This window comes from Phyllobates terribilis, unplaced genomic scaffold (assembly GCF_046119375.1).
Source record: "Phyllobates terribilis strain yellow unplaced genomic scaffold, ASM4611937v1 Scaffold_8__6_contigs__length_399053987, whole genome shotgun sequence".
Taxonomy (NCBI): domain Eukaryota; kingdom Metazoa; phylum Chordata; class Amphibia; order Anura; family Dendrobatidae; genus Phyllobates; species Phyllobates terribilis.
This window is the reverse complement of record NW_027362768.1, coordinates 164,149,637-164,221,725: the sequence shown is the minus strand read 5'-3', so window position 1 is coordinate 164,221,725 and position 72,089 is coordinate 164,149,637. Positions and strand designations below refer to the sequence as shown.

The window sequence follows — 72,089 nt, the reverse complement described above, 5'->3', positions numbered from 1 at the left end:
TTTTAGCCCATCCTTTGCAAGGCCACAGGAGACAAGAAGTCTGATACATAGTCAACGCCTAGAGACGATGGTACAGGAGTATCTCCAAGTAAACATTGAAGCCATGACTGTGTCACTGGACCCTTGCTCTTTTTGGGCTTCCAATCTGGATAAATGGCCGGAGCTCGAAACTTACGCCTTGGAGATCTTGTCATGCCTCGCAGCCAGCGTTCTGTGTTCAGCGCTGCTGGTGGTGTGCTGACAGATAAGCGCACGCGGCTCTCCACTGATAATGTAGACAGACTCACGTTCATAAAGATGAACAAATCATGGATCCGAAACGACTTTTCTACCCCTGTGTCATCCTGGGGAGAGTAAATGCTTGATGATATGTTAAAATCACCTCACCAATAGTGTTGATCAAGCACTAAAATGCTCGGGTGCTCGAAGCTCGGGCCGAGCTCGCTGTGATACTCGGGTGCTCGACCCAAGCAACGAGCCCAATGTTAGTCTATGGGAGACCCGAGCATTTTTGCGGTGGCACCCCCGGCAGTCTTTTAAAAGCCTAACAAGTGCCCAAAACGATAGTGACAGTGCTCAAATGACATGGGGACAGCATGGGGATCGTCCCAGGAAGCATTTCTGACCCCCAGATCACTGCTGTCAACAACGTGGTCAGAGGTATTAAGCCACTTTTACGGGCTCACAATAAAACGTTCAAAAACTAAACTGAAACTTTTTTCCTGTGAAATATGTTAAGGAATTTCTTTTCCAGGGTAAAGACTTGTGTATAAGGTAAAATAAATAACCAAAAACAAAAATACTCCTCCACACCTTGGGCTATGTTCACAAGTAGCATTTTTTATGCGTTTTTGCACTTTTGTATTGCTTTCTACTGTGACAAATGCATTCACCGGGAAATGTCATTTTAATATTTTACAACCTTATCTGGCCATGTGCTGTGTGACACATGCATAAAGTGCTGAAAAGACATGGGAACAGCATGGGGAAGACCCCTGGAAGCATCTCTGACACCCAGGTCACTGTCTAAAAGTGTGCCCATCATAAGTGATCCTTGCCGCATCAGAAGATGCAGACTTGCAACTATCCCCGTGCAAGTTCTAGTCCCAGGGCAGTGTTCAATTGTGCCTCCCCCATTCCTTGCAATACAAGCGCAAGTATGCAGCCTGCCACCCACTCACCCCCAGGCTGCAATACTATACTGCTTGCTTGCTTGCACTTGAAATTGGGCCTTTTAGGCATGTGGAGGCGGAATCTGGCCACCACGTCATGGCTGCGTTGGCGGCCTGGAATCCATACTCAGTCCCCGGCGGCCGGGTGTCCATGCTCGGTCCCCAGCCGCCCCGCGGCCGGGTGTCCACACACGGTTCCCAGCCGCCTGGGGGCAGCCGGGTGTCCATAAACGGTCCCCAGCCGCCCCTACTTCTCCTTGGAACATCCCCCCACTCACTATTCTTAGCCCGGCCTGCTTTAGGGCAGCATTGGACGAGCCCACCAGAGAACCAGACTCCTCCGGTGGGCCCTGGCTTCTCCATCAGGGGAGTTGAGAGTGCCAAGGTGAGGAGCATGATGATGATGACAGAAGTTAACATCTGCTTTGTTTTCTTTTAATGCAAGTGTAAGTGTGCAGCCTGCCACCCACCCACCCCCAGACTGCAATGCCATACTGCTAGCTTGCACTTGAAATGGGGCCTTTTAGTTTGGAGGAGGCCGAAGCTGGCCACTACCTCATGGCTTCTTCGGCAGCGAGGTATCCATACTCAGTCCCCAGCCGCCCCTATTTGTCCTGGTGTGCCTTATACATAAGATTAAGCGCGTATACCAAAACATTACCTGTGCCCTCCCCAGTGCATTTAGTGGGAAGGAGAGCCTATTCCGCTGTAGTGTGTGCATGCCAAACCCCTGTTCATGGTACATGCGAAGATGCCTCCCACCCTGCACCTGTCGTTGCAGACTTGCAACTATCCCCGTTCAAGTCCTTGTCCCAGGGCAGTGTTCAATTGTACCTCTCCCATTCCTTGCAATGCAAGCGCAAGTATGCAGCCTGCCACCCACCCACCCCCAGGCTGCAATACCATACTGCTTGCTTGCTTGCACTTTAAATTGGGCCTTTTAGGCATGTGGAGACGAAATCTGGCCACCACGCCATGGCTGCGTCGGCGGCCTGGTATCCATACTCAGTCCCCAGCCGCCCGGTGGCCGGATGTCCCCGCTTGCTCCCCAGCCTCCAGGGGGCGGCCGGGTGTCTATACTCGGTCCCCAGCCTCCCCTATTTGTCCCGGTAACCTTTCCCACACTTTTCTTAGCCTGGCCTGCTTTAGGGCAGCATTGGCCGAGCCCACCAGACAACCAGACTCCTCCGGTGGGACCTGGCTTCTCCATCAGGGGAGTTGAGAGTGCCAAGGTGAGGAGCATGATGAGGATGATAGAAGTTAGCATCTGCTTTGTTTTGTTGGAATGCAAGCGCATGTATGTAGTAGCGGCTAGGCCTGAGGTGGTCAGCGTTTTGGCGCATATCCTACCTCCTCCGAGGATTGCTGGACGTTTTCCTGCTATTATCCAAGTTCTATGACTCCCGTTAAAACACAGCTTCAGGTGATAAATGATGGATGAGGTAGTGGCAAAGGAGAAAGAGCAGGAGGAACAGGGACCATTCACATCAATATCAGGCCTGTCAACCAGATATGTCTTGTAGGATATGTTTCTGTAACAAAAGGAGCGGTTCGGCTACACAGTTATAGGGCATACTGTGAGTGCAATGCCTACCAAAAATTTCGCGGCACTCCAATGCCCCTTGGAAATGACATGGAGGTCAGAGGGCCTTAACTAAACCTTTTTTTCCATTTATAGCAACTGGGTCACCTGTGCACTGTTGGCCTAAGCAGTGAATGGAAGGCTTTCCAAAAATTATGAGGAACTGCAATGCCCCTTACAAGAGCCATGCAGTGCAGCATATCACAAATATAAGTCCCATTATTGGGCAGTGGGTCTCCCATAGGATTTGCTTATGCCTTCCAAGCAAAAGCTTCCAAAAATTAGGACGGAGCAACTTGCAATGCCCCTTACAAGAGCCATGCAGTACAGCATATTACAAACATAAGTCCCATTATTGGGCAGTGGGTCTCCCATAGGATTTGCTTATGCCTTCCAAGCAAAAGCTTCCAAAAATTAGGACGGAGCAACTTGCAATGCCCCTTACAAGAGCCATGCAGTACAGCATATTACAAACATAAGTCCCATTATTCTGGAGTGGGTCTCCCATAGTATTTGCTTATGCCTTCCAAGCAAAAGCTTCCAAAAATTAGGACGGAGCAACTTGCAATGCCCCTTACAAGAACCATGCTGCACAGCATATTATAAACATAAGTCCCATTATTGGGGAGTGGGTCTCCCATAGGATTTGCTTATGCCCTCCAAGCAAAAGCTTCCAAAAATTAGAACGGAGCAACTTGCAATGCCCCTTACAAGAACCATGCAGTACAGCATATTACAAACATAAGTCTCATTATTGGGGAGTGGGTCTCCCACAGTCTTTGCTTATGCCTTCCAAGCAAAAGCTGACAAAAATAAGGACGGAGGAACTTGCAATGCTGGTACTCTGGTGGTATAGTGGTGGTGGAGGCTGAGGATAAGGAGAAGAACATAAAACAGCTGAAATGAGGAAGCGTATACCCATGTGTGGGTGTGAAGCGGTGCATGTGAATACACCTCCCGAAATAACACAGTGGATTTGACTTTGTTACTCTGCTGTCATTTGGTGAGAAGTCTGGCCCAATCCAGCCCTTGTTCTTTTTGATAAGGGTCAGCTTGTCAGCATTGTCAGTTGACAGGTGAGTGCGCTTATCAGTTATAATTCCCCCAGCGGCACTAAAAACACGCTCCGATAAGACGCTAGCGGCAGGGCAGGCCAGGACCTCCAAGGCGTACAGAGCGAGTTCATTCCAAGTGTCCAGCTTGGATACCCAATAATTAAAAGGCACAGAGGAATCACGGAGGACGCTGGTACGGTCGGCAAGGTACTCCCTCACCATCTTTTGAAACTTTCCACTCCTTGTGAGAGTGCCCCAGGCCTCAGGGCCTGTAAGCTGGGTGGGTGTCAGAAATCTGTCCCAGAATGTTGACAGTGTTCCCCTGCCTCTGCTGGATTGGAGTTGCATCTCTCTCGCCTGTACGCCTTGGTTGGGCAACGAACTGTGACCTCTGCCGCTAGCATGTTTAGATGGGAATTTTTTAAGAGTTCTGCAGCAAGGGCCTTCTGGTACTGCCCCATTTTTGTAGACCTCTCCACCTCAGGAATAAGAGAGTGAAAGTTCTCCTTGTAGCGGGGGTCTAAAAGTGTCACCAACCAGTAATGACTGTCACCCAACATTTTGACAACGCGAGGGTCACGGTTAAGGCAGCGTAACATAAAGTCAGCCATGCGTGCCAGACTGGTAACGGGCAAGATTTCCGTGTCCTCACCAAGATGACGACTGACCATGCTCTCCTCCTCCTCCTCCTCCCCCCTGTCCTCAGGTCACCCACGCTGAACCGACGGTATGACACTTGTACAGGTACTACCGTCTACAGCGCATGATAGTAGCTCCTGTTCTTCCTCCTCCTCCTCTCCCTCATTGGCCCCCAGTGCACGTTGGGATGAGATGAGGCTGGGCTGTGTGTAATCGCCCACTACGGCTTCTTGATCCATCTCATCATACTCTGGCTGCAATGCCTCCTCTTTAATTCTCTGCAGAGAGCGTTGCAAAAAACAGACAAGTGGGATGTTGACACTAATGATTGCGTCATCGCGACTCACCATCTTGGTGGCCTCCTCAAAGTTTGTCAGGATGGTACATATATCAGACATCCAGGTCCACTCCTGAGGTCTTATGTGTGTAGTCTGACCTGAATATCGACGGCCTTGTTGCAGCTGCTACTCCACAACTGCTCTCTTCTGCTCACAAATCCTTTGCAACCTGTGGAGGGTAGATTTCCAACGTGTGGGGACATCACACACCAGTCGGTGTGCCGGAAGCTGCAAACGCTGCTGAAACACAGCAAGGGCGGCGGAAGCTGTAGCCGACATGCGAAAATGAGCTGACATGCGGCATACTTTAATGAGCAGATCTGGCAACTCGGGGTACGATTTAAGAAACCGCTGAACCACAAGGTTAAGCACATGAGCCAGGCATCGTACGTGTGTGATCTCACCTCGCCTCAGAGCCGCCACCAGGTTACGGCCATTGTCACACACGACCATGCCGGGATGTAGGTTCAGCGGTCTCAGCCACAGATCTGCCTGCTCTTTCACAGCTGTCCAAAACTCACAAGTAGTGTGAGGTTTATCACCTAAGCTTATGAGTTTCAGCACAGCCTGTTGCCACTTGGCTGAGGCAGTACTGCAGTGCTTCCAGCTTGTAACTGATGTGGTGATATCTGAGATGGAGGCTGAACATGAGGAGGAGGAGGATGATGCGCAGGAGCTATACACTGTGGGGGGAACTATGACTGACATAGGGCCCGCAATCCTCGGTGTGGGGAGGACGTTTTCCGTCCCAAGGTCCGACTGGGTCCCAGCTTCCACTATGTTTACCCAGTGTGCCGTCAGAGAGATGTACCGTTCCTGGCCACAAGCACTTGTCCACGTGTCCGTTGTCAGGTGGACTCTCCCAGTAACTGCGTTGTTGAGGGCACGGCAGATGCTTTGGGACACGTGCTTGTGTAGTGCGGGGATGGCACACCGGGCAAAATAGTGTCGGCTGGGGACCGAGTACCGAGGGACGGCCACCGCCATAAGATTGCGGAAGGATTCCGTTATACCAGCCTAAAAGACAGCATTTCCAACGCAAGCAGTCGTGAAATGTGTGAATTTAGGACTGTGGCCTGTGGGGCGTTAGCTGCGAATTTCCGCTTTCGTTCAAAGGTCTGGGATATGGACAATTGAACGCTGCGGTGGGACGTGGACGTGGACGTTGATGCTGTTTCTTGAGAAACTGCCATAACAAGTGAAGACTGAGAGGAGGGGGCATCTTTACATGCAGTATGGACAGGGGATTGCCTTGCAGACACAACAGGGGGTTCTATTGCATGCACAACAGTGGAAGAAGCAGTGGTGACACCCGCTGACACTGGTCGTGGACCCTGGGTTTCGCCCGACAAAGTCGGGTGCTTTGCTGCCATGTGCCTGATCATGCTGGTGGTGGTCAGGCTGGTAGTTTTGTCACCCCTGCTGATGCTGGCATGGCAGGTGGAACATATGGCCTTTCTGAGGTTATCAGCAGAGTCTTTAAAAAAATTCTAGACTCTGGAAGACCTACCGCTTGTACTGGCAACGTCCCTCGTGTTGGTGTTACGGGGAACGGTTGCCCGCCTTCTGTCTGCGGCCACCACACTGCTTCTTCCTGCCTGTTGGGGTACTCTGCCTCCCTCCCCCTGTGTGCTGCCGGCCTCACTCTGCATGTCCTCCTGCCATGTTGGGTCAGTTACTAGATCATCCACCACCTCCTCCTCTTCCACTTGCACACCACGATGCTCCTCCTCACTTCCTGGCAATTGTGTCTCGTCATCGTCCACCTCTTGTGACAAATTGCCAGCGTCGACTTCCTGTGGCCGTGGCTGTTCAAATATTTGGGCATCGCTACATGGGATCTCTTCTTCCACCACTTCAAGCGTATCAGGCGAGGGGCACAAATATGGAAATGGACCAGTGAACAGCTCTTCAGAGTGTCCAAGTGTGGGATCAATTGCTGTCTGACGACACTCGGCATGGTGGGAGGAAGGAGCATCAGGGTGAGGAGGAGTATGCGGTCGAGACTCACGGCTACTAAGAGTTGACCATGTGGAAGACAGACCGGAGGTGGTGGTGCCCAGGTAACTGGAAGTATTATCTGCTATCCAATTAATAATCTGTTCACACTGATCAGTTCTCAATACTGGTGTTGTTCTGTGCTTCCCTAGTAATTCGGTCAAGAAGTGGGAGCGAGAAGATGTGGCTGTTGGTTGTGCACATTTTCACCTTGGCCACCGTGGAAGAGGAAAACCACAGTTCTATTTCTCTGGCCTACACCCGACTCTTTTAAACAATCTGAACAATCAGGGAGAAATTATTACTGTTTTTCTTTATGTAAAAAATAACAAAACTTGAATAATAGAGATTTTTTACCGTGGGATGGCAAAACCACAGTTATTGTTTACTTGGGTATACCAGCGTTTTTAAATATATAGATTTGCGGCTGAACAGTGAGCGACACACTCAAACTGTGTTTTTTTAGATACCAAAGGCCCAAAACTGGATAGTACAGAGATTTGACCCGTGGAACTGCAAAACCACACTGGGATTTGTCGGGCCTACACCAGACTATTTTCAACAGATATATTTTTGTGTCACAACAGTCAGGAGACACTACTGTTTTTCTTTATGGAAAATATACCAAAACCTGAATAATAGAGATTTTTTACCATGGGATGGCAAAACCACAGTTATTGTTTACTGGGGTATACCAGACTTTTTTAAATAGATATATTTGCAGCTGAACAGTGAGCGACACACTCAAACTGTTTTTTTTTAGATACAAATGGCTCAAAAGTGGATAATACAGAGGTTTGAACCGTGGAAGTGCAAAACAACACTTCTGTTTCTCTAGCCTACACCTGACTATTTTCAACAGATATATTTGTGTCTGAAAAATCAGAGGCACACTTTTTTTGGGGGGGGGGGGACACCAAAAGGTTAATAAGACGGGTATTTGTACAGTATGAAGGAGGAAAAAAAAAGAGGATTTAAATGGAAAAAAAAGGATTTTTCCTGTCCCCTAAGACCTGGAGCTAAGTCCAACAATTTCAGCAACAGGAGCAGCACACAGGACTGTAATGCAGCGTTTGCTGGTATAACCACTGCGTCTCCTATACAGCCTGCCTGCCTGATATCTGGGATGGATATTAGTCCTGAGAAGGACTGTTTGTTTGATCTGGCAGCCTTTACAGACCCTACACTAACTATTTCGCAGTTTATATCTCTCCCTAAATCAGCAGCGCTGTCTCTACACTGTCGGATCCGGAGCGACTGTGTCCAAGATGGCGGCGCCCGGTTTTAAATACTCGAGGTGACGCTGTGCGGCCAGCCAATCACTGTAATGCCCACAACCAACATGGCTGAGGCATTACAGTGACTGACTGGCAATCCCTGCATGTTCATTGGCTCTGTAAAGAGCGCCAAACATGCAGGGCGGAGACCCGATCTCCCACCCGAGTAACCCGGAAATGCTCGGTGCTCGCCGAACATCCCGAGTAGTGTGATGCTTGGGTGAGTACCGAGCAGTGTCGAGCATGTTCGCTCAATACTAAACTCCACCAGATTTAAAATTACTAATCATGTTTATCTGTATCTTGGCTGGATAATAATTTGGACCTTGTAGAAGTTTGCAGTACTGATTCTATTAGGCCATCTATACTAAGCTCCATCAGCTTTCAAATTAGCAATAATTTTTAGCCCGGAAAATAATTTTGGGGGTTCTAGATGCGCAAGACACATTAGTGCCTTCTTGCTGCACTACCTGCAACATGACCCTCAGATTGTCAGAATTCGAAATAATCCTGACTACTGGGTTGCCACACTCTTAGATCCCCCACACTCTTCGATCAACCTTTTCATTTTAATAAAGAACAAAAAAATTGTCATTTTTGAAATTATAAGCATTAGCAGGTTATTAGAAACTGATATCAAACAGTTTTCAACTCAAAACTTTATTCTAGGTGATGTTACATTTGCACATAGGACCCCTTGTTCGAAAGGAGCTTCTGAACTCTCGTCCATTGAATTTGTCAGGTTTTGGATGGTTTCTGCTTCAATTGTTTTGCATGAGCACAGAATACCCTCCCAGAGCTGTTGCTTAGATGTGAACTGCCTCCCCCCATCATAGACACTCCTTTTGATGATGCTCCAGAGGTTCTGAATGGGGTTGAGGTCAGGGGAGCATGGGGGTCACACCATAAGTTTGTCCCCTTTTATGCCCATATCAGCCAGAGATGCAGATGTGTTATGTGCAGCATGAGACGGGGCATTATCATGCATGAAAATGATCTTGCTGCGGAATACACGGTTCTTCTTCTTGAACCATGGCAGAAAGTGCTGTTTGAGAAACTACACATACATTATGGAGTTCATCTTTACCCCTTCAGGGATCCTAAAGGGGCCAACAATCTCTCTCCCCATGATTCCAGCCCAAAACATTACTCCACCTCCTCCTTGTTGGCGCCGTAGCCGTGTTTGCATGGGGTGTCCATCAACCAGCCATCCTCCCCTCCATCCATCTGTACCATAGAGCGTTGTACGGCACTCATCGGTGAACAAAACAGTTTTGAAGTCAATCTTCATGTATTGTTTGGCCCACTGGAGCCGTTTCTGCTTGTGTACAGTGGATAGAGGAGGTCGACAGGATGGCTTACGCACAGCTGCAAACCTCTGAAGGACCCTGCATCTTGTTGTTCGGGAGACGTTGGAGACACCAGCAGCTTCAAAAACTTGTCTGCTGATATGACAAGGCTTTTTTTGCCGCTGCTCTTTTAACCTGACGTAATTGCCTGTAGGAAAGAGTCCTTAATTTTCCCTTATCAGCAAGCACACGTGTGTACTGTGAATCAGCTACATACTTCTTCATTGTGCGATGATCAGGATGAAGTGTCTTGGCAATGTTGATTGTAGTCATGCCTTGACCTAAACACTCCACAATTTGTTGCTTCTCAGCAGCCGACACATCCTTTTTCTTTCCCATTTTGGCAGAAAATGTAGGCTGCTTAATAATGTGGGACAACCTTCTTAAGTAGTCTTGCCTTTCATTGGACACACCTGACAAACTAATTAGCACAAGTGTCTGCAATTGCTTACAGTGATATAAAGAGCCCTGACACACATCACCATCAATGAGTTTAACTGACAAACAAAAAAATTCTTCCCTTATCACTCCTAAACACTTTTTGCATAATAATTTGGAACACAGTGTACATGTGCTTTTCCACAAAACACCAGTGGTTCACGTAGTGAATCTTACAGTTCTAACTTGCCAACCGTGGTCTGTATGGAGTTGTTCAAAAAAGGGCCCAAAATTAAGATAACATAGACAGGAGAGGTCTCTATGAATACGAATTCCTAAGTATTTGATACCCTGTGAGGGCCAGGTAAAGGGAAAGTTGGACTGGATGGAATCCTGTATAGATTTGGGGAGGGAGACATCGAGGGCCTCAGACTTCGCTGCATTGATTTTAAAATTTGACCATGTAACAAAGTGATCTATTTCAGCCATAACAGCAGGGATGGATATATGTGATTGAGTGATATATACTAGGACATCAGCAGCAAATGCAGAGCACTTGTACTCGGTGCCTCCCACCTCAATCCACCTAATATTGGGGTTATGGCGAATTGATGAGAGCAGGTGCTCCGTCACTAGGATGTATAAGAGAGGGGACAGAGGACATCCCTGCCTTGTCCCATTGGTGATTATGAAAGGTGATGAAAATGTTCCATCTATCTTCAGCCTAGGTGACGTATTGCGATACAGGGCCGTGATTTTGCCTATAAAAGGGTCCCCTAGACCCCTACCCCAAGCTTTTTAAGAGAATAATATATGGCGTGCCATGAGTCTATGGAATGCTTTCTCAGCATCAAATGAGAGTATCTAATTACAAATTTTTAGCTGCATCTAGCCCAGGAAATACTTTGTGCCTAGTAGCAGTGTCTGCTAGTCAGCGGATTATCCCAGCTGTTAAGCAAGCTACACCACCTGTAGTTTGGACACTTAATTTTTTCAAAGGAAATGGTTCGGGCCCCCGGGACACTCAGTGAAGAGCATCGGGGAGGCACCCCAAGGCACAGGGGCTGGGACTGGCGGTAGGACTCCTTGCGGTGGACCGCCAAGCTCGATCCTTATAAAAGCTTTTCAACTGCAGCAGCTTTAGTGGACGCTACTGGAGCTGGAATTACGAGGCTGCTGGCATGAGACTTGTGCTCCAATAGATCCTTGTAAAAGGATTTAAAGTGTACTCATTCAGATTAGAGAGACAATTTAAATTAAAAAGATTAGACCTGCCTCCACCACAGGGGGGCTCGCTCGATCCACCAGCGGACAGGCACCAGTATTGGGAGAGGGGGGCTGGCCGTCAGGGTCCACCGCGGCTCTGGCACAAACCCGGCGACACGGAGGTCGCACGGGCAGGAACGGACTGGCCGTGTCGACTTCGCACTTTTTTGGTTTTAGAAGGGCATGACATGCCTATATCTGTGTCTCCCCCTCCTTTTACTCCTCCACCTCTTTTCTTTTCGCATGACTATATGTACTTGTCACTTTTCCATGTGTTAGTTGTGTCTTCTGAGCAGTTTGTCAGCTTTTGGACACCTTTTGAAGGTGTTTTCTATGTGTTTCAATGTGTTTTTGTTTGCCTGCCATTGGTTTTAACGGTGTTCGACGAACAGTTCGGCGAACATACGGGTGTTCGACGAACCGAACCGAACTCGAACACTATGGGGGTGGCTCAACACTAGTAGCAGCTACACAGAGCAAACTTTAGCTGAACGACCTCTGTCGCTGTAAAATCCCAACCAAAATGTAACAATGCACAGTGCCATAATGGCATTTTTCTAAGTAGCCCCGGACCTCACTTTAGTTTTAGACCCCTGATATAAGCTAATGACTCGCCCCCTGGGCCGTGGGGCATGCGGATCCGGGCAATAGGGAAACGATGGGGGTAGTAGTGGCAGCCCGGTCCCGCGGCTCAGGGTGGTCAGACCAGTGGTAGTCTGCTAAGTGCTGTTGATAATGTCCGACTACGCCACCCGTGGATTGCGGCTATTAGGAACCGCCGCTGCAAGGCAGTCCGCTGGGGCTGATGATGTATGCAGCTGGGATGGTGTGACTCCCCACGGGAAGAGTGCGGCCCCAGGGCAGTGTAGTGGATGGTGGGGGTGATGGTGGTGAGAGTCCCAGTATCGGTAGTGCTGGGGGAGCGAAAGAGCACACAGACAACGTACTGCAGTCCAATGTCTTTTACTCACAGTTCAGATACTCCAGGTCACTTCTGTACAGGTAGTGACCGCCCGAGCCATGCTGCATCCACCAGGTGAGGGGCTCGGTCAACTCCCAGGCAGTTCAGGAGCATGGCACAGGACCCCCTTCTTTCCTTTCTCTGGCCTGCCTCACCAGTGACCCATTTTTGTCCGGTCGCCGTGGACCTGCGCAGGTAAACGTGGGCCCCTTTCCCCGCTGTCCTTTATGGTGCCTTCCTAGCAGGTTTGATGAGGTGCTGCACCAATAAATGGTCACAGCCTCTGGTCTTTGGCTGAGGGTTGTTTCTCCTCCACCAACTTGGGATCCGGTACCCTTAATCTGCCTAACCCTTCACCCTGGATTCTCGTGGGTTCTTAGGGTCCCTTTCACCTTCTTGTTCCTGAGCCCTTCTGTTTCTCTCTCTCTTCTCCTTCTTTCCTGTTCTGTCTTCTCCTCCTTCCCTTGGCCTCTTCTCCAGGCCCACTTCTCCTTCTCCTCTCAGGCTCCGGCCTTTTCTCTAGGCCTGCCTCTGAGCAGAGCTCCTACAGAGCCTCTACTCCCTGTCTTCTTCTCTCTGGACAGACTGAACACTGAACTAAGATGGTGCCCACCTTTTATCCCTCCCTCTAGCCATGAGCCCAGGTGACCAGCAACCAATGAGCTCCTATCTACGCTCAGGAACCAACCCCTATCTGCCCCTACAGCACTGGGTGTTCCACCCCCCTCCCCACTCCAGTCAGGGATATAGTCGGTTGTGCCTGCACTTCTGTCTAGTGGGAGCACTGTTGAGCTGTCCCTCGGAAATGGGGTGTGCGTGCTGTATGCAGCTAACTGAGTCCTGGTCCATACTCCATCCTTACCCGGGAGTGGAATATCACACCTCTGGTCTGAGGTGCAATACCCCTGTAGCGGCCGAACCCTCGGGGCGCTACACTAACCAAAATATGTATTGCAACTAGTGATGAGCGAGCATGTTCTGTTTACCCTTTCGGCGAGCATGCACGAGCGAACACAGAGTATCTTCGGCGTGCTCAGGTGTTATGTTTCAGTCTCTCTGTGTGCATGATTTGCGACTTTGACAGCTTTAATACTTGTGAGGAATGCCTAAGAAACAAACATTCCTTACATGTATTAAAGCTGTCAAACAGTCGCAAATCATGCACACAGTGAGACTGAAACATAAGACCCGAGCTCAATTAAGATACTCAGTGTTCGCCCGAGCATGCTCGCCGAAACGGTTAGCAGAACATAATCGCTCATCACTAATTGCAATCATTCAGAACACACAGACCACTACATCAGACAAGTATGGAATAATGGAATAAGCATGAGGATTCTATGAAAGGAAATGAAATGCAAGAACAATCTGATATTCCCCGTAATGCTAATGAAAAATATATAGATGATATAATTCAGCGACGACATTTAAAAAATTTAAAGTTATAGGCCTGAGGCGGCTGAATTGGATTATCATATTACAATCATTCATGATTTCATTTCTAACTGTATTGTCGGCCCCATACAGCTGAAACTGACTACTACATAGGCCAATTGTCATCTAAAAATAATGCGCCAATGCGCCCACTGCAGGAGGGCAGAGCTTTATCAGATTTACCACCACATCACCGCCGCACTGTCAGGCTGAATCCGAATTCACATCATTGTTCAGAAATGATTCAATCAAATCTACTAGATGTGGACATTGATGTGCATGGTGAATTTCATCCAACTAAGATCTCAATACAAAGTCTTGTCATAGTTCTAGCAATCATAATTGTGAACATGTCAGTAATTGGTGAATAAATTTAGAAATCATCTGTACTAATACTTTCTATAATCCAGGATGAGATTCATAGAGATTTTTATAGTGAGATCCACAAATAACAAAAGGAGAAGAAAAGTTTGTAAATGTCAATTATTCTATTTATGCAGAAGCAACAATACCCACTATGGAACCGAGCACAGAACAAACTACTACTGCATTATCAACCAACACAGGACCAGCAACAACTCCCACAGAGGCTCCAACTCGCACAGAGGCTCCAACTCCCACAGAGGCTCCAAGTACTGCCACTGAGTCTCCAACTCCCACAGAGGCTCCAAGTACCGCCACTGAGTCTCCAACAACCACGGCCACTGAGCTTCCAACTCCCACACAGGCTCCAAGTACTGCTACTGAGTCTCCAACAACCACAGCCATTGAGCCTCCAACTCCCACACAGGCTCCAAGTACTGCCACTGAGTCTCCAACAACCACGGCCACTGAGCCTCCAACTCCCACACAGGCTCCAAGTACCGCCACTGAGTCTCCAACAACCACGGCCACTGAGCCTCCAACTCCCACACAGGCTCCAAGTACCGCCACTGAGTCTCCAACGCCCACACAGGCTCCAAGTACCGCCACTGAGTCTCCAACAACCACAGCCACTGAGCCTCCAACTCCCACACAGGCTTCAAGTACCGCCACTGAGTCTCCAAAAACCACGGCCACTGAGCCTCTAACTCCCACAGAGACTCCAACAACCACGGCCACTGAGTCTCCAACTCCCACACAGGCTCCAACAACCACGGCCACTAAGTCTCCAACAACCATGGCCACTGAGCCTCCAACTCCCACACAGGCTCCAAGAACCACGGCTACTGAGACTCCAACTCCCACACAGGCTCCAACAGCCACGGCCACTGAGCCTCCAACTCCCACACAGGCTCCAAGTACCGTCACTGAGTCTCCAACAACCACGGACACTGAGCCCCCAACTCCCACACAAGCTCCAAGTACTGCCACTGAGTCTCTAACAACCACGACCACTGAACCGTTGATTCCGACACAGGCTCCAAGTACCGCCGCTGAGTCTCCAACTCCCACACAGGCTCCAAGTACCACCACTGAGCCTCCAGCAACCATTGCCACTGAGCCTCCAACTCTCACACAGGCTCCAACAACCACGGGCACTGAGTCTCCAACTCCCACACAGGCTCCAACAACCACGGGCACTGAGTCTCCAACAACCACGGCCGCTGAGCCTCCAAGTCCTACACAGGCTCCAACAACCATGGCTAATGAGACTCCAACTCCCACACAGGCTCCAACTACCATGGTCACTAAACCTCCAACTCCCACACAGGCTCCAACAACCACGGCCACTGAGCCCTCAACTCTCACACAGGCTCCAACAGCCACGGCAATTGAGCCTCCAACTCCCACACAGGCTCCAAGTACCGCCACTGAGTCTCCAACAACCACGGCTACTGAGACTCCAACTCCCACACAGGCTCCAAGTACTGCCACTGAGTCTCCAACAACCACGGCCACTGAGCCTCCAACTCCCACACAGACTCCAAGTACCGCCACTGAATCTCCAAAAGCCACGGCCACTGAGCCTCCAACTCCCACACAGGCTCCAACTACCACGGCCACTGAGACTCCAACTCCCACACAGGCTCCAACTACCACGGCCACTGAGCCTCCAACTCCCACACAGGCTCCAACTACCATGGCCACTGAGCCTCCAACTCCCACAAAGGCTCCAAGTACTGCCACAGAATCTCCAACGACTACGGCCACTGAGCCTCCAACTCCCACACAGGCTCCAAGTACTGCCACTGAATCTCCAAAAACCACGGCCACTGAGCCTCCAACTCCCACACAGGCTCCAACAACCACGGGCACTGAGTCTCCAACAACCACGGCCACTGAGCCTCCAACTCCCACACAGGCTCCAACAACCATGGCTACTGAGACTCCAACTCCCACACAGGCTCCAACAACCACGGCCACTGAGCCCACACAGGCTCCAAGTACTGCCACAGAATCTCCAACGACTACGGACACTGAGCCTCCAACTCCCACACAGGCTCCAAGTACCGCCACTGAATCTCCAAAAACCACGGCCACTGAGCCTCCAACTCCCACACAGGCTCCAACAACCATGGCTACTGAGACTCCAACTCCCACACAGGCTCCAACTACCACGGCCACTGAGCCTCCAACTCCCACAAAGGCTCCAAGTACTGCCACAGAATCTCCAACGACTACGGCCACTGAGCCTCCACCTCCCACACAGGCTCCAAGTACCGCCACTGAGTCTCCAAAAACCACGGGCACTGAGCCTCCAACTCCCACACAGGCTCCAACAACCACGGGCACTGAGTCTCCAACAACCACGGCCACTGAGCCTCCAACTCCCACACAGGTTCCAAGTACCACGGTCACTGAACCTCCAACTCCCACACAGGCTCCAACAACCACGGCCACTGAGCCCCCAACTCCCACACAGGCTCCAACAGCCACGGCCACTGAGCCTCCAACTCCCACACAGGCTCCAAGTAGAGCCACTGAGTCTCCAACAACCACGGCGACTGAGCCTCAAACTCCCACACAGGCTCCAAGTACCGCCACTGAGTCTCCAACTTCCACACAGGCTCCAAGTACCACCACTGAGTCTCCAACTCCCACACAGGCTCCAACAACCACGGGCACTGAGTCTCCAACAACCACGGCCACTGAGCCTCCAACTCCCACACAGGCTCCAACAACCATGGCTACTGAGACTCCAACTCCCACACAGTCTCCAACTACCACGGTCACTGAGCCTCCAACTCCCACACAGGCTCCAACAACCACGGCCACTAAGCCCCCAACTCCCACACAGGCTCCAACAGCCACGGCCACTGAGCCTCCAACTCCCACACAGGCTCCAAGTACCGCCACTGAGTCTCCAAAAACCACGGCCACTGAGCCTCCAACTCCCACACAGGCTCCAAGTACAGCCACTGAGTCTCCAACAAGCACGGCCACTGAGCCTCAAACTCCCACACAGGCTCCAAGTACCGCCAATGAGTCTCCTACAACCACGGCCACTGAGCCTCCAACTCCCACACAGGCTCCAAGTGCCGGCACTGAGTCTCCAACAACCACGGCCACTGAGCCTCCAACTCCCACACAGGCTCCAGGTACCGCCACTGAGTCTCCAACAACCATGGCCATTGAGCCTCCAACTCCCACACAGGCTCCAAGTACCGCTGCTGAGTCGACAACTCCCACACAGGCTCCAAGTACCACCACTGAGCCTCCAACAACCATGGCCACTGAGCCTCCAACTCCCACACAAGCTCCAACAACTACAGCCACTGAGTCTCCAACTGCCACACGGGCTCCAACAACCACGGCCACTAAGTATCCAACAACCACGACCACTGAGCCTCCAACTCCCACACAGGCTCCAACAACCACGGCTACTGAGAGTCCAACTCCCACACAGGCTCCCAGTACCGCCACTGAGTCTCCAACAACCATGGCCACTGAGCCTCAAACTCCCACACAGGCTCCAAGTACCACCACTGAGTCTCCCACAACCACGGCCACTGAGCCTCCAACTTCCACACAGGCTCCAAGTACCGCCACTGAGTCTCCAACAACCACGGCCACTGAGCCTCCAACTCCCACACAGGCTCCAAGTACCACCACTGAGTCTCCAACAACCACGGCCACTGAGCCTCCACCTGCCACAAATGCTCCAGGTACCGCCACTGAGTCTCCAACAACCATGGCCACTGAGCCTCCAACTCCCACACAGGCTCCAAGTACCGCTGCTGAGTCACCAACTCCCACACAGGCTCCAAGTACCACCACTGAGCCTCCAACAACCATGGCCACTGAGCCTCCAACTCCCACACAGGCTCCAACACCCACGGCCACTGAGTCTCCAACTCCCTCACAGGCTCCAACAACCACGGCCACTAAGTCTGCAACAACCACGGCCACTGAGCCTCCAACTCCCACACAGGCTCCAAAAATCACGGCTACTGAGAGACCAACTCCCACACAGGCTCCAAGTACTGCCACTGAGTCTCTAACAACCATGGCCACTGAGCCTCCAACTCCCACACAGGCTCCAAGTGCCGCCACTGAGTCTCCAACAACCACGGCCACTGAGCCTCCAACTCCCACACAGGCTCCAACTACCACGGCCACTGAGCCTCCAACTCCCACACAGGCTCCAACAACCACGGCCACTGAGCCTCCAACGCCCACACAGGCTCCAACAGCCACGGCCACTGAGCCTCCAACTCCCACACAGGCTCCAAGTACCGCCACTTTGTCTCCAACAACCACGGACACTGAGCCTTCAACTCCCACACAGGCTCCAAATACCGTCACTGAGTCTCCAACAACCACGGCCACTGAGCCTCCAACTCCCACACAAGCTCCAAGTACTGCCACTGAGTCTCTAGCAACCATGGCCACTGAGCCGTCGACTCCGACACAGGCTACAAGTACCGCCACTGAGCCTCAAACTCCCACACAGGCTCCAACAACCACGGCCACTGAGTCTCCAACTCCCACACAGGCTCCAAGTACCACCGCTGAGCCTCCAGCAACCATAGCCACTGAGCCTCCAACTCCCACACAGGCTCCAACATCCACGGCCACTGAGTCTCCAACTCCCACACAGGATCCAACAACCACGGCCACTGAGCCTCCGACTCAGGCTCCAACAACTACGGCTACTGAGACTCCAACTCCCACACAGGCAACAAGTACCGCCACTGAGTCTCTAACAACCACGGCCACTGAGCCTCCAACTCCCACCCAGGCTCCAAATACTGCCACTGACTCTCCAACAACCACGGCCACTGAGCCTCCAACTCCCACACAGGCTCCCACAACCACGGACACTGAGCCCCCAACTCCCACACAGGCTCCAACAGCCACGGCCACTGAGCCTCCCCCTCCCACACAGGCTCCAAGTACCACCACTGAGTCTCCAACAACCACGGCCACTGAGCCTCCAACTCCCACACAGTCTCCAAGTACCACGGCCACTGAGCCTCCAACTCCCACACAGGCTCCAACAACCACGGCCACTGAGCCCCCAACTCCCACACAGGCTCCAAGTACTGCCACTGAGTCTCCAGCAACCACGGCCACTGAGCCTCCAACTCCCACACAGGCTCCAGGTACCGCCACTGAGTCTCCATCAACCATGGCCACAAAGCCTCCAACTCCCACACAGGCTCCAAGTACCGCTGCTGAGTCGCCAACTCCCACACAGGCTCCAAGTACCACCACTGAGCCTCCAACAACCATGGCCACTGAGCCTCCAACTCCCACACAGGCTCCAACAACCACGGCCACTGAGTCTCCAAATCCCACACAGGCTCCAACAACCACGGCCACTAAGTTTCCAACAACCATGGCCACTGAGTCTCCAACTCACACACCGGCTCCAACAACCACGGCTCCTGAGAGTCCAACTCCCACACAGGCTCCTAGTACTGGCAATGAGTCTCTAACAACCACGACCACTGAGCCTCCAACTCCCACACAGGCTCCAACAACCACGGCCACTGAGCCCCAAACTCCCACACAGGCTCCAACAGCCACGGCCACTGAGCCTCCAACACCCACACAGGCTCCAAGTACCGTCACTGAGTCTCCAACAACCACGGCCACTGAGCCTCCAACTCCTACACAGACTCCAACTACCACGGCCACTGAGACTCCAACTCCCACACAGGCTCCAACAACCACGGCCACTGAGCCCCCAACTCCCACACAGGCTCCAATAGCCATGGCCACCGAGCCTCCAACTCCCACACCTGGTCCAAGTACCGCCACTGAGTCTCCAACAACCACGGCCACTGAGCCTCCAACTCCCACACAGGCTCCAACAACCACGGCCACTGAGTCTCCAACAACCACGGCCACTGAGCCTCCAACTCCCACACAGGCTCCAACAACCACGGCTACTGAGACTCAAACTCCCACACAGGCTCCAAGTACCGCCACTGAGTCTCTAACAACCACGGCCACTGAGCCTCCAACTCCCACACAGGCTCCAAGTACTGCCACTGAGTCTCCAACAACCACGGCCACTGAGCCTCCAACTCCCACACAGGCTCCAACTACCACGGCCACTGAGCCTCCAACTTCCACACAGGCTCCAACAACCATGGCCACTGAACCCCCAACTCCCACACAGGCTCCAACAGCCACGGCCACTGAGCCTCCAACTCCCACACAGGCTCCAAGTACCGCTACTGAGTCTCCAACAACCATGGCTACTGAGCCTCCAACTCCCACACAGTCTACAAGTACCATCACTGAGTCTCCAACAACCATGGCCACTGAGTCTCCGACTCCCACACAAGCTCCAAGTACTACCACTGAGTCTCCAACAACCACGGCCACTGAGCCTCCAACTCCCACACAGGCTCCAGGTACCGACACTGAGTCTCCAACAAGCATGGCCACTGAGCCTCCAACTCCCACACAGGCTCCAACAACCATGGCCACTGAGCCTCCAACTCCCACACAGGCTCCTAGTACTGCCAATGAGTCTCTAACAACCACGGCCACTGAGCCTCCAACTCCCACACAGGCTCCAAGTACCGCCACTGAGTCTCCAAGAACCACGGCCACTGAGCCTCCAAATCCCACACAGGCTCCAACTACCATGGCCACTGAGCCCCCAACTCCCACACAGGCTCCAACAGTTACGGCCACTGAGCCTCTAATTCCCACACAGGCTCCAAGTACCGCTACTGAGTCTCCAACAACCATGGCCACTGAGCCTCCAACTCCCACACAAGCTCCAAGTACTGCCACTGAGTCTCTAACAACCATGGCCACTGAGCCGTCGACTCCGACACAGGCTCCAAGTACCGCCAGTGAGCCTCCAACAACCATGGCCACTGAGCCTCAAACTCCCACACAGGCTCCAACAACCACGGATACTGAGCCTCCAATTCCCTCACAGGCTCCAAGTACCGCCACTGAGTCTCCAACAACCACGGCCACTGAGCCTCCAACTCCCACACAGTCTACAAGTACCGTCACTGAGTCTCCAACAACCACGGCCACTGAGCCTCCATCTCCCACACAAGCTCCAAGTACTGCCACTGAGTCTCTATCAAGCACGGCCACTGAGCCTCGGACACAGGCTCCAAGTACCGCCACTATGTCTCCAACAACCATGGCCACTGAGCCTCCAACTCCCACACAGGCTCCAAGTACCGCCACTGAGTCTCCAACAACCACGGCCACTGAGCCTCCAACTCCAACACAAGCTCCAAGTACTGCCACTGAGTCTCTAACAACCATGGCCACTGCGCCGTCGACTCCGACACAGGCTCCAAGTACCACCACTGAGCCTCAAACAACCATGGCCACTGAGCCTCAAACTGCCACACAGGCTCCAACAGCCACGGCCACTGAGTCGCCAACTCCCACACAGGCTCCAAGTACCACCACTGAGCCTCCAACACCTATGGCCAATGAGCCTCCAACTCCCACACAGGCTCCAACATCCACGGCCACTGAGCCTCCAACTCCCACACAGGCTCCAACAACCACGGCCACTGAGTCTCCAACAACCACGGCCACTAAGCCTCCAACTCCGACACAGGCTCCAACAACCACGGCTACTGAGACTCCAACTCCCACACAGGCTCCAAATACCACCACTGAGTCTCTAACAACCATGGCCTCTGAGCCTCCAACTCCCACACAGGCTCCAACTACCATGGCCACTGAGCCTCCAACTCCCACACAGGCTCCAACAGCCACGGCCACTGAGCCTCCAACTCCCACACAGGCTCCAAGTACCACCACTGAGTCTCCAACAACCACGGCCACTGAGCCTCCAACTCCCACACAGTCTCCAAGTACCGTCACTGAATCTCCAACAACCACGGCCACTGAGCCTCCAACATCCACACAAGCTCCAAGTACTGCCACTGAATCTTTATCAACCACGGCTACTGAGCCTCTGACACAGGCTCCAAGTACCGCCACTGTGTCTCCAACAACGATGGCCACTGAGCCTCGAACTCCCACACAGGCTCAAAGTACCGCCACTGAGTCTCAAACAACCACGGCCACTGAGCCTCCAACTCCCACACAGGCTCCAGGTACCGCCACTGAGTCTCCAACAACCATGGCCACTGAGCCTCCATCTTCCACACAGGCTCCAAGTACCGTTACTGAGTCGCCAACTCCCACACAGGCTCCAAGTACCACCACTGAGCCTCCAACAACCATGGCCACTGAGCCTTCAACTCCCACACAGGCTCCAACAACCACGGCCACTGAGTCTCTAACTCCCACACAGGCCCCAACAACCACAGCCACTGAGCTTCCAACTTCCACACAGGCTCCAACAACCACGGCTACTGAGAGTCCAACTCCCACACAGGCTCCAATTACTGCCACTGAGTCTCTAACAACCACGGCCACTGAGCCTCCAACTCCCACACAGGCTCCAACTACCACAGCCACTGAGCCTCCAACTCCCACACAGGCTCCAACAACCACGGCCACTGAGCCCCCAACTCCCACACAGGCTCCAAGTACCACCACTGAGTCTCCAACAACCACAGCCACTGAGCCTCCAACTCCCACACAGGCTCCAGGTACCACCACTGAGTCTCCAACAACCATGGCCACTGAGCCTCCAACTCCCACACAGGCTCCAAGTACCGCTGCTGAGTCACCAACTCCCACACAGGCTCCAAGTACCACCACTGAGCCTCCAACAACCATGGCCACTGAGCCTCCAACTCCCACACAGGCTCCAACACCCACGGCCACTGAGTCTCCAACTCCCTCACAGGCTCCAACAACCACGGCCACTAAGTCTGCAACAACCACGGCCACTGAGCCTTCAACTCCCACACAGGCTCCAAAAATCACGGCTACTGAGAGACCAACTCCCACACAGGCTCCAAGTACTGCCACTGAGTCTCTAACAACCATGGCCACTGAGCCTCCAACTCCCACACAGGCTCCAAGTGCCGTCACTGAGTCTCCAACAACCACGGCCACTGAGCCTCCAACTCCCACACAGGCTCCAACTACCACGGCCACTGAGCCTCCAACTCCCACACAGGCTCCAACAACCACGGCCACTGAGCCTCCAACGCCCACACAGGCTCCAACAGCCACGGCCACTGAGCCTCCAACTCCCACACAGGCTCCAAGTACCGCCACTTTGTCTCCAACAACCACGGACACTGAGCTTTCAACTCCCACACAGGCTCCAAGTACCGTCACTGAGTCTCCAACAACCACGGCCACTGAGCCTCCAACTCCCACACAAGCTCCAAGTACTGCCACTGAGTCTCTAGCAACCATGGCCACTGAGCCGTCGACTCCGACACAGGCTCCAAGTACCGCCACTGAGCCTGCAACAGCCATGGCCACTGAGCCTCAAACTCCCACACAGGCTCCAACAACCACGGCCACTGAGTCTCCAACTCCCACACAGGCTCCAAGTACCACCACTGAGCCTCCAGCAACCATAGCCACTGAGCCTCCAACTCCCACACAGGCTCCAACATCCACGGCCACTGAGTCTCCAACTCCCACACAGGATCCAACAACCACGGCCACTGAGTCTTCAACAACCACGGCCACTGAGCCTCCGACTCAGGCTCCAACAACTACGGCTACTGAGACTCCAACTCCCACACAGGCACCAAGTACCGCCACTGAGTCTCTAACAACCACGGCCACTGAGCCTCCAACTCCCACCCAGGCTCCAAATACTGCCACTGACTCTCCAACAACCACGGCCACTGAGCCTCCAACTCCCACACAGGCTCCAACTACCACGGCCACTGAGCCTCCAACTCCCACACAGGCTCCCACAACCACGGCCACTGAGCCCCCAACTCCCACACAGGCTCCAACAGCCACGGCCACTGAGCCTCCCCCTCCCACACAGGCTCCAAGTACCACCACTGAGTCTCCAACAACCACGGCCACTGAGCCTCCCACTCCCACACAGTCTCCAAGTACCACGGCCACTGAGCCTCCAACTCCCACACAGGCTCCAACAACCACGGCCACTGAGCCCCCAACTCCCACACAGGCTCCAAGTACTGCCACTGAGTCTCCAGCAACCACGGCCACTGAGCCTCCAACTCCCACACAGGCTCCAGGTACCGCCACTGAGTCTCCATCAACCATGGCCACAAAGCCTCCAACTCCCACACAGGCTCCAAGTACCGCTGCTGAGTCGCCAACTCCCACACAGGCTCCAAGTACCACCACTGAGCCTCCAACAACCATGGCCACTGAGCCTCCAACTCCCACACAGGCTCCAACAACCACGGCCACTGAGTCTCCAAATCCCACACAGGCTCCAACAACCACGGCCACTAAGTTTCCAACAACCATGGCCACTGAGTCTCCAACTCACACACCGGCTCCAACAACCACGGCTCCTGAGAGTCCAACTCCCACACAGGCTCCTAGTACTGGCAATGAGTCTCTAACAACCACGGCCACTGAGCCTCCAACTCCCACACAGGCTCCAACAACCACGGCCACTGAGCCCCAAACTCCCACACAGGCTCCAACAGCCACGGCCACTGAGCCTCCAACACCCACACAGGCTTCAAGTACCGTCACTGAGTCTCCCACAACCGCGGCCACTGAGCCTCCAACTCCTACACAGACTCCAACTACCACGGCCACTGAGACTCCAACTCCCACACAGGCTCCAACAACCACGGCCACTGAGCCCCCAACTCCCACTCAGGCTCCAATAGCCATGGCCACCGAGCCTCCAACTCCCACACCTGGTCCAAGTACCGCCACTGAGTCTCCAACAACCACGGCCACTGAGCCTCCAACTCCCACACAAGCTCCAAGTACTGCCACTGAGTCTCTAACAACCACGGCCACTGAGCCTCCAACTCCCACACAGGCTCCAAGTACCGCTACTGAGTCTCCAACAGCCACGGCCACTGAGTCTCCAACTCCCACACAGGCTCCAACAACCACGGCCACTGAGTCTCCAACAACCACGGCCACTGAGCCTCCAACTCCCACGCAGGCTCCAACAACCACGGCTACTGAGACTCAAACTCCCACACAGGCTCCAAGTACCGCCACTGAGTCTCTAACAACCACGGCCACTGAGCCTCCAACTCCCACACAGGCTCCAAGTACTGCCACTGAGTCTCCAACAACCACGGCCACTGAGCCTCCAACTCCCACACAGGCTCCAACTACCACGGCCACTGAGCCTCCAACTCCCACACAGGCTCCAACAACCATGGCCACTGAACCCCCAACTCCCACACAGGCTCCAACAGCCACGGCCACTGAGCCTCCAAATCCCACACAGGCTCCAAGTACCGCTACTGAGTCTCCAACAACCATGGCCACTGAGCCTCCAACTCCCACACAGTCTACAAGTACCATCACTGAGTCTCCAACAACCATGGCCACTGAGTCTCCGACTCCCACACAAGCTCCAAGTACTACCACTGAGTCTCCAACAACCACGGCCACTGAGCCTCCAACTCCCACACAGGCTCCAGGTACCGACACTGAGTCTCCAACAAGCATGGCCACTGAGCCTCCAACTCCCACACAGGCTCCAACAACCACGGCCACTGAGCCTCCAACTCCCACACAGGCTCCTAGTACTGCCAATGAGTCTCTAACAACCACGGCCACTGAGCCTCCAACTCCCACACAGGCTCCAAGTACCGCCACTGAGTCTCCAAGAACCACGGCCACTGAGCCTCCAAATCCCACACAGGCTCCAACTACCATGGCCACTGAGCCCCCAACTCCCACACAGGCTCCAACAGCCACGGCCACTGAGCCTCTAATTCCCACACAGGCTCCAAGTACCGCTACTGAGTCTCCAACAACCATGGCCACTGAGCCTCCAACTCCCACACAGGCTCCAAGTACCGTCACTGAGTCTCCAACAAACACGGCCACGGAGCCTCCAACTCCCACACAAGCTCCAAGTACTGCCACTGAGTCTCTAACAACCATGGCCACTGAGCCGTCGACTCCGACACAGGCTCCAAGTACCGCCAGTGAGCCTCCAACAACCATGGCCACTGAGCCTCAAACTCCCACACAGGCTCCAACAACCACGGATACTGAGCCTCCAATTCCCTCACAGGCTCCAAGTACCGCCACTGAGTCTCCAACAACCACGGCCACTGAGCCTCCAACTCCCACACAGTCTACAAGTACCGTCACTGAGTCTCCAACAACCACGGCCACTGAGCCTCCAACTCCCACACAAGCTCCAAGTACTGCCACTGAGTCTCTATCAAGCACGGCCACTGAGCCTTGGACACAGGCTCCAAGTACCGCCACTATGTCTCCAACAACCATGGCCACTGAGCCTCCAACTCCCACACAGGCTCCAAGTACCGCCACTGAGTCTCCAACAACCACGGCCACTGAGCCTCCAACTCCAACACAAGCTCCAAGTACTGCCACTGAGTCTCTAACAACCATGGCCACTGTGCCGTCGACTCCGACACAGGCTCCAAGTACCATCACTGAGCCTCAAACAACCATGGCCACTGAGCCTCAAACTGCCACACAGGCTCCAACAGCCACGGCCACTGAGTCGCCAACTCCCACACAGGCTCCAAGTACCACCACTGAGCCTCCAACACCTATGGCCAATGAGCCTCCAACTCCCACACAGGCTCCAACATCCACGGCCACTGAGTCTCCAACTCCCACACAGGCTCCAACAACCACGGCCACTGAGTCTCCAACAACCACGGCCACTGAGCCTCCAACTCCGACACAGGCTCCAACAACCACGGCTACTGAGACTCCAACTCCCACACAGGCTCCAAATACCACCACTGAGTCTCTAACAACCATGGCCTCTGAGCCTCCAACTCCCACACAGGCTCCAACTACCATGGCCACTGAGCCTCCAACTCCCACACAGGCTCCAACAGCCACGGCCACTGAGCCTCCCACTCCCACACAGGCTCCAAGTACCACCACTGAGTCTCCAACAACCACGGCCACTGAGCCTCCAACTCCCACACAGTCTCCAAGTACCGTCACTGAATCTCCAACAACCACGGCCACTGAGCCTCCAACTCCCACACAAGCTCCAAGTACTGCCACTGAATCTTTATCAACCACGGCTACTGAGCCTCTGACACAGGCTCCAAGTACCGCCACTGTGTCTCCAACAACCATGGCCACTGAGCCTCGAACTCCCACACAGGCTCAAAGTACCGCCACTGAGTCTCAAACAACCACGGCCACTGAGCCTCCAACTCCCACACAGGCTCCAGGTACCGCCACTGAGTCTCCAACAACCATGGCCACTGAGCCTCCATCTTCCACACAGGCTCCAAGTACCGTTACTGAGTCGCCAACTCCCACACAGGCTCCAAGTACCACCACTGAGCCTCCAACAACCATGGCCACTGAGCCTTCAACTCCCACACAGGCTCCAACAACCACGGCCACTGAGTCTCTAACTCCCACACAGGCCCCAACAACCACGGCCACTAAGTCTCCAACAACCACAGCCACTGAGCTTCCAACTCCCACACAGGCTCCAACAACCACGGCTATTGAGAGTCCAACTCCCACACAGGCTCCAATTACTGCCACTGAGTCTCTAACAACCACGGCCACTGAGCCTCCAACTCCCACACAGGCTCCAACTACCACAGCCACTGAGCCTCCAACTCCCACACAGGTTCCAACAACCACGGCCACTGAGCCCCCAACTCCCACACAGGCTCCAAGTACCGCCACTGAGTCTCCAACAACCACAGCCACTGAGCCTCCAAATCCCACACAGGCTCCAGGTACCGCCACTGAGTCTCCAACAACCATGGCCACTGAGCCTCCAACTCCCACACAGGCTCCAAGTACCGCTGCTGAGTCACCAACTCCCACACAGGCTCCAAGTACCACCACTGAGCCTCCAACAACCATGGCCACTGAGCCTCCAACTCCCACACAGGCTACAACAACCACGGCCACTGAGTCTCCAACAACCACAGCCACTGAGCCTCCAACTCCCACAGAGGCTCCAACAACCATGGCTACTGAGACTCAAACTCCCACACAGGCTCCAATTACCGCCACTGAGTCTCTAACAACCACGGCCACTGAGCCTCCAACTCCCACACAAGCTCCACGTACTGCCACTGAGTCTCCAACAACCACGGCCACTGAGCCTCCAACTCCCACACAGGCTCCAACTACCACGGCCACTGAGCCTCCAACTCCCACACAGGCTCCAACAACCACTGGCACTGAGCCCCCAACTCCCACACAGGCTCCAACAGCCACGGCCACTGAGCCTCCAACTCCCACACAGTCTCCAAGTACCGCCACTGAGTCTCCAACAACCATGGCCACTGAGCCTCCAACTCCCACACAGTCTCCAAGTCCCGTCACTGAGTCTCCAACAACCACGGCCACTGAGCCTCCAACTCCCACACAAGCTCCAAGTACTGCCACTGAGTCTCTATCAACCACGGCCACTGAGCCTCCGACACAGGCTCCAAGTACTGCCACTGTGTCTCCAACAACCATGGCCACTGAGCCTCCAACTCCCACACAGGCTCCAAGTACCGCCACTGAGTCTCCAACAACCTCGGCCACTGAGCCTCCAGCTCCCACACAGGCTACAACAACCAAGGCCACTGAGCCTCTAACTCCCACACAGGCTCCAAGAAGCGCCACTGAGTCTCCAACAACCATGACCACTGAGCCTCCAACTCCCACCCAGGCTCCAAGTACCGCCACTGAGTCTCAAACAACCACGGCTACTGAGCCTCCAACTCCCACACAGGCTCCAACAACCACTGCCACTGAGTCTCCAACTCCCACACAGGCTCCAACAACCGCTTCCACTGAGTCTCCAACACCCACACAGGCTTCAACAACCATGGCCACTGAGCCTCCAACTCCCACACAGGCTCCAATAACCACGGCCACTGAGCCTCCAACTCCCACAGAGGCTCCAACAACCATGGCCACTGAGCCTCCAACTACCACACAGTCTCCAACTACCACGGCCACTGAGCCCCTAACTCCCACACAGGCTCCAAGTACCGCCACTGAGTCTCCAACAACTATGACCACTGAGCCTCCAACTCCCACACAGGCTCCAAGTACCGCCACTGTGTCTCCAATAACCACGGCCACTGAGCCTCCAACTCCCACACAGGCTCCAACAACCTTGGCCACTGAGCCTCCAACTACCACACAATCTCCAACTATGACGGCCACTGAGCCCCTAACTCCCACACAGGCTCCAACAACGACGGCCACTGAGCCCCCAACTCCCACACAAGCTCCAAGTACCACCACTGAGTCTCCAACAACCATGGCCACTGAGCCTCTATCTCCCACACAGGCTCCACGTACTGCCACTGAGTCTCCAACAACCACGGCCACTGAGCCTCCCACTCCCACACAAGCTCCAATTACCGCCACTGAGTCTCCAACAACCACGGCCACTGGGCCTCCGACTCCAACACAGGCTCCAAGTACCATCACTGAATCTCCAACAACCACGGCCACTGAGCCTCCAACTCCCACACAAGCTCCAAGTACTGCCACTGAATCTTTATCAACCACGGCTATTGAGCCTCTGACACAGGCTCCAAGTACCGCCACTGTGTCTCCAACAACCATGGCCACTGAGCCTCGAACTCCCACACAGGCTCAAAGTACCGCCACTGAGTCTCAAACAACCACGGCCACTGAGCCTCCAACTCCCACACAGGCTCCAGGTACCGCCACTGAGTCTCCAACAACCATGGCCACTGAGCCTCCATCTTCCACACAGGCTCCAAGTACCGCTACTGAGTCGCCAACTCCCACACAGGCTCCAAGTACCACAACTGAGCCTCCAACAACAATGGCCACTGAGCCTTCAACTCCCACACAGGCTCCAACAACCACGGCCACTGAGTCTCTAACTCCCACACAGGCCCCAACAACCACGGCCACTAAGTCTCCAACAACCACAGCCACTGAGCTTCCAACTCCCACACAGGCTCCAACAACCACGGCTACTGAGAGTCCAACTCCCACACAGGCTCCAATTACTGCCACTGAGTCTCTAACAACCACGGCCACTGAGCCTCCAACTCCCACACAGGCTCCAACTACCACAGCCACTGAGCCTCCAACTCCCACACAGGCTCCAACAACCACGGCCACTGAGCCCCCAACTCCCACACAGGCTCCAACAGCCACGGCCACTGAGCCTCCAACTTCCACACAGGCTCCAAGTACCGCCACTGAGTCTCCAACAACCACAGCCACTGAGCCTCCAACTCCCACACAGGCTCCAAGTACTGCCACTGAGTCTCCCACAACCACGGCCACTGAGCCTCCAACTCCCACACAGGCTCCAAGTACTGCCACTGAGTCTCCAACAACCACGGCCACTGAGCCTCCAACTCCCACACAGGCTCCAGGTACCGCCACTGAGTCTCCAACAACCATGGCCACTGAGCCTCCAACTCCCACACAGGTTCCAACAACCACGGCCACTGAGTCTCCAACTCCCACACAGGCTCCAACAACCACGGCCACTGAGTCTCCAACAACCAAAGCCACTGAGCCTCCAACTCCCACACAGGCTCCAACAACCACGGCTACTGAGACTCAAACTCCCACACAGGCTCCAATTACCGCCACTGAGTCTCTAACAACCACGGCCACTGAGCCTCCAACTCCCACACAAGCTCCAAGTACTGCCACTGAGTCTCCAACAACCACGGCCACTGAGCCTCCAACTCCCACACAGGCTCCAACTACTACGGCCACTGAGCCTCCAACTCCCACACAGGCTCCAACAACCACTGGCACTGAGCCACCAACTCCCACACAGGCTCCAACAGTCACGGCCACTGAGCCTCCAAATCCCACACAGTCTCCAAGTACCGCCATTGAGTCTCCAACAACCATGGCCACTGAGCCTCCAACTCCCACACAGTCTCCAAGTACCGTCACTGAGTCACCAACAACCACGGCCACTGAGCCTCCAACTCCCACACAAGCTCCAAGTACTGCCACTGAGTCTCTATCAACCACGGCCACTGAGCCTCCGACACAGTCTCCAAGTACTGCCACTGTGTCTCCAACAACCATGGCCACTGAGCCTCCAACTCCCACACAGGCTCCAAGTACCGCCACTGAGTCTCCAACAACCTCGGCCACTGAGCCTCCAACTCCCACACAGGCTACAACAACCAAGGACACTGAGCCTCTAACTCCCACACAGGCTCCAAGTAGCGCCACTGAGTTTCCAACAACCATGACCACTGAGCCTCCAACTCCCACACAGGCTCCAAGTACTGCCACTGTGTCTCAAACAACCACGGCTACTGAGCCTCCAACTCCCACACAGGCTCCAACAACCACTGCCACTGAGTCTCCAACTCCCACACAGGCTCCAACAACCGCTTCTACTGAGTCTCCAACACCCACACAGGCTTCAACAACCATGGCCACTGAGCCTCCAACTCTCACACAGGCTCCAATAACCACGGCCACTGAGCCTCCAACTCCCACAGAGGCTCCAACAACCATGGCCACTGAGCCTCCAACTACCACACAGTCTCCAACTACCATGGCCACTGAGCCCCTAACTCCCACACAGGCTCCAAGTACCACCACTGAGTCTCCAACAACCATGACCACTGAGCCTCCAACTCCCACACAGGCTCCAAGTACCGCCACTGAGTCTCCAATAACCACGGCCACTGAGCCTCCAACTCCCACACAGGCTCCAACAACCTTGGCCACTGAGCCTCCAACTACCACACAATCTCCAACTACGACGGCCACTGAGCCCCTAACTCCCACACAGGCTCCAACAACGACGGCCACTGAGCCCCCAACTCCCACACAGGCTCCAAGTACCACCACTGAGTCTCCAACAACCATGGCCACTGAGCCTCTATCTCCCACACAGGCTCCACGTACTGCCACTGAGTCTCCAACAACCACGGCCACTGAGCCTCCCACTCCCACACAAGCTCCAATTACTGCCACTGAGTCTCCAACAACCACGGCCACTGGGCCTCCGACTCCAACACAGGCTCCAAGTACCGCCACTGAGTCTCCAACAACCACGGCCACTGAGCCTCCAACTCCCACACAGGCTCCAAGTACCGCCACTGAGTCTCCAACAACCATGACCACTGGGCCTTCAACTCCCACACAGGCTCCAATTACCAGCACTGAGTCTCCAACAACCACGGCCACTGGGCCTACAATTCCCACACAGACTCCAAGTACCGCCACTGAGTCTCCAACAACCACGGCCACTGGGCCTCCAACTCCCACACAGGCTCCAAGTACCGCCACTGAGTCTCCAACAACCTCGGCCACTGAGCCTCCAACTGCCACACAGGCTCCAACAACCACGGCCACTGAGCCTCCAACTCCCACACAGGCTCCAAGTACCGCCAATGAGTCTCCAACAACCACGGCCACTGAGTCTCCAACTCCCACACATGCTCCAAGTACCGCCACTGAGTCTCCAGCAACCACAGCCACTGAGCCTTCAACTTCCACACAGGCTCCAAGTACCGCCACTGAGTCTGCAACAACCAAGACCACTGAGCCTCCAACTCCCACACAGGTTAAAAGTACCGCCACTGAGTTTCCAACAACCACGGCCACTGGGCCTCCAACTCCCACACAGGCTCCAAGTACCGCCCATGAGTCTCCAACAATCACGGCCACTGAGCCTCCAACTCCCACACAGGCTCCAACAACCATGGCCACTGAGCCTCCAACTCCCACACAGGCTCCTAGTACCGCCACTGAGTCTCCAACAACCACGGCCACTGAGCCTCCAACTCCCACACAGGCTCCAACAACCACGGCCACTGAGCCTCCAACTCCCACACAAGCTCCAAGCACTGCCACTGTGTCTCCAACAACCATGACCCCTGAGCCTCCAACTCCCACACAGGCTCCAACAACCACGGCCACTGAGCCTCCAACTCCCACACAGGCTCCAAGTACCGCCACTGAGACTCCAACAAACACGGCCACTGAGCCTCCAACTCCCACACAGGCTCCAAGTACCGCCACTGAGTCTCCAACAACCACGGCCACTGAGCCTCCAACTCCAACCCAGGCTCCAACAACCATGGCCACTGAGCCTCCAACTCCCTCACAGGCTCCAACAACCACGGCCACTGAGCTTCCAACTCCCACACAGGCTCCAAGTACCACCACTGAGTCTCCAACAACCACAGCCACTGAGCCTCCAACTCCCACACAGGCTCCAAGTACTGCCACTGAGTCTCCAACAACCACGGCCACTGAGTCTCCAACTCCCACACAGGCTCCAAGTACCGCCACTGAGTCTCCAACAAGCACGACCACTGAGCCTCCAACTCCCACACAGGTTCCAAGTACCGCCAGTGAGTCTCCAACAACCACTGCCACTGGGCCTCCAACTCCCACTCAGGCTCCAAGTACCGCCACTGAGTCTCCAACAACCACGGCCACTGAGCCTCCAATTCCCACACAGGCTCCAAGTACCGCCACTGAGTCTCCAACAACCATGACCACTGAGCCTCCAACTCCCACACAGGTTCCAAGTTCCGCCACTGAGTCTCCAACAACGACAGCCACTGGGCCTCCAACTCCCACACAGGCTCCAAGTACTGCCACTGAGTCTCCAACAACCACAGCCACTGAGCCTCCAACTCCCACACAGGCTCCAAGTACTGCCACTGAGTCTCCAACAACCACAGCCACTGAGCCTCAAACTCCCACACAGGCTCCAACAACCACGGCCACTGAGCCTCCAACTCCAACACAGGCTCCAAGTACCGCCACTGAGTCTCCAACAACCACGGCCACTGAGCCTCCAACTCCCACACAGGCTCCAAGTACCGCCACTGAGTCTCCAACAACCACGGCCACTGAGCCTCCAACAACCACAGCCACTGAGCCTCCACCTCCCACACAGGCTCCAACAACCACGGCTACTGAGCCTCCAACTCCCACACAGGCTCCAAGTACCACCACTGAGTCTCCAACAACCACGGCCACTGAGCCTCCAACTCCCACACAGGCTCCAATTACCGCCAATGAGTCTCCAACAACCACAGCCACTGAGCCTCCAACTCCCACACAGGGTCCAAGTACCGCCACTGAGTCTTCAACAACCACGGCCACTGGGCCTCCAACTCCCACACAGTTTCCAAGTATCGCCACTGAGCCTACAACAACTATTAGTCCAAAGACAACCACAACTGCTAGAAACGTAGTTCCATTAAAATTCAGGATTATAAACCGATCCTATACAAACAGTCTCAAGGACACATCGTCTGCAGACTATAGAACAAGGTCCACTGAAGTACAAGAGAATGTAAGTAACAATGAATTCATCTGTATACTCTTTTTAATAGTAACATTGTTAAGATGCATTCTATATGTATTTCACAAGACGCTGATGTTGTACCATGTACTACCAGGCAGAGATATGGAAGATGTATTCTCTCATCTGATCCTCTCCACTGTGGGAGGTTTCATCTAATTTAATGGATTCCTGTAAACCACATGCATTAAGGCCTCATTCAGATGTCCGAGAATTTTGCACATATTCCATCCGTGATTTTCAAAGATAAAACATGTACGGTGCTTATTAAAGTCTATGGTGCTATTCACATGTCCGTTTTTTGTCGACTTTGTGTCTCCACAAAAATCCCTGGGACATGTTAATTTTTTATCTTAGTTACAGATCAAAATTACAGATACAAGTCTTTGGTCAATGAAAATTACGGACAGCACTTGGATGGCATCAGTGTGGGCTGCCCGTGTGCTGCCCATGATTAACATTGTAATAGATAGGAGAAGCTTTGTAATCTTTTTTTTTTCTACATGCGGCTTGAAAATAACTGATCAATTCTGACACAAGGGCCAAACTCTGATGAAAATCAAATGCAAAGCACTGCTGGCACTCAGACTGATTATACGGATGTCGGAATGAGGTCTAATAGTGGTTTTTTTAAACCAGTCTAAGAAAGGAGGTGAAATTAACTCATTAAACGGCGCCCACGATATCAGTAATGTTTTACATTTTTATCTTTTTGACAGTTATAATAATGAAATCTACAACTGATCAGAACAGATGTAGTAGATTTGGGACACATTTTGCACCATTTCCTCTTCCTTTAATTACATGTTCATCATCTGCTGCGTCGGTCAAATCTAGGAGTGTAGACTGCAGCAGATCAGACTAGAAGCTACAACACCGGATGATGAGGGTATTACCACTGTCATTACTGGAGCTCTCACCCTTTTCTCCTTTCATCTCTCTCTACAGGTGCTGAAAATTTTAAGGATAATTTGGTGGGCGGTTAAAACAATAAGAGACATAGAATTCATGTAAGTGATTATTATATATGTGTGAAGAATTTGTTACAATTTTGCTCAAAATTCATCAAAATGGACTCACAGAGTTTGATAAATTTGTGCAAATTCAAAGATGCTTCTTTTTTGGGCTTTTTTTTGCACCTATTTAGAGTAAAATGTGACACAATCTCCAATGAGTTTTAAAATGTCATGTTAGTGTTCAACTATGCAAAATTATTTGACAGATTTTATAAGGTACTGGGGTACAATTCCGCAAAAAATTGTGACATTTTAAAAAGTTAAAAATGGTGACTAAAAACCACTTTGAAAATGCTGAAAGAAAAACAAAACAAACAAGTAAACTGAAAAAAGGTGCAAATTAAAGAATGAATAGAGTGCAAATACAGAGTCACTCTTAGAACAATTTTTATACTAGAAAAAAGGTGCAAAAGCCACGTGAATCGGCCCCTAAGACTTTTCTTTATCCAAGACAGGTACTGAGTCAGACGTCAGATTACTGGTGATTAATATTAAAATGTTGTGACCCCCATGATGAATAATGTAGGGGCCCTTTGTCCCCTTTTCTTCAATCACAGCACAACATGCAGAAGTTATAATGAGCGGTAGTTGAGCGTGTGCTGCGGCTTTATATAACTGCAGACTAATAAAGCACCACTCCAGCGGGTTTTGTTTTTCTGCACTGGAGTGGATCCTTAAATGTAAGCCCCCTGCACCCGTTCTTATATTCATCTTCTGGCAGCTTCACCTTTTAACGTCGGCCCTCCGGTCCGGCGCCATATTGTGCGTGTAACTTCTGACTGGCCAGAAGTCAGAAGAGTTACAACACAAGACTTAAATGCAAATCTATGAGAGCCAGAACGAGGCCCACATAGGCTGGTATTGAAATGTGACCTCCGCGCCTCTCCATGAAACACAGGAGCTACCAGCAGGTCACTTTTGGCCAGAGACCGACGAGAGCAACGCTGGAAAAGGATGAAGGCGGCAGGTGAATATGAGACCGGGGGCAAGGGACTTACATCTAAAGCACCACTCCAGTGGTGAAATGACAAAAAGCGCAGGAGTGGTGCTTTAAATAAATCACTAGACACTTTCCCTTGGTTGTTCCAGTAATTCTAATTGAATCATACAGTTATACAATATAGAGGAACGTAAGGTTATGTTCCCATGATGAGCTCTTGGTGTGTTTTTGACTGTGTGTATTTTTGTTGTATCAAAAACACAGCGTCTTACAGTTTCAGCAAAGTGGATGGGATTTATATAAATCTCATTCCCAATGTGCCTCTTTGTACTCAGCGTAACCTGACCTGTGGTGTGTTTCACATCTGCAGAATATACACTGAATTTTCTGTGCGGATTTTCCCCATAGATTTGCATTAAATTAGTAAAATTCACAGGTAAAAAACTCACATGCGTCTTTAATGTGTTTCTGTGGCAGAAACACATCAAAAACACATGTAATGCGCACCTAAGTATATATCAATAAAGTTTTGTCAAAGCCAAATACCAGGTGTGAAGAAATGGCAACAGGGAGACCCCGCAGAATCTCGCTGTTGACACCACTTGTGATGGATCCCCACCCCACCACCCACCTGACATCATAATTACGTCAGATGAAGCACGTGGTATGGCTCTGCCCTTTGCACCAATGTGACGTCCCACTCCCCCCCTGAGGGATGGGTAAGGTCACATTGGTACAGTTATGCACAGACACCCCCTGTCCACATGGGTACAGGAAGGCACCAGGGAGTGGGAATAGGAGGAGGCCCACTCAGTCACTGACCTGGCAGCACACGCACCCACAACCCTGACTGAGGCTGAGAGGCTTCGTTCACTAGATCCAGTGAATCAGAGCCTGGCTGATGCTGGGTATCTCCCCATCCAGGCACGCTGGACTGTGTTTAAAGCTAGGGTGACATTCCCCGTTCTCTTAGGTTTCCAAAGTTCTGGTTGATTTATTACAGAGATATATCGTCTTCTCATAACTCGCTGTTGAATTATCGTATTTTACACAAAGAGCACATGGCTGCTGCTGGTGGGGGCTTTTGTCACTCACTGTATCTTTTAGCCTCCTCCCCTCTACTTTAGCTTCAGTGGTGTCGGATTTGCATATGTAAAGCTCTGTAAAACCTGCCTGGCAGTCCACAGTGATCTACATGGGATTACCTTGAATATCTTCACGCCAGGAAGCATCAAACGCAGCTTTACTTAAAAAATGACACAGCAAAAAGAGACAAAACATGTACCATCAAAAACGTGATAAAAATGCATGTTTATAAAACGTACACAAAAATGCAATGAAAAATCCGCAAGTAGGCTAATTTAAATAGGTGCAGAAATTCTACAACATCAAAAGCTCATTGTGGGAAAGTAGTCTAAGGCCACATTCACATGTTCAGTATTTGGTCAGTATTTTACATGACTATTTGTAAGCCAAAACCAGGAGTGAGTGAAAAATGCAGAAGTGGTGACGGTTTTATATTATACTTTTCCTCTGGTTGTTCCACACCTGATTTTGGCGCAATCAGATGGCCGTATAACACGGATGACGATCGCACCGCAATCCTCGGACTGGCCGGCGGCTCTCCTGATTCGAGCGTGAGAGCGGCATAGAAATACTGTGCTGTCACGCTCGGGACAGGCGAGCCGCCAGTTTATAATGAGCGGTGGTTGAGCGTGTGCTGCGGCTTCAAATAACTGTAGACTATTAAATAAACCACTGGACACTTTCTCTTGACCGTTCCTGTAACTCCCATTGAATCATACATTCATACCATATGGAGGAAAGTAAGATTTAACATATATTTGTATATAGGTAAATGACCAGGTGGTCAAAATTCCCATCAATAGCCACCAAAAAGTCTGACTATGGCTGCAACTCCTTGTCCTCAGGTAAAGCAGACTGCAGCTCCACAGTAAAATTATAGGAATAGTTACAGGAAAATGTCTATTTCATGGGAGGGTGAAGGGTGTGAGGATGACTGGTATAAGAGGGACACAAAGAAACACACTTATTTCTAAATAAGTGACATAAATGTGCAAGTGCAAATCTGCAGTGTCTGCAATGTAGAATATGTAGGTTTTGGTGTAGGAGAGAATTTCTAATGGAATAATCCTCTTCTACAGCCCCCATTCTGCTGTTGTGCACAATACACTGGATGCTCCACACTTCTAACCTGACTTTTCTGGATCCTTTCTGCAGGAGCGGTTCCTTAGTGTCCTCCATGGATGTAGAATTTGCAAATGAGACAGTTACCCCGACCCACAGAGAGATGGTGGATAAAGTGTATGAAGAACTGAAAAAAACAACCCCACCGAACACCATGGGTGATTTACAGATTGATCCTCAGAGTATTCAGTCTAGAGGTAAGTCTACACTGGGATTATTTTGAACCACATAACAGTATCAAGAACCTCCCTATGCAAGAACAATGCCAGACCGGGCCATCCTAAGCAAGGACAGAACATTACAGGAGTACAGACTGTTTTTTCATATTTTTTGTTTGGCCAGGGAATTTCTTTGGTGAGCTTCTATACATAAAGAAAAGGGGTTGTCAACTTCAGGGTCCACAGAAAATGAAAATAGATTAAACTAAACCTCCTGGATTGGCGCCATACCAGCAATATCGATACTGGTGGGCTCTAAAGGGATGGTATGTATCAAAGGTATGTATCAAAGGAGGATCGCCAAATAAATGACATATATTCATTAATTCACAGAGGAGACAAATACAATAAGATCACTTACAAAACTCTTAGGTTTACAGACAAAATGCACAAAAGGGTGTGCCCAACAGGGTATTGTGTATTTTGTTTGCAAACCTACCGGTTATCTAAGTTCCTTTATTTTATTTGTCTCGTCTGTGATGTAATACATATATTTCATTTATTTGGGGATCCTCCTTTGATTTATACTTATTTTTTACTTCTCTTTGCTTTATACCAGCGATGTCGCGCTGAATCTGATGCACTTATGTGATATAGTTATGTCACGTGAGCGCTGCAGCCAATCAGCGGCCTCTAATGACAGTTTTGTTAACCTCTCCTTTGTACGAAAACCAACATCACATGAGTATCGACATATGATGAAATGGTCCTGGTCCAGAGAGTGAGTATAAGCTTTTTTTTTATTTCAATGGGGCTCTATTTAATTTAAGAAGAGGTTGTCCATATACTGAACAACCCATTTAAAAGGCATCTGTCAGCAGGTTTTTTCTATATAATTTGAGAGCAGCATGATATAGGGCAAGAAAGTTTGATTCCATCAATGTATCACTTAACTGGACTCCTTGGTGTAGTATTGATAGAATCCTTGTTTGTCTGATGTAGCAGAGTTGAGACTTCTGGGCTCTGTATAACCTGCCTACACCCCTGACTGGCAGACTCCTGAGCTCACTGTGAATTGTCAAGGAGCTGCCAATCAGTGGTGGGGGCGAGGTTACACAGATTAATCTGACTGCCTGGCACCCTGGATGTAGTCCTGTATTGTTTATCTCCTGCTGATAAAGTACTGATTGCATTGACACTACACCACACAGCCTAGTAAGTGACACATCCTTGTAATCAGCCTCTTGTGCCCTATATTGAGCTTCTCTCAGATTAAATAACAAAAACTTGCTGACAGATTCCCTTTAAGACATCTCATCCTCATACTAACTTGTTAAGTTGGAGGTACTGGGCTCACAAACTTCAGCCTCTACATAAATCATCCTTAGGTACTTGCATGTTGGATTTGATTTGTAATAAAGACTGTCAATAGCTATTCCTATGTGGCCTTACAATCCAAATTCTAATACACACGTTGGTGACCTCACTTATTTTGAAAATTGTGCTGCAGAAGAAGACAAACTAATTAATAAGTTTCCTTGCTCAATTAATCCTCAACTCCGCATACCAATTTTTAAAAATCATAAGCTCAGGGTCAGCATTGGGGATCAGTAACTGGGCATTTGCCCAGGGCCCCATCCCCACAAGGATGCCTAGTGTCTATCAGTTCAGTTTCAGATGTTAAAATTGCATTAAGACATTTGGTGACATCTATCTATCTATCTATCTATCTATCTATCTATATATATACACGTGTGTATGTATGTCCTCTGAGTACACATGGGTGTGCTCTCTGTATACATATGTGTGGAATGTGCTCTGTGTATGCATGCATGTGTTTTATGTTTACATGTGTGTGTATATTTGCTCTGTGTATACATGTGTGAATGTGCTGTGTGTATACATGTGTGTTTGTGTGCTGTGTATACATTTTGTGTGCTTTGTGTATACATATGTGTGTGTGCATGAGTAATTGCTCTGTGCACAGTGGCATGTAAAAGTTTGGACACCTATAGTCAAAATTACTGTCATTGTGAACAGTTAAGCAAGTTGAAGATGATATGATCTCTAAAAGAGCTAAAGTTAAAGATTCTACATTTCCTTTGTAATATATATATATATATATATATATATATATATATATATACCTAATAAAGAATTTCTTTCCTCTTTTACATTTTAAAAATTTCAAAATGGAAAATTCACCGATGCAAAAGTTTGGGCACCCTTGGAGATTTGTGTACTCAGATAACTTTTACCAAGGTTTCAGACCTTAATTAGCCTGTTAGGCTTATGGTTTGTTCACTATCATCATTAAGAAAGGCCAGATGATGCAAATTTCCCAGCTTTATAAAAATCTGGTTTCCTCTAACCTTGTGCTAAAAAACAGCCGCCATGGGTTATTCTAAGCAGCTGCCAAAAACAGCAGCCATGGGCTGCTAATATTCTAAGCAGCTGCCTAGCACTCTGAAAATGAAAATGGTGGAGGCCCACAAAGCAGAAAAAGGCCATAAGAAGATAGCAAAGCGTTTTCACTTTGTCCTTTCCTCAGTTCAAAATGTAATTAAGAAATGGCAACTAACTGGAACAGTGTAGGTCAAGATAAGTTCTGGAAGACCAAGCAAACTTTCAGTGAGAGCTGCTCGCTGGATTGCTAGAGGCAAATCAGAACTCCCGCTTGACTGCAAAAGACCTTCAGAAAGACTTAGCAGACTCTGGAGTTGTGGTACATTGTTGTACTGTTCAGAGACACCTGCAAAAATATGGCCTTCATGGAAGAGTCATCAGAAGAAACCCTCTCCTGTGTCCTCACCATAAAATTCAGGGTCAAAAGTATGCAAAAGAACATCTAAACAAGCCTGATGCAATATGGAAACAAGTCCTGTGGACCTATGAGGTGAAAATAGTACTCTTTGACCACAGTGATCAAAGGTACTGTATGTGTGGAGAAAAAAGGGCACAGAACTTCAGGAAAAGAACATCTTGCCAACCATTAGGCATGGGGGTGAATCAATCATGCTATGGGGTTGTGTTGCAGCCAATGGCACCGGGTATATTTTACAGGTAGAGACTGAGAGAAGAATGGATTCAATGAACTTTCAACAAATTCTTGAAACATAACATCATCTATAAAGAAGCTGAAGGTGAAGAGGATGGCTTCTACAATGGATAATAATCCTAAACACATGTCAAAATCCACAACAGACAACCTCAAAAGGCGCAAGGTGAAGGTTTTACAATGGCCTTAACTGTACCCTGATTTGAACATCATTGAAAATCTGTGGCTAGACCTGAAAATAGCAGTGCATGCAAGAATGCAAGAAGACCCAGGAATCTCAAAGAACTGAAAGAATTTTCCAAGGAAGAATGGTTGAAAATCCCTAAAACAAGAAATGAAAGACACTTGGCTGGCTATAAAAAATGTTTACAAGCTGTGATACTTGCCAAAGGGGATGCTACTAGGTACTAACCATGCAGGGTGCCCAATCTTTTACATCAGCCCATTTTCCTTTTTGTAATTTTTAAAATGTAAAAGATGAAAATTTTATATACTGCTCAAAAAAAAAGGGAACATTCAAATAACACATCCTAGATCTGAATGAATGAAATATTCTCATTGAATACTTTGTTCTGTACAAAGTTGAATGTGCTGACAACAAAATCACACAAAAATCATCAATGGAAATCAAATTTATTAACCAATGGAGGCCTGGATTTGGAGTCACCCCCAAAACTAAAGTGGAAAAACACACTACAGGCTGATCCAATTTTGATGTAATGTCCTTAAAACAAGTCAAAATGAGGCTCAGTATTGTGTGTGGCCTCCACATGCCTGTATGGCCTCCCTACAAAGCCTAGGCATGCTCCTGATGAGGTTGCGGATGGCCTCCTGTGGGATCTCCTCCCAGACCTGGACTAAAGCATCTGCCAACTCCTGGACAGTCTGTGGTGCAACGTGACGGTGGATGGAGCGAGACATGATGTCCCAGATATGCTCAATCGGATTCAGGTCTGGGGAACGGGCGGGCCAGTCCATAGCTTCAATGCCTTCATCTTGCAGGAACTGCTGACACACTCCAGCCACATGAGGTCTGGCATTGTCCTGCATTAGGAGGAACCCAGGGCCAACCTCACCAGCATATGGTCTCACAAGGGGTCTGAGGATCTCATCTCGGTACCTAATGGCAGTCAGGCTACCTCTGACGAGCACATGGAGGGCTGTGCGGCCCTCCAAAGGAATGCCACCGCACACCATTACTGACCCACTGCCAAACCGGTCATGCTGAAGGATGTCGCAGGCAGCAGATTGCTCTCCATGGCATCTCCAGACTCTGTCACGTCTGTCACATGTGCTCAGTGTGAACCTGCTTTCATCTGTGAAGAGCACAGGGCGCCAGTGGCGACTTTGCCAATCCTGGTGTCCTGTGGCAAATGCCAAGTGTCCTGCACGGTGTTGGGCTGTGAGCACAACCCCCATCTGTGGACATCGGGTCCTCATACCACCCTCATGGAGTCAGTTTCTAACCGTTTGTGCAGACACATGCACATTTGTGGCCTGCTGGAGGTCATTTTGCAGGGCTCTGGCAGTGCTCCTCCTGTTCCTCCTTGCACAAAGGCGGAGATAGCTGTCCTGCTGCTGGGTTGTTGCCCTCCTACGGCCCCCTCCACGTCTCCTGGTGTACTGGCCTGTCTCCTGGTAGCGCCTCCAGCCTCTGGACACTACGCTGACAGACACAGCAAACCTTCTTGCCACAGCTCGCATTGATGTGCCATCCTGGATGATCTGCACTACCTGAGCAACTTCTGTGGGTTGTAGAGTCCGTCTCATGCTACCACGAGTGTGAAAGCACAACCAACATTCATAAGTGACCAAAACATCAGCCAGAAAGCATTGGTACTGAGATGTGGTCTGTGGTCCCCACCTGCAGAACCACTCCTTTATTGAGTGTGTCTTAAAAATTGCCAATAATTTCCATCTATTGTCTATTCCATTTGCACAACAGCATGTGACATTGATTGTCAATCAGTGTTGCTTCCTAAGTGGACAGTTTGATTTCACAGAAGTTTGATTTACTTGGAGTTATATTCTGTTGTTTAAGTGTTCCCTTTATTTTTTTGAGCAGTGTATTTAAAACCTTAGAGAGAATCGGTCAGAAGGTGTTTCCTAATCTGAGAAATGCATAATGTAGGGGCAGAGACCCTGATTCCAGCGATGCATCACTTATTAGGCTGCATGTTGTAGTTTTGATAGAATCCCTGTTTTTTTGTGCTGTAGATGTAGCAGTGCTCAGAATGCTGAGCTGTGTATAACCCCACAGACTCCTCTGATTGGCAACTTCCTGTGTACATTGTGAAGTGTTAGCAGGCTGGCAATCAGTGGTGGGGGCGGGGTTGCTCAGATTAGCCAGACTAGCCTGCAAGTGAGACCTAGTCCGGCAGTGATAATCTCCTGCTGATAATACACTGATTGTTTTGAAACCAAAAAAATAGCCTAATAGCTGATACATCCTGGAAACAGGATGGCTTGTGCTATATTATACCACTCTCAGATTAAATAGCAAAAACTGCTGACAGATTCTCTTTAAGGAACAATCAATTTTCTCCAAAAACTTTCATCCAATTGTATTCACTTTAAAAAGGATCCATTTTCTGTTTACTGGATCTTTTTCACATGGAAGAAAAACAGATGGCTATTTAACAGATTCATTTTCCATAGACTTCAATAGTAAAAAAAAACAGATCCAACTGAAATCAGTCTTGTCTAGAAGGACAAAAAAAGTGTGTGCACAACATTTTTGTCAATGGATTGCTGCTGAATCCGTTCTAACAGATGATTAACTGACATGTGAACATATTGTTAGGCCGAGTTTGCTTTATGTTTGGGCCACACATGAATATTTAAGCCATTAGGCCTAAAGTCCTGAAAAATAGGACATGAGCGGAACCCCCAACAGAGCCAGATGTGGCAGATGGAATTTCTCTGGCTTCCATTTCATCAGTGTCCAGCAAAGAAGCAAAGGCAGAGAACACAGTGACTTGATAGCTCTCATTACACTGAATGGCTTTGTCAATGGTTCTGCTCAAATCCTATCTTTCAAGGCCTCAAGCAGAAGCCCCGAGAAGGCCATTAACGTGGCCCAAAAGTAATGTGAACAAATCATAATACAAAATAAAGTCTTGTCACAGTTAGAACAATAAGAAAAATTGTGAACATGTTAGTAATTGGAGAGTAAATCTAGGAATCATCTGAACTATTTTTTTTTATAATTCAGAATGAGATTCATGGAGATTTTATAGTGAGATCCACAAATAACAACAGGAGCAGAACAGCTTGTAAATGTCAATATTTCTATTTATGCAGAAGCAACAATACCCACTATGGAACCGACCACAGAACAAACTACTACTGCATTATCAACTAACACAAGACCAGCATCAACAATCACACAGCCTCCAACTACCACAGAGACTCCAACTCCCACACAGGCTCCCCCTACCACTCAGCCTCACACCAGCACTGAGCCTGAAACTACCACACAGCCTCCCACCAGCACTGAGATTTCAACTATCACACAGCCTCCCACCAGTTCTGAGTCTCCAACTACCACACAGCCTCCCAACAGTACTGAGCCTCCAACTATCACACAGCCTCTCACTGGCACTGAGACCACAATTACTACACAGCTTCTAATTAACACACAGCCTCCAACCAGTGCTCAACCTCTAGCTACCACATTGCCTCCTACCAGCACTGTGCCTCCAACTACCACACAGCCTCCTATCAGCAATGAGAATACAAGTACCATACAGCCTCCAACTATAACACAGCCTCCCACCAGTACTGAGCGTACAACTAATACAGAGCCTCCCACCAGTACTGAGCCTCCAACTAATACACAGCCTCCCACCAGCACTGAACCTCCAACTAGCTCACATACTCCCATTAGCACTGAGCCTCCAACTACCACACAGCCTCCCACCAGAACTGAGCCTACAATGACCACACAGCTTCCCACCGGTACTGAGCCTCCAACTACCACACAGCCTCCCACCAGAACTGAGCCTACAATGACCACACAGCTTCCCTCCGGTACTGAGCCTACAACTACCACACAGCCTACCCCCGGTACTGAGCCTCCAACTACCGCACAGCCTCCCACCGGTACTGAGCCTACAACTTCCACACAGCCTCCCACCAGCATTGACACTACAACTACCACACAGCCTCCCACCAGAACTGAGCCTACAATGACCACACAGCTTCCCACCGGTACTGAGCCTACAACTACCACACAGCCTACCCCCGGTACTGAGCCTACAACTACCGCACAGCCTCCCACCGGTACTGAGCCTCCAACTACCACACAGCCTCCCACCAGAACTGAGCCTACAATGACCACACAGCTTCCCACCGGTACTGAGCCTACAACTACCACACAGCCTACCCCCGGTACTGAGCCTCCAACTACCGCACAGCCTCCCACCGGTACTGAGACTACAACTACCACACAGCCTCCCACCAGTACTGAGCCTACAACTACCACACAGCTTCCCACCAGCACTGAAACTACAATTACCACACAGCCTCCCACCGGTACTGAGCCTACATCTACCACACAGCCTCCCACTAGCATTGAGACTACAACTACCACACAGCCTCCCACCGGTACTGAGCCTACATCTACCACACAGCCTCCCACCAGCACTGAGACTACAACTACCACACAGCCTCCCACCGGTACTGAGCCTACAACTACCACACAGCCTGCCACCAGCACTGAGACTACAATTACTACACAGCCTCCTATAAGCACTGAGCCCCCAACTACCACACAGCTTCCCTCCAGCACTGAGATTACAACTACCACACAGCCTCGCATCGGTAGTGAGCTTACAACTACCACACAGCCTCCCACCGGTACTGAGCCTACAACTACCACACAGTCTCCTATCAGCACTGAGCCTCCAACTACCACACAGCCTCCCACTAGCACTGAGACTACAACTACCACACAGCCTCGCACCGGTACTGAGCCTACAACTACCACACAGTCTCCTATCAGCACTGAGCCTCCAACTACCACACAGCCTCCCACCAGCACTGAGACTACAACTACCACACAGCCTCGCACCGGTACTGAGCCTACAACTATGACACAGCCTTCCACAGGTACTCAGCCTACAACTACCAGACAGTCTCCCACCAGAACTGAAACTACAACTGCCACACAGCCTCCCACCAATACTGAGACTACAACTACCACACAGCCTCCCACCAGTACTGAGCCTACAACCACCACACAGCCTCCTACCAGCACTGAGACTACAACTGTCACACAGCCTCCCATCATTACTGAGCCTCCAACTACCACAGAGTCTCCCACCAGCACTGAGCCTCCAACTACCACCCAGCCTCCAAACAGCACTGAGACTACAACTACCACACAGCCTCGCACCAGTACTGAGCCTACAACTACCACACAGCCTCCTATCAGTCTTGAGCCTCCAACTAATACACAGCCTCCAAACAGCACTGAACCTCCAACTAGCACACAGCCTCCCATCAGCACTGAGCCTCCAACTACCACACAGCCTCCCACCGGTACTGAGCCAACAACTACCACACAGCATCCCACTGGTACTGAGCCTACAAATACCACACAGCCTCCCCCCGGTACTGAGCCTCCAACTACCGCACAGCCTCGTACCGGTACTGAGCCTACAACTACAAAACAGCCTCCCACCGGTACTGAGCCTACAACTACCACAAAGCTTCCCACCAGCACTAAAACCACAATTACCGCACAGCCTCGCACCGGTACTGAGCCTACAACTATCACACAGCCTCCCACCAGCACTGAGACTACAACTACCACACAGCCTCCCACCAGTACTGAGCCTACAACTACCACACAGCCTCCCACCAGTACTGAGCCTACAACTACCACACAGCCACCCACCAGTACTGAGACTACAACTACCACACAGCCTCCCCCCGGTACTGAGATTACAACTACCACAAAGCCTCGCATCGGTAGTGAGCCTACAACTACCACCCAGCCTCCCACCGGTACTGAGTCTACAACTACCACCCAGCCTCCCACCGGTACTGAGCCTACAACTACCACACAGCCTCCCATCAGTACTGAGCCTACAACTACCACACAACGTCTTATCAGCACTGAGCCTACAACTACCACACACGATCCCACCAGTAATGAGCTTACAACTACCACACAGCCTCCCACCAGCACTGAAACTACAACTACCACACAGCCTCTCACCAATACTGAGCCTCCAATTACCACACAGCCTCTCACCAATACCGAGCCTACAACTACCACACAGCCTCCCACCGGTACTGAGCCTCCAACTATCACACAGTTTCCCACCAGCACTGAGAATACAACTACCACACAGCCTCCCACCGGTACTGAGCCTACAAGTACCACACAGCCTCCCACCAGAACTGAAACTACAACTACCACACAGCCTCCAACCAATACTGAGACTACAACTACCATACAGCCTCCCAACAGTACTGAGTCTACAACTACCACACAGCCTCCTACCAGCACTGAGACTACAACTGCCACACAGCCTCCCATCATTACTGAGCCTCTAACTGTGACACAGCCTCCCACCAGCACTGAGCCTCAAACTGCCACACAGCCCCCAACCAGTACTAAGACTACAACTACCACACAGCCTCGCACCGGTACTGAACCTACAACTACCACACAGCCTCCCACCGGTACTGAGCCTACAACATCCACACAGCCTCCAACCAGCACTGAGACTACAACTACCACACAGCCTCGCACTGGTACTGAGCCTCTAACTACCACACAGTTTCCCACCAGCACTGAGACTACAACTACCACACAGCCTCCCACCGGTACTGAGCCTCCAACTAGCACACAGCATCCCATCGGTACTGAGCCTACAACTACCACACAGCCTCCCACCAGAACCGAAACTACAACTACTACACAGCCTCCCACCAGTACTGAGCCTACAACTACCACACAGCCTCCTACCAGCACTGAGACTACAACTGCCACACAGCCTCCCATAATTACTGAGCCTCCAACTACGACACAGCCTCCCACCAGCACTGAGCCTCAAACTGCCACACAGCCTCCAACCAGTACTGAGACTACAAGTACCACACAACCTCACACCGTTACTGAACCTACAACTACTACACAGCCTCCCACCGGTACTGAGCCTACAACTACCATACAGCCTCCCACCAGTACTGAGCCTACGACTACCACACAGCTTCCCACCAGCACTGAAACTACAACTACCACACAGCCTCCAACTACTACACAGCCTCCAACCAGCACTGAGACTACAATTACCACACAGTCTCACACCGCTACTGAGCCTCCAACTACCACAGAGTCTCCTACCAGCACTGAGCCTCCAACTACCACCCAGCCTCCAACCAGCACTGAGACTACAACTACCACACAGCCTCGCACCAGTACTGAGCCTACAACTACCACACAGCCTCCCACCAGTACTGAGCCTACAACTACCACACAGCCTCCCACCAGCACTGAGACTACAACTATTACACAGCCTCCCACTGGTACTGAGCCTACAATTTCCACACAGCCTTCCACCAGCACTGAGACTACAACTACCACACAGCCTCACACCGATACTGAGCCTCCAACTACCACACAGCATCCCACTAGCAGTGGGACTACAACTACCACACAGCCTCCTACCAGCACTGAGCCTCCAACTACCACCCAGCCTCCCACCGGTACTGAGACTACAACTACCACCCAGACTTCCACCGGTACTGAGCCTACAACTACCACACAACCTCCTATCAGCACTGAGACTACAACTACCACACAGCCTCGCACCAGTACTGAGCCTACAAGTACCACACAGCATCCCACTGGTACTGAGCCTCCAACTACCACCCAGCCTCCCACCGGTACTGAGCCTACAGCTACCACACAGCCTTCCACTGGTACTGAGCCTACAACTACCAAACAACCTCCTATCAGCACTGAGCCTCCAACTACCACACAGTATCCCATCGGTACTGAGCCTACAACTACCACACAACCTTCCACTAGAACTGAAACTACAACTGTCACACAGCATCCCACCGGTAATGAGCCTACAGCTACCACACAGTTTCCTACCAGCACTGAGACTACAGCTACCACACAGCCACCCACTATCACTGAGCCTCCAACTACCACACAGCCTCGCACCGGTACTGAGCCTCCAACTACCACACAGCCTCCCACCAGCACTGAAACTACAACTACCACACAGCCTCCCATCGGTACTGAGCCTACAACTACCACACAGCATCCCACCAGCACTGAGCCTACAACTACCACACAGTCTCCTACCAGCACTGAGCCTCCAACTACCACCCAGCCTCCCACCGGTACTGAGACTACAACTACCACCCAGCCTCCCACCGGGACTGAGCCTACAACTATCACACAGCCTCTCACAGATACTGAGCCTACAACTACCACACAACCACCTATCAGCACTGAGCCTACAATTACCACACAGCCTCCCACCAGGACTGAGCCTACAACTACTACACAGTCTCCTACCAGCACTGAGCCTCCAACTACCACCCAGCCTCTCACCGGTACTGAGCCTACAAGTACCACACAGCCTCCCACCAGCACTGAGACTAAAATTACTACACAGCCTCCCACCAGCACTGAGACTACAATTACTACACAGCCTCCCACCAACACTGAGACTACAACTACCACACAGCCTCCCACCGGGACTGAGCCTACAACTACCACACAGCCTCCTACCAGCACTGAGCCTCCAATTACCACACAACCTCCCACCAGTACTGAGCCTACACCTACCACACAGCCTCGCACCGGTTCTGAGCCTATAACTACCACACAGCCTCCTACCAGCACTGAGCCTCCAACCACCACCCAGCCTCCCACTGGTACTGTGCCTACAACTATCACACAGCCTCTCACAGATACTGAGCCTACAACTACCACACAACCTCCTATCAGCACTGAGCCTACAATTACCACACAGCCTCCCACCAGGACTGAGCCTACAACTACTACACAGTCTCCTACCAGCACTGAGCCTCCAACTACCACCCAGCCTCTCACCGGTACTGAGCCTACAAGTACCACACAGCCTCCCACCAGCACTGAGACTAAAATTACTACACAGCCTCCCACCAGCACTGAGACTACAATTACTACACAGCCTCCCACCAACACTGAGACTACAACTACCACACAGCCTCCCACCGGGACTGAGCCTACAACTACCACACAGCCTCCTACCAGCACTGAGCCTCCAATTACCACACAACCTCCCACCAGTACTGAGCCTACACCTACCACACAGCCTCGCACCGGTTCTGAGCCTATAACTACCACACAGCCTCCTACCAGCACTGAGCCTCCAACCACCACCCAGCCTCCCACTGGTACTGTGCCTACAACTACCACACAGCCTCCCACCAGCACTGAGCCTACAACTACCACACAGCCTCCCACTAGCACTGTGACTACAATTACTACACAGCCTCCCACTAACACTGAGACTACAACTACCACACAGTCTCCCACCGGTACTGAGCCTACAATTACCACACAACCTCCCACCAGCACTGAGCCCCCAACTACTGCACGGCCTCCCATCAGTACTATTCCTCCAACTTCCACACAGCCTCCCACCAGCACGAAGCCTCCAACAACTTTTGGGCCAAAGACAGCCCCAATTGCTTTAAACATATGTCCATTAAAATTCAGAATTATAAACAGAACATATACAGACAGTCTCGGGGACCGATCGTCTCAAGATTATGAAACACGATCGACCGAAATAAGAAACAAAGTAAGTAACAATGAATTAATCTCCACATTCATATTTATATTATTAGGGAGCAATCCGTACATGTTCATAGGATGATTATGTCTTATTATGTAGTAGGGAGGTTAAATTAATTCATTATAAGACATCCATAATATAATTAACGTGTCACATTTTGACAGTTAAAATAATGAAATCTACAACTGATATGAACAGATGTTTTAGATTTGCAACAAATTTTGCACCAGACTAAAGGCTACAAAACCAGATGATGAGGGTATTCCCACTGTCATTACAGGAGCTCTCACCCTTCTCTCCTTTTATCTCTCTCTACAGGTGCTGGTATTTTTAAAGAGATTTTTCTTCGCTGTAAAAATAATCAACATAATATTTACGTAAGTTCTTATTATATATGAATGTGACGTACGCATTGATAACAACCTGTGGGGAATATAATTGTCAGCAGCCAGGGACATCACTACTGTTAGTCACATAAAGTTCACATTTATTTATGCTTTTTCTTTATGTTTTTTTTCGTTATGTTTTTCTATTTACACTGATTGATTTTTCGCTATATTCATCAAAAGGGGCGAACAATGTTTGATTAATTGGCGTCAATTCAAAGACATTTATTATTTTTGCTTTTTTACACTTTTTTAAAGGCAACCTGCCATCTCCAAATAAGCTGTTTACCATTAGATATAGGGCTAAACTTCAGGTAAATAGCGTTTAATCCTGACAAACCGGCTGACTGGAAGTACGGCTACAGGGAGAAAATGAAGCTTTATTCTCCCTGCAGCCACTGCTTAACACATAGTGAGTGCTTGGCTATCACTCCCCAGCACATTGTTTGACACCCTGCTCTAGATCTGATGTTTAATAGTTTCTTCTGCAACAGTTCCAAAAAAATTAAAAATTAGATTGTTTAATCCAATAGCGACATTTCAAAAAGCCGCAAATGATTAATTAAAATGTCTAAATACCAAAACTCTGTCCATACTGCCGGCTCCACCCCCCACCCCCGAAAAAAAAAAAACGGTTTAAACTACGTGAAGTTAACTTAAAAAAAAGGTGCAAATTGAATTAATACAGCACAAAGAAAAAAGATTGTTTTAGAACCATTTTTACAAAAGTAATGATGAATCAGCATCTAAGACATTTCTTATCCAGGAGGGATACTGAGTCAGAGGTTTGGTGATAAATATTAAAGTGTTGTGATCCCCATGATGAATACTGCAGGGGTCCTTTGTCGCCTTTTCTCCCACAACAGCACAACCTGCGGTATGTGTAGTGAGTGATGGTTGAGTGTTCGCTGCTGTTGCTTCATAAAACAGTATAAAAATTTAAACAAAAAACATTGGGCACTTTCCCTTTGCTGTTCCTGTAACATCCATAGAGTCATACCATACAGAGGAAAGTATGAGTCAATATATACTTGCATATAGATGAATGACCAAGTGGTCACAAATAACTATTCACAGCCATCAAACTGTCTGACTATGGCTGCAACTTTTTCCTCAGATAGAGCAGATTGCAGCTCCGCATTTCAAAGTGTAGGAACATTCGCAGGAAAATGTCTAGTTCACTGAAAAGTGACGATTGGAATGATGTCTCCTCAGGAGGATGACTATTGTAGGAGGGATAAAAAGAAACAAAGCTTGCCATCATGTCCTAAATAAGTAACATAAATGTTCAGGTGCATATCTGCAATGTCTGCAACGTAGAATATGTAGTTTTTAGTATAATAGAGACACTACAGCCCCCATTCTGCTGTAATGTACAATACATTGGATGCTCCACACGTCTAACCTGACTTTTCTGGATCCTTTCTGCAGGAGCGGTTCCTTAGTGCCCTCCATGGATGTAGAATTTCCAAATGCTACAAGTACCCCGACCCCCAGAGAGATGGTGGATAACGTGTTTACAGGATTGAGAAATGCTGACCCACCGAACACAATCGACGGATTACTGATCGACCCTTGGAGTGTTCAATCCAGAGGTAAATCTACACTGAGATTATTTCCAACTACATAAAAATCACACAAACTTCTCTAAGCAACAGCAAGGCCAGACCGGGCCAATCTGACCACATACAGACCTCGAAGAAGACCATGAAAGTGTAACTGTTTTAATTTTTATTAAATAATAATGTAGAGCAAGCGACTTTAATCATTTTATAGATTAAATCTGAAAGAAAACCTTTCAAAAACCTTCTAGAAGATTTCCCCCTTTGCTGGTTCTGAAGCGAAACCATATTCAGTTCTACACATACTACATATGGCTTTCTAAGAGTGGGGGTGGAGGCTACACAGCGTGCGCGCTCCTGGCTGGATATGATGCACTGTTTGTCAGTGCAGCAGCAGGTTAGATCAGTCTTCGGCACAGTACATGAGCTCTATCAGCTGTTGGTTGTCGGCACACAGCTCCTCTGCCTGTCAGCCGGTGCCTGTGTGCTCAGTGACATGGACACTTCTCCTTCCCTGTTAGATAGTTCCTGTGTGCTCAGTGACATCGGCACTTCTCCTTCCCTGTCAGATGGTTCCTGTGTGCTCAGTGACATTGGCACTTCTCCTGCCCTGTTAGATGGTTCTTGTGTGCTCAGTGACATTGGCACTTCTCAGTGGTGTTCTGTCAGCTTCTGGCTCCTGTGTTGCTTCTGAGTGATGAAAATTCCAGAAAATGTGCCTCAGAATGATCAATAACACTGAGAAGTGCAGACATCACTAAGCACACAGGAGCCAGCTGACAGGGCAGAAGGAGCAGTGTGGGAAACATTGAGGGGAAGTGTTGATGTTACTGAGCTCCTTCTGCCCTGTCAGCTGATTGTCCAGTATGTCTGTGCTATACACTGAAAGGTGCCGATGTCACTGAGCACACCGGAACCAGCTGACAGGCAGAGGAGCTGTGTGCTGACAACCAACAGCTGACAGAGCTCGTGCACTGTGTGATTGAGGTAACCTACTGCTGCACTGTGAAACAGTACATGGGATTCAGTCAGGAGCGTGAATGCTGTATAGGCTCAGCACCCTCCCGTAGAAAGTCGTATTCGGTGGAACTGAATAGAGATTTTCTTCAGAAACAGCATAGGGGTATATCTTCTAGAAGGTTTTTGAAAGGTTTTCTTTCGGATTTCTTAAGGTATATTTGAAAGATTATTAAAATTGCTTGCTCTACATTATTATTCAATAAAAATTAAAACAACAGTTACGCTTTAAAGAAATCCAGACAGACTCTCTTTTTTGATTTTCTTTATTTGGCCAGGTAATTTGTTTGGTGAGCTCCTACACATACAGTAGGTTAGAGAGGTTGTCCACTACCTGCACAGACCCTTCTTTTATTAAACAAGACCCACTGAAAATTAAAACAACAAGAAAAGTTAATTTCCTTCCGGTAGCCGGGCTCTCAGTGCAGGAGCCAAGTAGCTTCAGAACGCTATTAACCTGCAGATTAATACCATATCTACAGGTTAATTGCATTTTTTTCATATGGTCCTTTTAAACCTCGTGATAAACACTGTAAAAAGAAACAATGAGACAGGCCAGAATTGCTATTTTTTAAAAATAATATTTTTTTAATTTTGCTACCTTTTTTTTTGCAAAATAACAAGTCCTCTTATGGCTATGTCAGTGAAAATACAGTTATATGAAAAAGTTTGGGCACCCCTATTAATCTTAAGCTTAATGTTTTATAAAAATTGGTGTTTTTGCAACAGCTATTTCAGTTTGATATATGTAATAACTGTTGGACACAGTAATGTTTCTGCCTTGAAATGAGGTTTATTGTACTAACAGAAAATGTGCAATCTGCATTCAAACAAAATTTGACAGGTGCATAAGTATGGACACCTCACCAGAAAAGTGACATTAATATTTAGTAGATCCTCCTTTTGCAAAAATAACAGCCTCTAGTCGCTTCCTGTAGCTTTTAATGAGTTCCTGGATCCTGGATGAAGGTATTTTTGACCATTCCTCTTTACAAAACAATTCCAGTTCAGTTAAGTTTGATGGTCACCGAGCATGGACAGCCCTCTTCAAATGATCCCACAGATGTTCAATGATATTCAGGTCTGGGGACTGGGATGGCCATTCCAGAACATTGTAATTGTTCCTCTGCATGAATGCCTGAGTAGATTTGGAGCGGTATTTTGGATCATTGTCTTGCTGAAAGATCCATCCCCTGCGTAACTTCAACTTTATCACTGATTCTTGAACATTATTGTCAAGAATATGCTGATACTGAGTGGAATCCATGCGTCCCTCAACTTTAACAAGATTCCCGGTGCCGGCATTGGCCACACAGCCCCAAAGCATGATGGAACCTCCACCAAATTTTACTGTGGGTAGCAAGTGTTTTTCTTGGAATGCTGTGTTTTTTTGCCGCCATGCATAACGCCTTTTTGTATGACCAAACAACTCAATCTTGGTTTCATCAGTCCACAGGACCTTCTTCCAAAAAGAAATTGGCTTCTCCAAATGTGCTTTTGCATACCTTAGCCGACTCTGTTTGTGGCGTGCTTGCAGAAATGGCTTCTTTCGCATCACTCACCCATACAGCTTCTCCTTGTGCAAAGTGCGTTGTATAGTTGACCGATGCACAGTGACACCATCTGCAGCAAGTTGATGCTGCAGCTCTCTGGAGGTGGTCTGAGGATTGTCCTTGACTGATCTCACCATTCTTCTTCTCTGCCTTTCTGATGTTTTTCTTGGTCTGCCACTTCTGGCCTTAACAAGAACTGTCCCTGTGTTCTTCCATTTCCTTACTATGTTCCTCACAGTGGAAACTGACAGGTTAAATCTCCGAGACAGCTTTTTGTATCCTTCCCCTGAACAACTATGTTGAATAATCTTTGTTTTCAGATCATTTGACAGTTGTTTTGAGGAGCCCATGATGCCACTCTTCAGATGAGATTCAAACAGGAGAACAACTTGCAAGTGGCCACTTTAAGTAGCTTTTCTCATGATTGCATACACCTGGCTATGAAGTTCAAAGCTCAATGAGGTTACAAAACAAAAAAAATGCTTTAGTAAGTCAGTAAAAAGTAGGTAGGCGTATTTAAAACAAGAAAATGATAAGGGTGCCCATACTTATGCACCTGTCAAATTTTGTTTGAATGCAGATTGCACATTTTCTGTTAGTACAATAAACCTCATTTCAAGGCAGAAACATTACTGTGTCCAACAGTTATTACATATATCAAACTGAAATAGCTGTTGCAAAAACACAAATTTTAAGAAAACATTAAGCTTAAGATTAATAGGGGTGCCCAAACTTTTTCATATAACTGTATAAAAAAGTTATAGTTCTTAAAACAAGAAAACGTAAAAAAAAAGTACAAAATCCAAAAAATAGCCAGAGAGTGAAATATTAATATATGCTTGCTTCAAGTAAAAGGAAACAAACTGCAAAATGTTAGCGAGGTGGTATAGGGCACATCCATTTGGGTTTTACCATCCGAGAGTAACGGAACAATTTTTTTCTAGTTGCATCTGTTCTTTTTCTCATCCGTTGTTTTTCACTGAAGCAGATTGTGAGAACTTTTTTTATCCATTGAGTCTGAACAATGTATCACTTTAAAACGGATGAAACTCTGATGGAATACTGAATTGCAAAGCCTGATTTCCATTGCCATCCATTTTACAGAGATCCCCATTGGCTCTAATGGCCGAGTCCGATCCGCAAAATGGATGAGAATAAGACCTGCTCTGAGTCCCACAGACCGGAGACACGGGTCCGTTTTTAAAATTAATGTGTGTGTGGATGAATTAAACTCTATGGGTCTATGTGCTGTCCGAGAAATAAACGGGCAGCACTTGGACATGTGAAACAAATGTGTGAATGCAGCTTTAGAGCCATACATTTTTCCAACAGTTCCCGACATTTGTTGGAGATACATTTCTACAACTGTGACTATGTCCCAAATCTGGTGGACATGTAGTGAAAGGCAGGGTTCTCAGTATTTTTGTGTGGATGTCTTCAATTACATCTTGAGAATGGAGCTCATTATAGTAGCTGAAATCCATGACGGTTAGGTTCAATCCTTCCCTTGAATTTTCTAACTGGATCTTAACTCTTTCAGGACCGGGTGATATTTCGTTTTTTGCACTTTTGTTTTTACCTCCCCTTCTTCTAAGACCCATAACTTTTTTATTCTTCCGCTGACGGAGCCATATGATGCGGGTTCGTTTTTGTGGGATGAGTTGTAGTGTTGAGTGATACCATTCATTTTACCATACAATTGTATTGGAGAACAGAAACAAATTCCAAGTGCAGAAAAATTGTGGGGAAAGAAAATGCAATTCCAAAAATAATTTTTGGGGTTTTCTTTTTACAGTGCTCTTGTTTGGTAAGCGTGACCTAATATCATGATTCAACATGTCAATCCAATTACGGAGATACCAAACTTCTATATATTTTTCTGTTTAAGTGTCGAAAAAAAATTGGGAAATTCGTAAACAAAAATTTTTGCTTGTGTTGCCATATTCTGAGAAATAGAATGATTAAGAGCTATTTTTTGTGCCCTGAGATGACATTTTAATTGACACCATTTTGTGGTAGATATGACGTTTTGATTGCTACTTATTGCATTTTTTTAATGGAGTTGTGGTGGCTGAAAAAACACAATTCTGTCTTTTTCGATTTATTTTTTTTTCTCATTATGTCATTTACCGGTCAGGTTAATTAATTTTATATATTGATAAAATACTTTTATGGACAAGGCAATACTATTTTATTTAATTCATTTTTTAATATTTATCTTTTGTGGTAAAGAACATAAGGTAGTTAGAAGTTTTAGGATTTTTTTAAATATTTTATAACATACAGTACAGACCAAAAGTTTGGACACACCTTCTCATTTAAAGATTTTTCTGTATTTTCATGACTTTGAAAATTGTACATTCACACTGAAGGCATCAAAACTATGAATTAACACATGTGGAATTATATACTTAACAAAAAAGTGTGAAACAACTGAAAATATGTCTTATATTCTAGGTTCTTCAAAGTAGCCACCTTTTGCTTTGATGACTGCTTTGCACACTCTTGGCATTCTCTTGATGAGCTTCAAGAGGTAGTCACCGGAAATGGTCTTCCAACAATCTTGAAGGAGTTCCCAGAGATGCTTAGCACTTGTTGGCCCTTTTGCCTTCACTCTGCTGTCCAGCTCACCCCAAACCATCTTGATTGGGTTCAGGTCTTGTGACTGTGGAGGCCAGGTCAACTGTCGTAGCACCCCATCACTCTCCTTCTTGGTCAAATAGCCCTTACACAGCCTGGAGGTGTGTTTGGGGTCATTGTCCTGTTGAAAAATAAATCATGGTCCAACTAAACGCAAACCGGATGGAATAGCATGCCGCTCGCTGCAAGATGCTGTGGTAGCCATGCTGGTTCAGTATGCCTTCAATTTTGAATAAATCCCCAACAGTGTCACCAGCAAAGCACCCCCACACCATCACACCTCCTCCTCCATGCTTCACGGTGGGAACCAGGCATGTAGAGTCCATCCGTTCACCTTTTCTGCGTCGCACAAAGACACGGTGGTTGGAACCAAAGATCTCAAATTTGGACTCATCAGACCAAAGCACAGATTTCTACTGGTCTAATGTCCATTCCTTGTGTTCTTTAGCCCAAACAAGTCTCTTCTGCTTGTTGTCTGTCCTTAGCAGTGGTTTCCTAGCAGCTATTTTACCATGAAGGTCTGCTGCACAAAGTCTCCTCTTAACAGTTGTTGTAGAGATGTGTCTGCTGCTAGAACTCTGTGTGGCATTGACCTGGTCTCTAATCTGAGCTGCTGTTAACCTGCGATTTCTGAGGCTGGTGACTCGGATAAACTTATCCTCAGAAGCAGAGGTGACTCTTGGTCTTCCTTTCCTGGGGCGGTCCTTTTGTGAGCCAGTTTCTTTGTAGCGCTTGATGGTTTTTGCAACTGCACTTGGGGACACTTTCAAAGTTTGCCCAATTTTTTGGACTGACTGACCTTCATTTCTTAAAGTAATGATGGTCACTCGTTGTTCTTTACTTAACTGCTTTTTTCTTGCCATAATACAAATTCTAACAGTCTATTCAATAGGACTATCAGCTGTGTATCCACCAGACTTCTGCACAACACAACTGATGGTCCCAGCCCCATTTATAAGGCAAGAAATCCCACTTGTTAAACCTGACAGGGCACACATGTGAAGTGAAAACCAATTCCATTGACTACCTCTTGAAGCTCATCAAGAGAATGCCAAGACTGTGCAAAGCAGTCATCAAAGCAAAAGGTGGCTACTTTGAAGAACCTAGAATATAAGACATATTTTCAGTTGTTTCACACTTTTTTGTTAAGTATATAATTCCACATGTGTTAATTCATAGTTTTGATGCCTGCAGTGTGAATGTACAATTTTTAAAGTCATGAAAATACAGAAAAATCTTTAAATGAGAAGGTGTGTCCAAACTTTTGGTCTGTACTGTATTTGTTTTTTACATTTTACTTATTTTTATAGTCCCCTAAGGAACTTGAACCTGCGGTCGGATGATCGTTTTTACTTTATACTATCTACACAAAATATCTTGTCTTGTCTTGTCTTAACCTTGTCTAGCTGACTACAGCTTGATTTTTATGTTTGTCCTTTTTTTTATTAACCCCGTAAAGGGGTTGTCTAGGGAAAATAAGTTATCATTGCAGAATAGGTGACAACTTACTGATCGATGTGGTCCGACCACTGGGACCTGCACCACTTGGCAGAATGTGGAATTTTTATCCCCATTACAAAATGAAGTGGCAGATTGCTGCTCCATTCATTCTCTATGCAGCTGCCAGAATAAGCTGACGGCAGTTCTCTGCATCTCCATAGGGAATGAATGAAACTAAAATAGCACTTGTGCACCGATGCTGCATTCTAAAAGGGATAAAAGTACCCCATTCTACTGATCCCTACCGTTCCCAGTGGTCAGACCTTCACCAATCAATAAATTATCACTTCTAATCTTAAATGACTTGCCTCCCCCACCCAATATCTCACACGCCGTGATTCCCTGAAGTGGCGCATGCGCAGTAAGGTCCTGATATACGAAGTTAGATCCAAAGTATTGATCTGCACATGTGCTGTGCCAGGGATTGACGGCCCATGTGCAAGATCTTGGGTGGGGGAGGCAGGTCACTCAGACAAGAGGGACCTGTCGGTCAGTGACCAGAGGCCGGCAGTGGGCGGGAAAGAACGTGAGAGGCAGAAGAGTGGGAAGTTCAGTCTTAAAACTCCGCACTTACCTCTCATTAGCATAAACATTCAGCAAGGGATTTTGATAACATGGAAAATCGATTTTTCTACATCAAAGGTATGCATATACTGGACTATACTGACTTTGCTTAGATGACATTAGATTGACGTAAAAAAAACTTGCTGACGTGTTCCCTTTAAGTAGGCCCCTTCTACCATGACACACCATTGGCACCCGTGATCATGCTAACATCTTCAATATAAGGACCATGCCAGCACTTGAAGTGGCTGTCTTAGATGGCTTTTATAAAGCTTTGAAATACTTGATATCTCAAAGCATTGTTGCCTGTCAGTGTGAACAGAAATATGGCGTTGTGAAGGGCTGATAGTCTGTTAAAGTGAGCTCCTTGCTTCTGTCAAACACATTACAGCGACTGAGTCATCTACGGCTTACACAATTAAAGATAAATGTAGTTGGTTTGCTATCAGCACCTGATGCCTAAGGTGGAACAGCAGAAAAGCCTGATGTTTGAGGATGCTGCACTGTGCTGTTCTTATGACTGCCGCCATTTCTGTTCTAACCTTATGTATAAGAGTAGTAAAGCAAATAATAAATACAATATTACTAACAGTATATATTAGTATTGACAGTTAAAACTTGTAAATATTTTTATCTATTCCTGCAGATGAAGGAGTAACTACTCCAGCACCCAGCACATCACAATCAACTACTCCATTATCAACAACTCCTGCACCTGCAACCACGACCACAGGACTAGCAACAACAACCACAGGACCTGCAACAACAACCATAGGACCTGCAACAACAACAACCACGACGTCAGGACCTACGGCAACCACAGGAACTTCAACAACAACCACAGGACCTACAACAACATCAATCACAGGACCCCCAACAACAACCAAAGGACCTATGACAACAGCCACAGGAACGGCATCAATAACCACAGAACCTGCAATAACAACAACAAGGACGACAGGACCAACAACAACCACAGAACCTGCAGCAACAACTACAGGACCTATGACAACACCCACAGGAACTGCATCAACAACCACAGAACTTGCAATAACAACAAGACCTACAACAACCACAGGACCTGCAGCAACAACAACCACAGGAGCTGCATCAACAACCACAGGACCTACATCAACAACCAGAGGACCTGCAGCAGCAACAACAATAACCACAGGAGCTGCAACAACAATAACCAAAGAACCTGCAGCAACAACAACTACAGGACCTGCAACAACAAGGATGACATTACCTACAACAACAACCACCACAGGACCTGCAGCAACAACAACCACAGGCCCTGAAACCTCAACCATAGGACCTACAACAACCACAACAGGCCCTACAACAACAGGCCCTACAACAACAACAACCACAGGACTTGTAACAACAGCAACCACAGGACTTGTATCAACAACAACCACAGGGCCTATGACAACAACCACAGAAACTGCATCAACAACCAAAGAGCCTGCAATAACAACAACAAGGACAACAGGACCTACAAAAACTGCAGGATCTGCAACAACAACTGCAGAACATACAGCAACAACAACCACAGGACCTGGAGCAACAACAACCACAGGACCTGTAGCAGCAACAGCAACGATAACTACAGGACCTTTGACAAGTACCACAGGGCCTATGACAACAACCACAAGAACTGCATCAACAACCACAGAACCTGCAATAACAACAACAAGGATGACAGGACCTACAACAACTGCAGGACCTGCAGCAACAACAACAACCACGGGACCTGAAACAACAAGGTTGACATTACCTACAACAACCACAGAACCTGCAGCAACAACTACAGGACCTATGACAACAACCACAGGAACTGCATCAACAACCACTGAACTTGCAATAACAACAAGACCTACAACAACCAAAAGACCTGCAGCAACAACAACCACAGGACCTGCATCAACAACCACAGGACCTACATCAACAACCAGAGGACCTGCAGCAGCAACAACAATAACCACAGGAGCTGCAACAACAATAACCAAAGGACCTGCAGCAACAACAACTACAGGACCTGCAACAACAAGGATGACATTACCTACAACAACAACCACCACAGGACCTGCAGCAACAACAACCACAGGCCCTGAAACCACAACCATAGGACCTACAAAAACCACAACAGGCCCTTCAACAACAGGCCCTACAACAACAACAACCACAGGACTTGTAACAACAGCAACCACAGGACTTGTATCAACAACAACCACAGGGCCTATGACAACAACCACAGAAACTGCATCAACAACCACAGAGCCTGCAATAACAACAACAAGGACAACAGGACCTACAAAAACTGCAGGATCCGCAATAACAACCACAGGACCTGGAGCAACAACAACCACAGGACCTGTAGCAGCAACAACAACAATAACTACAGGACCTTTGACAAGTACCACAGGGCCTATGACATCAACCACAAGAACTGCATCAACAACCACAGAACCTGCAATAACAACAACAAGGATGACAGGACCTACAACAACTGCAGGACCTGCAGCAACAACAACAACCACGGGACCTGAAACAACAATCACAGGACCTGCTACTACAACAACCACAGGAGCTGCAGTACCAACAACCACCACAGGAATTCCAACAACAACAATCACAGGACGGGCATCAACAACCACAGGACCTGCCAAAACAACAAGTACGGCAAGTCATACAACAACTACAGGACCTGAAGCAACAACAACAATCACTGGAGCTGCAACTACCGCCACCGGACCTGCAATAACAACAAGAACCACAGGACCTGCAACAACAACCACAGAACCTGCTATAACAACAACCACGGGACCTGTAGCAATAACCACAGAACATGCAGCAACAACAACCACCACAGGAACTACAACAACCACAGGACCTGCAACAACTACCTCTACCACAAGACCTGCAACAACAACCACAGGACATGCAATAACAACAAGAATGACAGGACCTGCAACAAAAACCACAGGACCTGCAAGGACAACAGGATCTGAACCAACAACCACAGGACCTGCTGCTACAACAACAACCATAGGACTTGTAACAACCACACGACCTGCAGCAACAACCACAGGACTTACAACAACGACAAGACCTGCAGCAACAACAACCACAGGACCTACAACAACAAGGTTGACATTACCTACAACAACCACAGGACCTGTAGCAACAACAACTACTGTACCTTTGACAACCACAGGAACTGCATCAACAACAGAACCTGCAATAACAACAAGGATGACAGGACCTACAACAACCGTAGGACCTGCAGCAACAACAACCTCAGGAAATGCAAAAACAACAACCACGGGGCCTGAAACAACAACCACAGTTCCTGCTGCTACAACAACCACCACAGGACCTGTAACAACCACAGGACCTGCAGCAACAAAAACCACCACAGGAATTGCAACAACAACCATAGAAATTGCAACAACAACCTCAGGACCTGCCATAACAACAAGTACAACAAGTCATACAACAACTATTACAGGACCTGCAGGAACAACAAGCACTGAGGCTGTGACTACAGCCACAGGACTTGCAATAACAACAACAGCCACGGTATCTGCAACAACAGCCACGGGATCCGCAACAACAACCACAGGATCTGCAAAAACAACCACAGGAACTGAAACAACAACCACAGGACCTTCTGCTACAACAACAACCACAGGACCTGTAACAACAACCTCTGGACCTGCAGCAACAACCACTGGACCTACAACAACAACTACAGGACCCACAGCAACAACCACAGGACCTGCAACAACAACCACAGGATCTGCTGCTACAACAACAAGACCTGTAACAACAACAACCACAGGACCTGCAGCAACAACCACAGGAACTACAACAACCACAGGACCTGCAACAACAACCACAGGACCTGCTGCTACAAGAACAACCACAGGACCTGTAACAACAACCACCACAGGACCTGCAGCAACAACCACAGGAACGACAACCACAACAGGATTTGCAACAACAACCACAGGACCTGCAACAACCACTGGACCTGCCATAACAGCAACAAGTTTGACAAGTCATACAACAACTACAGGACCTGCAGCAGCAACAACAACAACCACAGGAGCTGAAACTACAGCCACAGGACCTGGACTAACAACAAGGATGACGGAACCTGCAACAACTACAGTATCTGAAACAACAACCACAGGACCTGCAGCATCAACAATAACCACAGGAACTACAACAATCACAGAACCTAGTACAACAACAACCACAGGACCTGTAACAACAACAACCACCACCACCACAGGACCTGCAACAACAACCACAGGACCTGCAGAAACAACAAGTGATACAACTACAGGACCTGCAGCAGCAACAACAACCATGGGAGGTGCAACTACAGCCACAGGACCAGCAACAACCACAGGACCTGCTGCTATAACAACCACAGGACCTGCTGCTATAACAACCACAGGACCTGCTGCTACAACAACCACAAGACCTGTAACATCAACAACCACAGGAGCTGCAACTACAGCCACAGGACCTGCAATAACAACAAGGATGACAGGACCTGCAACAACCACAAGACCTGCAACAACAGGGCCTACAACAACCATAGGAACTGCTGCTACAACCACCACGGGACCTGTAACAACAACCACCACAGGACCTGCAGCAAGAACAACAACCACAGGACCTTCAATAACAACCACAGGACCTGTAACAACAACAACCACCACAGGACCTGCAACAACAACCGCAGGACCTGCAACAACAACAAGTAGGGCAAATCATACAACTACAGGACCTGCAGCAACAACAACCACAGAAGGTGCAGGTACAGCCACAGGACCTGCAGTGACAACAACAAGTTCGACAGGACCTGCTGCAACAACCACAGGACCTGTAACAACAACAACAACAACCAAAGGACCTGTAACAACAACAACCACAAGATCTACAACAACCACAGGACCTGCTACAACAACCACAGGACCTGCCATAACAACAACAAGTACAATAAGTCATACAACTACAGGACCTGCGGCAACAACCAGAGAAAGTGCCACTACTGCCACAGGACCTGCAATGACAACAAGGATAACAGGACCTGCAACAGCAATCACAGGATACGTAACAACAACTACAGAACCTGCAACAACTACAGGACCTGCAACAACTACAGAACCTGCAACAACTACAGGACCTGCAACAACTACAGGACCTGCAACAACCACAGGACCTGCTGCTATAACAACCACAGGACCTGTAACAAGAACCACAGGAACTAAAACAACCACCCCAGGACCTGCTACAACAACCACAGGACCTGCCATAACAGCGAGTACGGCAAGTCATACAACAACTACAGGACCTTCAGCAACAACAACCACCACCACGGGAGCTGCAACTACAGCCACAGGACCCGCAATAACACCAACAAGGACGACAACACGTTCAACAACAACCACAGTACCTGCAACAACCACAGGATCTGAAACAACCACAAGACTTGCTGCTATAACAACCATGGGACCTGTAAAAACAACAACCATAGGACATTTATCAACTACAACAACAACCACAGGACCTGCTACAACAACCACAGGACCTGCTGCTACAACAACAACAACAACCACAGGACCTGTAACAACAACAACAATCACCACCACAGGACCTGCAACAACAACCACAGGACCGGCAACAGCAAGTACAGCAAGTCATAAAACTACAGGAACTGCAGCAACAACAATCACAGGAGGTGCCACTACAACCACAGGACCTGCAATGACAACAACAAGGATGACAGGGTCTGCAACAATAATCACAGGATCTGCAACTACAACCACAGGACCTGCAACAACCACAGGACCTGCTGCTACAACAACCACAGTACCTGTAACAACCACAGGAACTACAACAACAACCACAGGACCTGCTAGAACAACCACAGGAACTGCCATAACAACAAGAAGTACGGTAAGTCATACAACAACTACAGGACCTGCAGCAACAACAACCAAAGAACCTGCAACATCATCGACAAGACCTACAACAACAACAATAGCACCTACAACAACCACAGGACCAGCAGCAACAACAACCACAGGACCTACCACAACACCTGAAACAACAGCAGCCACAGGACCTACAACAACAAGGATGACAGGACCTACAACAACATCAACCACAGCAAAACCTGCAGCTACAACAACAACAACCACAACCACAGGAGCTGCAACAACAACCACAGGAGCTGCAACAACAACCACAGGAGCTGCTACAACAACCACAGAAAATGCGAAAACAACCACAGGACCTAGAACAACAACTACCACAGGACCTGCAACAACAACTACAGGAACACGTCCTACAATAACTACTACACGACCTGTAACTACAGGAATAAGTCCTGCAATAACTACCACATGGCCTGTAACTACAGGAATATTGTCTACAATAACAACTGCACAGACTGTAACTACAAGAACAAGTCCTGCGATAATAAACACACGGCCTGCAACTATAAAAACAAGTCCTGCGATTACTACCATACGGCCTGCAACTACAGGAACAAGTCCTGCAATGACTACCACACAGCCCGTGTCTACAGTACTAAGTACAGAAACTGCAGCAACGCAAAGTGTAGCTCCAACTCAACCAAATCAGCAGCAAGGTATGGAGACTAGTGACACAGATACATAGCACAGCTATTATTTTTATTGATCTTGGGTCAGTTATCTTAGCAGACACATATTGTATAATGATATATAATAAATGTATATTATGTACATAATTTTTCTCCATTTTGTTTTTCTACAGGAATTACTGATGGGGTTGCTGCTCCAGACACTATTCCTGCCTTTGGAGTTGCCCTAATTGTTCTGGTCATTGTCGTTATCGTTATTGTACCTGTATGCTTTGTTGTGGTATGTAGATAAATATTACTGGGGCTCCTATAAATATAATGATAATGACCCCCGGGTTAGTGAGGGGAGCATTTGGCATCTTAGTCATGAAGACAAACCCCTGTCCATATCTCCTAAAAGGTAGAGCCACTCAGAAAGCTCAGTCTCACTAGCTTTTCAGCATACTTACCAACATTACTATGCAAAATTTGGGTGAATTGAACCCTGCTCCAAGGAATAAGCCTCACCTTTTCTGGTTCAGTTTATGGGATTATCCCAACAAAATCAGGGCTGTTGATAAGTATGTTTATGTGGATGCTAATTCATATACTACTGGTCCTTGCAATATGAGTGGATCAGCAGGGGTTTCAAAACCTGGACCTGTGATAATTATTTGATCAGCTGAAATTGGAAAAATGTTTATTATAGTAAGATTATTCCTTTAAATATATTTAATCACTAGGGAAAGAATTTGTAATGTTTCACACAGCCAATTGAGTTATTACAATGTATCCAGTCTAAACAATTCTCTGTAAGATAAACATAGCAGCAGCAGAAATCTCTCACCTGTCCTAGACCAGGCTGATAGCTTTTACCAAGACTAATACATTGTAGGAGTCCATCGGCTGTGTGAGCAGGACTAGATCAGGAAAGGACCCTCTGAGGCTTAGTGCCCACAATGCAGAAATGAAGCAGAAATTTTCGTGAGCATTTCTGCATCTCCTTGGCAGAAAAACACATGCGTTTTTGACGCGTATTTGATGCTTATTTGCCATGCGTTTTTCCAATGCATTGTATAGGCAAATACGCATGCAGAAACGCACAAGAATTGGTCATGTCTGTATTTTTTCTGCGAGTAAAATCTGCGCAGAAAAAATCCTGACCATGTGCACAGAACTTGCAGAATGTCATAGGAAGTCATGGGATAAGGTATACAATGCATTTCTGGAGCATTCACGCGCTGCAAATATGCACCAAAATACGCACCAAAAACGCATCGTGGGCACACAGCCTGAATGTTAACAACAGTAATAATCCTAAGGACATATAAGTTATCATTAGTACTGGCCTCTTGATTAAATATTGAGGGTCATTTATACTGGGGTTCCCTGATTAATGTGAAATGCAGTGTGCACAGGGTCCAATATGGTTTTAAAGATTATTCTTGACTGTTTTGCAGGTTTTCTTTTACATTCCAGTGTGATATATCTCTTTTTTTTATTATTTTTAGGCTGCCAGATTCACTACTGTGTCCTTTACCTTGCCTAATCTTGGGATCCCGACCTAAAGTTTTGGCATTTGCAATGGTAAAATAATTTCTGTTGGCTTCTTCTTACATGTCCTATGTGTTTGGATGAAGTAGGATTATTGGGCACTTAAACCATACTTCCCAATAGCGGGATATCATGGGACATTTAGGGTATATGCCCACGGTCAGGAGCCGCTGCAGTTTTGATGCTGCGTGTTATGCAGCATCAAATCCGCAGCGACCAGCTGTTACAGCGTAGTGGATGGGATTTCTAGAAATCCCATGTCACCTATGCGTCTGCGGCTCACCCGAGGAAACTGACATGAGGCGCGTCTTTCAAGACTGCAGCATGTCAATTTCTCCGATGAGTCCGCATGCGGGCTTTCCCCATAGAATAACCTCTATGAGGAAAGTCCTCAGGTGAAAAAAATGGCGCCGCTCATTTGCACAAAATGAGCGGAAGCCACCGCCGGCTATTCCGCTGTGTCTGGGCGACAGGCGGCTCCGGACAGTGTGCACATACCCTGAAATTCCCTATCTCCACACATGAACACCCATAATATATCCCAGAAACTCACACAGTGGGGTAAATCTGCATGAGCCTCAGTAACATTGACAAACATTATGTGGCTATATCCCCAAAATACAGAACAGCTGGGAGTTATGCTTATGCACAAATCTACAGACAGTGGTGAGTATATCAATAATGTATTCATCTTATTCAGTTATTTTCTCTTGTGCAGAGATGTGGATGCGCGAGTCACTGATCATCCAATAAAGAAAAAAAAGGACGTCCAATACTTCTGAAAGAATGTGACAGCAAGAAAAGAATGACTTCTGATCCAGAGATCCTGATACATCTAGAAAAATGCAAATTAACAATGCAACAGCAAAGAGATGCAATCTCCATACAGTCTGTGACTATCGGCCATTCTAGGAGATGTTTTCCACAGCTGGAGAGACACTGAATGAAGACCACTATTGTATGTCCTCTACTCTATAATCACCTAGTAAGCCCCTGCTTCATGATTCTGCCATCTCCCTCCAGCCATTTCCAGTATTGGTAACCACATTTTGCACATATGTAATCTGCACATAGCTGTGGTCACTGGTACTGGACAAGGAGGACAGGGGGTATCAGAAATGTAATGAAGGTCTGTGGATTTGCTCTAATGTCTACAATGATTTTGGACTTACCGATGGATGGTCAGATATCACACACATAGGATACATCATACAACAAACAGGACAATGGTTCATTTCTACATACAACATCATGCCCGTCTGCTGAACATTATGAATAACACCAAGCACACCCATGAGCACTTCATTTATTTATCTTATATGTCTATTTATTGAATGGTTTCTCTTTTTTTGGGATTTAATTTTAGCAACTTGATATATGTATATATAAATATATGTAATGGTTTTCCTCATGTTAATATTTGATATATGGCCTTGTAAATAAAAAAAATATTACAATCAAAGCCAGAAGCACAAAAAATTCTGATAATTGGGCATCGAATAATTGGACCCTTTGAACTACTGGATGCATATACACATTCACACATGCAGAAATCATAACATTTAACTAACCTGTGATTAATTAGAAATTACACTTACTTGTCCCACCTTGTCAAAACTCACATTAATTATCCTATTAGTGGTGGCTTTAATGCTTAAAAAGACCTGATCTATTCCCTATTCCATGTTCACAATGGCGAAGACAAGAGAGCTGTTTGAGCCGATCAGATGATATTATCACCAACCACAGGCCCACAGGCAGTCTAAATGGTACAAGACTATCTCCAAATTCCTTTGCATCTCGATATCAACACTTTGAAATGTTATCTAGAAATTTGCTACTCATAGAATAGTCAAGAATCTTCCAGGACATTATAAAAAAAGGAACGTTCATGAGAGAACACCACAAAAGTTAGTTCTCAATATGAAAAAGAAATCACATTGTACATATTGAAAAGAGTCATACATTCATCTAATTCAACCGAGAGATGGGAAAGGATAACGGGAATGGGATTTAGGTAAGTCCATAATGCATGATCCAGTTTGCCATAAAAAGCAAGTTTTTACTTAAAAGGGTTGTCAACTACTATTCAAAATAGCCCAATGTATTTTTTATGATGAAAAGAAGCTTCTTTCTAATTACCTCCCGCTACTGTTTCTGCCTGTGAGCGGCGCTATTGCGGGCCGCTCGCAGGCAGCCCGTGACCCCTCGCTGACGTCAGGTCAAGTGAGGCGTGACTCAGCACTGGGGTCCCCGCAGTGGATGCTGGGTTGTGGGCATGGTTACCCCACGCGTCACACCCAGCATCCACCGCGTGCTTTCCCAATGAATGGGGAGAGGGAGAGCGCACGGTGGATGCCGGGTGTGACACGCGGGGTAACCCAGCCCACAACCCAGCAGCCACCGTGGAACGCAGAAGAGGGACCGCGGCTGGATCTGGAATCATGACGTGACGTCAGGGAATATCAGAGCCGGTTGCAGCCAGGGGTCACGTGATGCCTGTGAGCGGCCAGTGATAGCGACGCTCACAGGCAGAAACAGCAGAGGGACGTAATTAGAAAGAAGCTTCTATTCAGCATAAAAACACATTGGGCTATTTTGAATATTAGTGGACAACCCCTTTAATGATTCGAGTATTGATCGACTTGATAAGTATTTAGAACAAGCATTTTATACATTTACATATGCAAATCGCCTCTTCAGAGAGGAAGAGGACTTAAACTCTAGCGCCATCTATTGGAAGTAGCAATCCTACAAGTTAATATCATCCCCTTGTAATATGAATTGGCATAAAAAACAAATCAGAATCTTAATTTGCGGACACAGTCTTTCAGGGTATTGCCTCTTGTCAGTGTAAAGTAAGAGATCAGATCGGCACCCGAAGTGCCCTCTTGTATTTTAAGATTATTTAACATTAAATAGTTTTTAACCATACTTTTTGTATGGGTCATTTATATATTTGTACAAGTTAATCATGCCCCCCCCTGATTCATCTTTTCTCCAGACTAAATAAATGTAATTCTTGTAATCTTTCCTCATAACTAAAATCCATGTCCTTTATCAGTTTTGTAGCTCTCATTTGTACATTTTCTAACTCTAGGCTATCAATTTCATATTCATATCAATGGAGTATTCCAATGATATGAATATGTCTTGATTGTCGGAGATGGGTAAAGCCCGTAAGTAAGAGCAGGCAGCTGTAGCACAATGCTGTTTTACTATAGGCATACAGGCAAGTAATAAATGCCATCTATAAACTATAATTAGTCTAATAAACCTACACAACACT

General features: G+C 48.7%; 2 protein-coding genes across 2 annotated transcripts; both read left to right on the top strand.

Moving 5' to 3' along the window:
* The first annotated feature begins 21,502 nt into the window (after positions 1 to 21,502).
* On the top strand, positions 21,503 to 25,974 carry LOC141157709 (uncharacterized). Its single transcript, XM_073645254.1, has 4 exons — positions 21,503 to 21,583; positions 22,073 to 22,960; positions 24,419 to 25,289; positions 25,955 to 25,974. Exons 1-4 carry the CDS (start codon positions 21,503 to 21,505, stop codon positions 25,972 to 25,974), a joined length of 1,860 nt encoding a protein of 619 aa, XP_073501355.1.
* Positions 25,975 to 33,913: 7,939 nt separating this feature from the next.
* Positions 33,914 to 70,232, top strand: LOC141157708 (uncharacterized). Its single transcript, XM_073645253.1, has 10 exons — positions 33,914 to 34,189; positions 35,147 to 35,208; positions 38,396 to 38,559; positions 44,882 to 51,402; positions 51,715 to 51,773; positions 53,214 to 53,377; positions 61,265 to 67,294; positions 67,441 to 67,547; positions 68,758 to 68,833; positions 69,519 to 70,232. Coding segments are annotated over exons 2-9 (13,104 nt in total). The 5' UTR covers positions 33,914 to 34,189; positions 35,147 to 35,206; the 3' UTR covers positions 68,815 to 68,833; positions 69,519 to 70,232.
* Positions 70,233 to 72,089: the final 1,857 nt, after the last annotated feature.

Excerpts from the sequence above, each read along its gene's own strand:
- LOC141157709 (XM_073645254.1), top strand. The coding sequence starts at position 21,503 with ATGGCCTCTGAGCCTCCAACTCCCACACAGGCTCCAACTACCATGGCC. Across the intron at positions 21,584-22,072 it reads CTCCCACACAGGCTCCAACA|CCTTCAACTCCCACACAGGC; the intron begins GCCACGGCCACT and ends ATGGCCACTGAG. Across the intron at positions 22,961-24,418 it reads CGCCCACACAGGCTCCAACA|GCTTCAAGTACCGTCACTGA; the intron begins GCCACGGCCACT and ends ACACCCACACAG.
- LOC141157708 (XM_073645253.1), top strand. Across the intron at positions 38,560-44,881 it reads TCAGAGTATTCAGTCTAGAG|AAGCAACAATACCCACTATG; the intron begins GTAAGTCTACAC and ends CTATTTATGCAG. Across the intron at positions 67,548-68,757 it reads TACCTGTATGCTTTGTTGTG|GCTGCCAGATTCACTACTGT; the intron begins GTATGTAGATAA and ends TATTATTTTTAG.